Source organism: Primulina tabacum, chromosome 5 (genome assembly GCF_025594145.1).
Source record: "Primulina tabacum isolate GXHZ01 chromosome 5, ASM2559414v2, whole genome shotgun sequence".
NCBI lineage: Eukaryota > Viridiplantae > Streptophyta > Magnoliopsida > Lamiales > Gesneriaceae > Primulina > Primulina tabacum.
This window is the reverse complement of record NC_134554.1, coordinates 36,176,275-36,248,363: the sequence shown is the minus strand read 5'-3', so window position 1 is coordinate 36,248,363 and position 72,089 is coordinate 36,176,275. Positions and strand designations below refer to the sequence as shown.

The 72,089-nt window shown below is 37.3% G+C and overlaps 3 protein-coding genes and 1 non-coding gene across 9 annotated transcripts; 2 read left to right on the top strand and 2 right to left on the bottom strand.

The window, feature by feature from the left end:
* Positions 1 to 574: 574 nt before the first annotated feature.
* LOC142547499 (mitochondrial arginine transporter BAC2-like) lies at positions 575 to 7,645 on the bottom strand. 6 transcript variants are annotated; one of them, XM_075655830.1, is made up of 7 exons: positions 7,434 to 7,645; positions 6,464 to 6,577; positions 6,269 to 6,344; positions 5,504 to 5,599; positions 4,260 to 4,776; positions 2,897 to 3,046; positions 575 to 1,144 (listed from the first exon to the last, which is right to left on the bottom strand). In XM_075655830.1, the coding sequence occupies exons 2-7, from the start codon at positions 6,575 to 6,577 to the stop codon at positions 1,081 to 1,083; spliced, it is 1,017 nt and encodes a 338-aa protein (XP_075511945.1). In that variant the 5' UTR covers positions 7,434 to 7,645; the 3' UTR covers positions 575 to 1,080. The 6 variants fall into 6 exon arrangements, with proteins under 6 accessions (XP_075511945.1, XP_075511943.1, XP_075511942.1 ...); XM_075655828.1 differs by having other exon boundaries at positions 2,897 to 3,032; positions 7,409 to 7,641; XM_075655827.1 differs by having other exon boundaries at positions 2,897 to 3,032; positions 7,434 to 7,640.
* A 17,743-nt stretch (positions 7,646 to 25,388) lies between these two features.
* Positions 25,389 to 25,494, top strand: LOC142547873 (small nucleolar RNA R71). Its single transcript, XR_012820765.1, has one exon. It is a non-coding gene; the product is annotated as a small nucleolar RNA R71 (small nucleolar RNA).
* An 18,387-nt stretch (positions 25,495 to 43,881) lies between these two features.
* On the top strand, positions 43,882 to 69,210 carry LOC142547498 (uncharacterized). Its single transcript, XM_075655826.1, has 7 exons — positions 43,882 to 43,957; positions 67,082 to 67,256; positions 67,354 to 67,458; positions 67,568 to 67,702; positions 67,884 to 68,004; positions 68,529 to 68,598; positions 68,686 to 69,210. The coding sequence occupies exons 2-6, from the start codon at positions 67,086 to 67,088 to the stop codon at positions 68,540 to 68,542; spliced, it is 546 nt and encodes a 181-aa protein (XP_075511941.1). The 5' UTR covers positions 43,882 to 43,957; positions 67,082 to 67,085; the 3' UTR covers positions 68,543 to 68,598; positions 68,686 to 69,210.
* Positions 69,211 to 70,229: 1,019 nt separating this feature from the next.
* Positions 70,230 to 71,779, bottom strand: LOC142544383 (protein FAR1-RELATED SEQUENCE 5-like). The gene is made up of 3 exons (XM_075651437.1): positions 71,686 to 71,779; positions 71,296 to 71,594; positions 70,230 to 71,003 (listed from the first exon to the last, which is right to left on the bottom strand). Exons 1-3 carry the CDS (start codon positions 71,777 to 71,779, stop codon positions 70,230 to 70,232), a joined length of 1,167 nt encoding a protein of 388 aa, XP_075507552.1.
* Between the last annotated feature and the right edge of the window lie 310 nt (positions 71,780 to 72,089).

Genomic DNA, 72,089 nt, shown 5'->3' with positions numbered 1-72,089 from the left:
TAATACTATAAAACTGAATCAACATGTAATAAAATGATTTGGTTATCTTATTAGACATTTCAAAAACTGTAAACTGAAAAACTAAACATAATTAAGTAAAACTGAACCAAACCGGCATTGCCCATCCTTCAAATATGCAAGTGAGATTTGTGATATAGCTATGGAAAATAACAGCAAGAGCTCCCTTAAGATAAATCCAACTGTCCAATTTTGTTTAATAGTTTTTTGTTAAACGGTCTCACGAATATTTATCTGTGAGACGAGTCAACAATGCTCATATTTATAATAATAAATAATTTTTTTAATGAGTAACACAAATAAGATATTTGTCTCACAAAAAAAATTGACTCGTAAGACTGTCTCACAGAAAATTTTGTGATTTTTTTTACCATGTAGGGATCCAAGATCTATCTTAAGAACACTATCCTCAAATCCACCTATAGTTAAAGAGTCGTGCTTTGTATATAATGCCCGAACAGTCGTGTAAATGGAAGTACCTTATACAAGCCACCATGTAAGAAATAAAAGAAGATTGTGAACGAAAAATTCATAATCACTTATTTTAGAAGTTGCAAACACTCCATAAAATTCATGTTTTTTGTATAATTCTATCGAGGATCCTAGTTTCATTTGCATACCAATACACATTAAAACATGAATATTAAATACCAAATACGTAAGCATAAGTAAATGGTGTCAATAGATCCATTTCTGTACCAAACATTAAACAACTGGATCCTGATAATCAAATTCAGACTTTCACCAACTCATGATGATCAAGAAAGCACAAGTTCGAACCTTATTCTCGGAAATCAAATCTGCCCACGTAGCTCAACTCTTTACCTCAGTCAAGATAAATCGTATATTTGGTAGGTGGTCGGTCGCAAGAGATGCCATCCCCTTGATCCTGTCAAAGTACTGAGCCAAATTCATGCCTATGTGGGGATCTTCAATCAGAAGCCAGAAGATCAATTGCCAAAAAATAACTTCCAACAACTACAAAAGATGCAAGTCCACAATGAACCGTCCTCAATCGTATGCCATTCAGCAACAAGTTTCTATCTGCTGGGTGGATCCCAGTTAGCCTCTCGAGTCTTGTTCCTGGTTTGCGCCATTTAAGTAATTTCCTCTCCATGGATATATACTGCAGGAAACATCTCAAAGAATAAGATAAGTTACCTGAGGCGCAAAGACATAAACAAGAGTCATACTCAAATGATACAACGAAACAAATAGAGCCGCACACAAGCTGTTTTTTAATATTTAAAACTTGAGCCCGATTTTTTTTAGCCAGCTCAAAATCCGTAAATGAACAATGTTGGACTCGAGTTCAGATCGAATTCGAGTTCAATTTATTTGGTTTGAACTTAATTATCTAGCTCTATTAAAAAAGACTCGGATTTGGGCTAAAGGTCGTGAACTCCTTCCTACAATGATGCTAAATAATCAACAAATTATGATGGAGACCTCGATCAAAACCCCAAGAAGATGAGAATTAAGAAGATGAAACCAATCATTTTTTCACATCACCACATTGATTTTAATAAATCAATGTAGTAATACGAGCCTAAGAGTCTTCTATCATGGAAGGTTTCTGAAATGAAAACCATACATACACAACATATTTATTTAAGATGTGTACGGTCCTCGTGGAGAGTGTTAATGACTTGTGGGCTTGATTTATATTTTTTGCGTATGACTTTTTGTTAGACAGAACATCGTTTAGACTCCAGTTTATCATGTCTTGTCAGAACCTGTGCCTTGCAAAAGGCGCGTTAACGCTCTAGATTCGATGGTTGCCCCCATTGTACCAAGACGAGTATTTCCAGCGTGCTTATGTTCTCACTCACACGCACCCTAAGAAACTTCCCAAGGAGTCACCCGTCATAGAGTTGCCTAAAGTCAAGCATGCTTAACTTTGAAGTTCTTATGTGATGAGTTACCGAAAAGAAGATGCATCTTTTTGATATGAGTAGTACATATCAAAATTTTAAGCTCTTCTCAACTGCACAGTCTCATAATTGAACAGTTTTGGAATTCATTCATGGTCCCTTCGCCTAGAAGCCTGCCAGGAGCAATTTATTGTCCGTGCAACCTCATGGCACTGGCGATCAATTTCCGCCCCCTTCAACTCAGGGCATCACATGCCTACCAGCTTCCGCTTGATTCATCCCCGAACCACCACGTACTAAGAGAGGTCGGCTCTGGTATCAACTGTAACGCCCCAAATTCGACGACTGTCCTAACTATACAATGACGGGTCTTTCCAACGTGCTTATGTCCTCACTCACACGCACCCCAAGAAACTTCCCACTGTGTCACCCATCCCAGATTTGCCCCAAGTCAAGCACGCTTAACGTTGTGAGCTCCCGAAAAGAAGGCGCACCTTCTTGATATGATTAGTGCATTTCAAATCTTTTAAACTCTTCTCAACTACACAATCTCATGCCTGAACAGCTTTGGAATCCTTCTCGTTCCGGTGTGAGATTGGTTGATTCATGTTCTCTTCGCCTAGAAGCTTGCCATGAGCCGCTCATTGTCCGTGCAACCTCATGACACCGGCAATCACCCTCGCCCTTTTTGGTCCCAGGCATCACAGCGCGCCTTTTGCCTTTTATAACAATGACACACAACAACAATTTGCTCACCAAGAAAGTTCCATTCCAAACTCCATCATATTCCTTTGTCATGGTCATACAAAAGAGATGACTATGAAACTTGACATTTGTTTATAAAAGCAAATGTTCACTGGGTCATAGTGAATATGCATTTTGAAGATAGGCGTCTCCGCTCAACGGAGAACCCAATGAAGCTTCGAGAAACATTGAGTATTTGAACTAGGGATGATTACTAACAAAACTAAACAGCAACCAACTCCTTTCAGCAAGTATCATACCTTGGGAATAACAGTACATTGTGATCGACTTTTAGCGGTGTCGAAACAATGAGAAGCAGCACCAGCAATTGAACCAGAAACACCAGCCGCAATGCTAACAGCCCATGGAGACAATGGACCCACGTCTTCATCACCCCTGAACAACACAGTCTACACTATGAGGAAAAGATGGCAAACAGACAGATCATTAGCACAAATTTTTTCAGTTATCTATAGAAAATTTAGAAACACATGAACTCCAAATCACAAGCCACTCTGCTGAATACCCGCAACTTAATTCTGAAAAGCAAAGATTACAAATTTTACCAACTTATCAAACTTCACTGTCAAACTATCACATATTAAATTCTACATTTTTGCCATCCAAATGAAGGAGATGATTTTATCAGGCAAAGCAAAGAATCTACCCTGCATAACTTTGAACAGCAGAGCGTAGAATTCAGAAGATTAACTTGAACAATAAATGAAAAAAATATTATTTCAGATAATAAATTTAAAGTCAATCTTATTGCTTTGGGCTTTTGGTTTCATGTCTATTTTTTGTTGATTTGCAATGAGAGAGAATGTACAGTGAGAAACATCTTCTTGAAAATGAAACGTAAGACATCCACACAAACCTCCAAACAAGACAAAACTGAATAAGGTAAAGATTAATTAAGTATGACAGATGGAATTTCCAACTCTAGAAGAGCACTTTGACGGACATTTTCAATTTGTAAAGCTACATCCAGCCCATATACCACAAGGTGCTACAGGGTATGGCAGTTTATAATCATTCTAATCATGAGAAAATGGCAATGATAAGTTAAAAGAGACAGTGATTTTCTCAGTTCTTCTGCCTTTTGGTTACGCTGATAGCTACCATTCATATCAAACAAACTTATGCCATCACGTGACTGAAAAAAAAAATTTAAGACAAAATTTAAAAATACAAAAATGTATAATTTAGAGGTGGCTAGTCACCACCAAGGTTTGGGTTAGTTGAGGTTTGCTCTATAACTCTGACATGCTGGTGACCATAAGACAAGCTAGAAATGCAACTGTCATTCTGAAATGTTGGTAATGAAAAATCTTGCCTCAGAAAGGATAATCAACAGAAAAAGTAAAACCACTCGCACAAGAAAAATTCCACTTCTATCTCAGTCACAGCCTACACATTTCCCACCAATAATATCAATAAACAGGTATGAACAATATATTTAGGTATGGCATCTCAGGTCCGAAACTTTTAAGTGCACAAGAACAGGAATCAACATTTCATAGACTAAAATTAGCAAGGAATCACATTTTCAAACCCCAAAGAGAGAATTCAACCATTAAAACTTAGATGGACAACCATTTTTGGATGTATATTAATATTAACCTGGGTATAGGGTCCATTCCCACTGCTTTCCAATTTATCATCGCATTGTGCAGAAATTGCCAGCTCGAGAAAAATATGCCACCAAAAATTGAGTCCCGAAATACTCCAGATCTAAGACCTCTCCATAGACCACGCCATCCTTCCAATGCAATGATGTCTGATGGCTTTCTGACATTACTGACAGCTGGTGGCCTCCCAGATCCGGTCATCATCCATGGATATTCTCTCAATGCACTTACCAGATTTTCATGTTTAGTGGTCAAGGTGGACAAAATGCCTATAGAGTTACTCATTGACATCATATTCATTGAATATCTGGGTAGCAAGCTTGAAATTAAAGGGGAAACGGAACTCTTTACAGCAATCGATGAAGACTGCAGACTACGAGAGGCAGAAGCCACCTGGGCACGAAGTTTAATAATTTCAAAGGGAGAGCTTACAAGTGACTCAACCATGCCAGCAGCAAACCCAGCCATTAGTGCCTCAGAGACATCAACATAAGAATCTTCCCGGCCATCTGACATAAAACAATATGTGGGCAAGTATACACGATAGGATTTTCTAAGAGGCAAAACAAGAATAAAGGTGTGTCCTTCATTCTCACAACATAAAAATCTCTCATAAACATAATCTGTACAATGGTCAATGTCCAGAATGTTAACTCATTAACCACCCTACTCTTTACTGCCATATTACAGATACTAAGAGCGCAATCTCTATAAACTTTATGTTAACTGTTTCACCTGGTGGCAAATCATTGTTAACACACAAATTCGATCTTTAGTTAGTAGCTCTTGTGCTTGATCACATTGTTGAAACTTGTCTAATGTGACAACTTTGACAGAAAGCATAAATAGCGAAACAATGCACCCCACATAATATCCCTTCTGTCGAATGAACACAACCTAACTCGGTTAGAAATCCACGATGATGACTAAAATAGTCAAGCAAAAGCTTGAGTTAGGTATCATTAGTTATGTGACCCCTTTACAAATTTCTAATCCATGCCCATAGTGCATATCTTCATACAGGTTAGATATCTTCAGGGAGTTGGTCAAAATACAGGTCTGTATGACCTTCTTTGTAAAACTATGTGTACTTGCTTTCATATATTTGGTCCCCTGATAGAAAACATTTGCATAATACATCACAAAAGTTTTGAGCAAGTTCGCAATCAGAAAGTAAAGGTGCAGCAAGTAGAAAAAGAAGACTAGAGAGAAGGAAAGATGCAGAAAAGTAAATACCCTTATAGAAGGCCGTTAATATCTCATAAACACCAAAGCGAGCTCCAAGACCAAATGTTCTCCCCACAATCAACCATCCAAGTCCACCATACAAACCTAAAAAAGGAAATCGGACAAAATCAATGGAGGTAACTGTTTAGGGGAGTAAATTTAAATTGGATGATTGGGTACTCTGATATAGTTAGACTTGATTCATTTCCTGACATATGTAAGAATTTTAAATTGATTCATTTCATATACAAATTTAGGTATTTCATCTTTGAAAAATTTATCTTGAGCATTCACATATTAAGGCAATATCAGTAACATACATTTCCCCAAATTCTTCTATTTTCAGGTGGCCTATCAGACCCACAATAGTTAAAAGGGAAGTGTCACAGAGTACTTGGAACTCAGGATACTATTGCTTGCAGAGTTGATTTTTTTTAATTTTTGGTTAACAATTCCACAAGGACATGGACAAATTTGGAGCAATATTAACATGACATGAGGAATAAGGAGCAGAAAAATAATCTTTGAACTCCAAGACTCATTTAACACGGACTCATTAAGCAAGATTTTGTCATCTACAGAAACATATGCATGCAAATGTCATTGTGTATACAGTGGTAAGATGAGCGGCACATAATTTGAGCCACAATTCCTGATCAGTAAATTGATTTTGTCACGAATATTTATGTTCAACAATGAAAGATGATGTCTTTGCAATTTACAAAACTCCCTATGCCTAATAAATGTTGGAAAAGGTGAGTAACTAAAATTAACCTGAATATCCAGATATAGCTCGTACTCTAGCGAGAACCTGACCCACAGCCAACTGTTTCCTAGTAGTGGATCCAACCTGTTTTCTATGTTTGTTTTAGTGCTAATGGATATTGAAACAAAGAAAATTTAAGGGAATGACAAAATGCAAGTCCACCAAATAAAGAAAACTATAGCATTAGTTCTCATAGTCCGAACCTGTTTCAAGACTGTGAGGCTATCAAGAGGGTAAATGATGGTAGTGCCTAGAGCCACAGATGCAGAAGCAGCAACTACATGGACTGCGAATGTATTCTTCATTAATTCGTCCATCTGAATAAATTAAATGGCATACGCCTTTACTCAGATGGCAAGCAGAGGTGATTGTTATATTTTGTCAAAAAAAATAAAAAAATCAACTATTCATAAATGTAAAAACTTATCCCCTTTTATAAGTTGCAAATAAAAAATGCTTCCATACTGCAACAGTGTATCATGACCAAAAAATAAATTGGTGTGTTCTCTATCTTTATAATACTACTTATGGTAAGTTATAAGTGATTGCTAATCATGGAAGAATCAGCCAGGCCATTGAAGTGCAAAACGTGAACTTCAGAGAATTTTTTTTAATATAAGTTCCATCTTATAAAGAGCAGAGTTCATGCTTTTGGCACCTAAAGCAATGGCCAAATTTTAAATGCAAAACAAAATTGCTATTGTACGCGAACAAATTGCTGGTAAAGCTTTCAACTTCGTTTTCTTTTATAAACACAAAATTATAATTATAATCATAAAAAAATGGTTCACATCAATTCAAAATAATGCGCTATTGATTTGAAAAAAAAACACTGAAACCCACTAACAGATTTTCAGCCTTTGCAAACCCAATCACCTAGTGTCACTCGAATTCGCACTAAGATCATCAAACAAAAACTTACTCAAACCCACTTGCCTCCCTTGCACTATTAATGACTTATATCAAATAGCTACTAAGCACGTCCACGTATGCAAAAGCTCACAAACTTTGCCACACTGACGAAACAGTGAGGACCCATAAACGACAACACACAACCAAATTCACCTGCCGTCGGTTGACATCCATATAAAACCAATCAACCACGTAAAAAAACAGCGGAAAAAGCAGCCGAATGTCTAGCGCAATACCTTGAACAACTGTCTCGCGCAATACCTTGAACAACTGCAGAAACAACTTTAATAAAAAAAATGGCTCCAATATTCCCAAAGAGTGAATTGATATTAGCTACAAATGGAAATGGAAGGGGCCAAAGAGGTCTTCTGCGCAGCCTAGTAGCAATTTTCCAAGAATTGCCTTTTGATTGGAGTTTTTTTATTAAAAAAAAAGAAGAAATTGGAGATTTTGTACAAAGCGGAATTGATTTTGGAGGTTATATTTTGTGTATCTAACTTCGTTATATTTATGCGGGGGATTAGAAGGGTATTTTGATAAAATAATTTGGTGAGTTTTAAAGATTAAAATTGCCCGCAAGTGTACAAAATTCCACATGACTAGGTCTAGACAGTGTTATGGATATATTCAATCTGAACCATATTTAAATGAAAATTAATAATTTTATGTTAAAATGCAATTTTTTTTTCCATTAATCGAGTATGAATATAGATATGTCTCATAGAATTGATTGGTGAGGCGGTTTCATTAGGGATATAATCGAGTCGAGCCGAGCCGAACTCTTGAATGTTTGAGCTTGGTTCGTTTATAATCGAGCCGATCTCGAGCTTTATTTAACGAATATATGCATGGCTCACGAGCTTATTCAAGCCTTTATCGTGGCTAAACAAGCTTAATAAATATGAATTATACATTTAAATTTTCATTAAATTAATTAAAAAATAAATTATATATTTAAAGAAAAATATATTATTCTTATTAAAATTTGTAAATTTATTAATAATAAATAAATTTAATAGATTTTTCTATATATTTCATAAATAATATGCAAAATCAATAAATCAAATATCAAAACTATTATTTTTTCATCTAAAAAATTACTAATGAACTTACCAACGAACATGTTCACGAGCTAACGAGCCGAATACTGTAAAGCTTGAGTTTGGTTTGTTTATATTAACGAGCCTCATTAAACGAGCTCAAACGAGCTTTTATCGAATCGAGCTTCGAATAGCTCACAAACGGTTTGATCCGTTTGCATCCCTAGGTTTCACAGGGGTTTTTGTGACCTCACATTTAATTTAAAATTTATTATAACAATAGAACATAAAAACTGTTTCGAGATTATCTCACGAGTTAATTTCGTGATCCCATATTTACTTCTGAATTCTGTTGTATTTTCCAATAAGGGTACGCATTTGGCTATGAATGATGCTTATCATCCTCAGATTGATGACCAAACTGAACGTAAAATTCAAACTTTAGAATATATGTTACGTGTTATTGTGATGGATTTCAAAATCGGATGGCAAAATGTCTTACAATTGGTAGAATTTTCTTATAATAATAGCTACTAAACGAGTATTGGCATGACATCTTTTGAATTCTTGTATGGGAGACGATGTAGGTCATCGTTATTCTAGGATGAGATTGGTGAAAGACAATTGATTGGACCTGAAATGATACAAGAAATGAATGACATGGTTCGGTTGATTTGACAGCGAATGAAAGCTGGTCGAGATCGTCAAACGAGTTATGCTAACAAATGAAGACAAACTCTTAGAATTCCAGAAAGATGATAGAGTATTTTTTTAAAAAAAAATCTCTTTCAGAGGCACTGTTTGATTTTGCATGCGAGGAAAATCATCTCGTGGTATGTTGGTACATACAAGATCCTTGATCGAGTTGGGGATCTTGCTTATTGATTGACATTGGCACCATCATTATCTGCCACTCTCGATATATTTCATGTTTCTATGTTGAGAATGTATGAATCAGATCCATGACATGTGCTTATATCTCATGAGATTGAGCTTGATACTTTACTTTCATATGTCAAACCTATTTGCATTATGGATCTGACATTGATGAACATTGTTCGATCTATGATGGGATTCACTGAATTGCCGCCATCTCTTTGGGGTTTTGCACTTGAAACAACGGCAGAGTTGTTGAATCAAGTCCATACAAAGACAGTGGATAAGACTCCATATGAGATATGAATGAGAAAGTCACACAAGTATTCTTACTTAAGAATATAGGGATGTCTTACTTACCTAGGCAGGCAATATGAGACAAATTGGATAGTAGATCTAATTTGTGCTACTTTATGAGATATCCAAAGAACTCTACTGGATATTAATTTTATTATCCCAGTGAAACAAATGTGTTTGTTTCAAGGAATGACACATTTCTAGAGAATGAGTTTCTATTGGATAGAAAAGTCGGGATGATAGAACTCGATGAAATTCGAGAACCACCCACCACAAAAGTATTAAAACCCATATCCTAACAGCCAATGGAAGAAACACAAACTCCTAGTAGATTCGAAAGGATCTCAAGACAAAGAGGGCCAAGGCGAGCCCATTCCTGGATGTGATCCAAGAAACTTGAAGAAAGCATTGTCTGATGTCGATTCATCTAAATGGCTTGAAGTCAGGCAATCCGAGATGGACTCCATATATTCGAACCAAGTATGGTCCTTAGTACATCCACCTGAGGTAATTGTTCTGATAGGATGCAAATAGATTTACAAAAAGAATCTTGGAGCGGATGGGAAGGTGGTGACCTTCAAAGCTAGATTGGTAGCAAAATGATATACTCAAAGATAATGTGTTGATTATGAGGAAACCTTTTCTCCAGTCGCCACGTTTAAGTCCATTAGGATAGTGCTAGCCATAGCAGTATGATATGACTTTGAAATATGACAAATGGATGTGAAGACAACGTTTCTTAATGGGGATATTAAGGAAGAGATTTACATGTCTCAACCTGAAGAATTCACATCAATAGGAAGTAAGCATAAAGTATGCAAACTTCAGAGATCCATTTATGGACTCAAATAGGTATCAAGGAGCTGAAACCTCAGATTTGACAACACTATCAAAGAGTTTGAATTTGTCAAGAATCCTGATGAACATTATGTTTACAAGAAAGTTAGTGGGAGTGCAGTTAGAGGATATCTCCCAATGTCTCATGGTGTGACTCTATCCAAGTCTATGTGCCAGAAGACTGATGAAGAGATAGAAACCATGAGACGCATTCCATATGTGTCTGCTAGAGGTAGTATTATGTATGGTATGATATCTACTCGACCTGATATTGCATTTTCAATAAGTGTTACAAGCAGATATCAGTCGAATCTCGGCCTATTGCATTGGAAAGCAGTAAATGACATTCTTAAATACTTGAGAAGAACTAAGAAATTTTTCTTAATTTATGGGAGTGGAGAATTAAAATTGGAAGATTATACTGATTCTAGCTTCCAATCATATGTGGATGATTCGAAATCGGCCTCTAGATTTGTATTCAAGCTCAATGTGGTGTTGTCTCTTGGAAGAGTTCCAAGCAAGACACCATAGCGGATTCAACCACAGAGGTTTAATACATAGCTGCATTGGCTGCAGCAAAAGAGGGTGTTTGGATGAGAAATTTCGTTCAAGAGTTGGGTGTCATTCTTCAAACAGTTGATTCAGCCCCGGTCTACTATGACAATAATGGTGCCATTGCGCAAGCAAAGGAACCGAGGTCTCATCAGTTATCCAAACATATACTGAGGAAGTTACCCATAATCTGGGAGATTGTGGGAAGAGGAGATATATCGGTAGAGAGAGTCGCCTTCGCAGACAACGTTGTCGATCCACTGACGAAGCTTCTGCCAGGACCATTGTTTGAGAAGCATCGTGAAGCAATGAGTCTAAGATCTATGGGTAGTTGACTATAGGGCAAGTGGGAGATTGTTAAAGTAGGTGCCCAGCAAGCCAACTTGTAGCTTGGACTTTTATTAACTCTAATATAGAACTATATTTATTTTAACAATATTTTTCAAATTTGTTAAATTATGACATTATATTTTATCTGTATACACATGCGAGTTGCATAGATAAAGTCCTTAAATATATAATATGAAGGACCGTGTGCTGGGCACCTTGAGGTGCTTCAAACACAATATTCTCCAAGAGCTGCAATAGCTCGTGTTTTAAGAATGTAAACATCAATGAATTAGATCGAGTTTGGTTTTAAACCAAGTGGAAAATACCCGAAATAATCATTCGTTAAGAAATACTGATATATTTTATATCATGTGTAACTGAATAACTGAAAATAAAGGGAATCAGTTGTGACATATATCAATTCAGTTATGGTGAAAACTAAACTGATGGATGCTCTAACTGATCAAATCAGTTTGAAAATAATAGTTAAACAATTAAATAAGCAAAATATGTTTATGGATGTTCAGATACTTCAACTGCTCCTACGTCACCCCTTCTACCACCTTGGGTAGGATCCACTAGAAGACTTTGATCTATACAGTTTATTTGTACAAACCCACTCAGCTTAGGACTCACCCAACTGCCTAACTGAACTCCTAGACTAGACTGAAGGCAGCACATTCAAGCCAACACTTGTTTAACGTCTTTGTGTCAAAGACTACATACACAAGTTTATTGTCTTTGTGCAAGACTATATTTGAGTGGTGGTAGTGTGTGTGAGAACTGATCTATGAAAACTACCCGAAAGTGTTCTCATACACTGATGGAAATATGCTTCTAAAGCTAAGGTGATAGCACGTTGAAGTATTTCCTCTGGGCTGATTGCTTCTTGTAAGCTGATATGCAATATGTGTGCCCTCTTCGTTTTTCCACACTTATTATTATTTTTTTAATGGTCTTCATTGATCTTCTATATATAGGCGAGAAACTGATCGTACAGTTAGGCTCAATAATTGTATCAGTTGCAGCGTGAATGCGTTCTTTGAGATTCGTGTCTCGAATTTTCCGACATCTATGCTGGAACATTTTGTCTTTAAACTTTGCTGCAACGTCCATTATTGTACTTTGATAGTACAGTTAATTTTGTACCTTTGTGCACAGCTGGATTCCATTGAATAAGCTTGCCGAGATCTGCAACTGATTGAATCCTAACTGATGCACCTAACTGGTCATCTAAACTGATATTCAGTTGGGCTGGTGAAATCAGTTGACTCGTCACTTGAACTGATTTCACTCTTTTAGTTGAACTGGTCAGCTGGGCTCTTCATCAGTTTGAGAAGTTCATCAGCTAGCCAGCATTTTGAAGGTCTTCTGCTGAACTGCCTATCAGCTGGACAATCAGTTGAACTGTTCTTTGATATATCAGTTGAGATGATTTAGTTTGGACAATCAGCTGACACTTTCAGTTCGTATCTGTTAGCTTCAGTTTTGGCTCGTTTAACTGATCAGTTTGAAGCCTGATCAGTTCGAGCTTCCTGCGCACTTAGGTAAATCATTAGAAACAAAATAACAATTTTTTTTTTATCATCAAAATCAAGATTATGAACATGAAATGTTCCAACATAATAGGTACCATGAGGTCTGCTTATCAACATAATATCATGAAACTCATTAGAAAGTGTACCATATATTCTAAACAGGTTTCTCGTCGAATCAACCGTCTAAAATAAGGATAATGATTGCTTGAGCTCGAAACTAGCATATGTGATGTAAACGTCATTTTTCATTGGCATGGGCATGAAGATGATTATTCATATAGATGAGTGATCGTATGATGATACAATGAACAACCTTCCCTTGAACTGTACAAGTGGTTCTCATTGATCGAGTGGAATAGTCCGCGGTTATGCTTGTACATTATTAGTCATTTGACCCGGGACAATGTAGGGGCTATATGTACTAGCATGCACTTTGATCCGTTTACCGACACCATTAAGGGTCTTCAGGTGGCGAGATTCGTTGTAGTTTCGAAATACGTAGGAGCAAATGCATTGTAATCGAGGATTCACTGTTTGCCTATAGGTAAAGATATCATATGTGGTCGATGAATTAGTAGTGCAAGCAATCTCTGATCGGAGTAAGATATGTGTAGTTTGGAAAGGTGTTTCCTCATTTGCGCAAACCATGACACTATTACTTAAAGATAAATCACAGAGTTATCGAATTTACATGCAACTCTTGATAAACCAATGGTTGCATATTCGATCAGGATATGTGAGTTGAAGGGACCGTACTGTACGCTAACCATGACTTATGGTTCTTGTAGGCACTATCAGTGATATCTAGGGATCATGTAGCGATGCTACTAGATGCTCTTATCATGATCCGATGGGTGCAATCAGAAATAAATTCTTACATTCTTGATCAAGGAGTTGATGAAAAGAATGAGGGTAATTAGGGTAAGCCCGAATAAGAATAAATGTTATTTTGAATCACATAGAGATGTGAACCCACGACTAGCTATATCTCTGAACCATTGAAAGTCACACAAGTATCGGACTTTGTGTTCCCGTTGAGAAAGTCAAATTTCAAGGAGTTGAATTTGACGACTATAGTTTGATGGAGATCAAACAAGATGCTTAACAAAAAATTTATAAGTTCATTCCATATGATAAAAGAAATGGAAATTATCTTAATTGCTAATTAAGGAAAGAGAGTGGAACTGCCTCTTTTGGTGAAGGATTTCACTAAACTGGCAGGTGCCCAATATTTTAAACTGAAAATTTCGATTTCATTATATTAATAAGACTTGTATCCTTTATACATCGGTGATATCAGATCGTCAATCTAGGTTATAATGAGTTCGGAATAATTTATTTAGTGGATTTAGAATTTACTAATTAATGTTAGTACTAGTAGTGATGACTACTAATATGTGTGAATTCTCATAAAATGTTCTAGAAGAGTTTAGAATTAATTAACTAATGAGTTAATTAAATAATAGTTTTTTAATTTAAAATTAACATGTCTATGCATATATTAACTTGCATGTGTAAATATATTGATGTTAATATATACACTTTATATAGAGATATAAAATTATGTGTATATATATTATTATTATCATGCATTATCAAAAGTTGGTAAATACTTGATATAATAATAATAATGTGAGAATTAAATAATAATAAAATTATAGAGTCCTAGTGGGACAAGGATTAAGAATCCTTGTCAGAGAGGGACTCCTGATAGAGCGTTTCCTGATCGGATCAGGAATCGCAATTTATAAATATACCATAAGAGGACATGAATCATAGCGAAACTCTTGCACACAAAATACACAAAACAATACTCCTCTCCCTCCCCTTGAAGCTCTTGGCCAACTCTTGTTTTGAACAAGAAAATTTCGGCCATCACTATTTCTTCCACGCTGTCATCACTGCACCGTTTCTAGATTTTGGAAATTCTGATGCCATAGACTCCACGCAAAAATCGCTTACGATTTCTAGCGCAATCCAACCGAGGAAAATAATTTCCGATCGTGGACCCAATTAGACGATCAAATGAGAGTTCCGTTCGTAGAAATTTACAAGAAGGACTATTTACGTTTTAAACCAGGAATAGTTTGGAGTCCAAGCCTACTATACACACATGTATAAAATTCTAACACCATATGAATCGTTTTAAACATACGACGCCAAAGGACCGTTTCGAATGAAGAAAAAAAAATTTAAAATTTTGTTGCGTCTTGAGCGTGAGAAATCGATGCACCAACAAACAACAAGCTCATCCCAAAATAAAAGCATGTAATTTGGTCGCTTATGCTCCACTCCTACTTTCCAAAACATGGCATAAATTTAAAAGCAAAGAAAATCTAAGGGCAAAATTATAAAATGGTGACATTAAAGCCGATTTAAGAATACAAATGATGGCTAAAGGTCGCAAAATGTTCACCAAAGATCAAAACAAGCTAAGCTGTATGTAGAACCCAAATTCAGTACACGTAAAACACATACATTATTTAATTGTTAAATTATTTAATCAAATTTAAAATGATTTTATTTGAGATGCATGATTAATGAAATTGCATTATTTTAAATTATTTATGTTTATATGATGCACGTTAAAATGTTTTCTTGAGTTTCATGTTTCAGACGATTATTCGATGCGAGATCGAGGAAAAGAGACTGACGATTATTTTTGGCAATTTTAAATGTGGTATTTTATTTTAAGTTAGGATTGGGGCATTTTAAATGATTTATTTAGTTTTAAGCATTTTAAAAGCCTAATTTAATTATTAGGTGATTTTATGATTTTAAACTTTTAAAGATGTAGCACTTGTGCATTTTATTTTAATTAAGGGATTGGTTAAGTTTAGTGTGGACTAACTTATTAATTAGCATTTTTAATTAGTTAATTAAGCAATAAATTTACCCTAATTAACACACACACGTTACCACACCTACACACACATTCGGAGACACACACACACACACTTACACTCATCCTTTCATTTTTTTTTCAATGTTTCATTTCTTATTTTTGAGAGAAAACCTAGGGTTCTTAGTGCAAGAGCAGCCGCCCCTCCTCTGAATATTTTCCAGCATATTTTCGTCCACTTTTCTTCAATAAAATAGTGCCACATTCGTTCGGGATCATCTCTCGCATCATCCCGCTTCGGTATCATCGTCTCGGTATTTTTAAATATCAAAAGGCATGAATAATCTTTTATTTCTGCATCGATCTTGTTATATTATATGTTGTTATGTTTATTATGCATAAAAATCTATGTATGTTGTAAAAAGTTTGAGCAAAAATTTGTTGGATCGGTTTTGAAACGATTTTAGATCTGAAAACTCAAAATTTGCTGTCATTTTAAAACTGTGACTTTTCGTTCGATTTTCTGGAAAACTTTCAACATATAAATGTAGAACTTTTTGATACCTTCGATTGGACAGTAAATTCAAAATATTTGGATAAGAAACGAGTGAGTTATGGTTGTTTTCGTGTGACTGCTCAAACCTGTGATCTTATGAAAATGATGTTCATCATGTTTTGAAGTTTTTGAGTTGCATGCTTCGTTGGGCCCCGTCGGGCTTGTGCTACTGCATTTATATATGTTATGGGATGTATTTAGGTGTTATTTGGTTGTTCGTTTGGGTCGGGATTGGCTTGAGATGTAATAGAAGTCGTAAGAAGCGAAATAATGTCGAATTACGGGTTATTGTTGTATTGAAGTTGCTTGTCGATTCTTGGGGACGTTTGGGGTGTTTGTACGGGTTTTGATCGAGCAAAACTTGCACTGTGAAATCCTTAATAAAAATATGTTTTATATGCTCAAAATTAATCGCAAGTGCACGATGTCAAGTTATAGTATAGTGTACGTGAGTACGAGTATCGTTCCACTGAAGACTGTATTTAACAATTATTATTTTCAGTTATTGAACATTTAGCAACGAAAATTGATTTGATTGTTTTAACACTACTATTTTTGAACAAATATGCAAATAAATAGGTTCAATTATTAAATGATGAAAGATAATATCTAAAATGGTTGATTAAAATTCAATGAGAAATGGATTTGTTGGGAATATCGGTTCACCTACCCCTCGTTAGTTAATTAATTTATTCGATAATGATCATATGCTTCCGACATGATTTCCTATTCAATTGACCACACTCTCTCGAGTTATGCCAAACTAATTCTACTCAATGAAGTAATTAAATGTCTTTAATTATTTATCAAGAGTGAATCGCATTTCGATCTATGAAATCCCCTAGTTTTCGACTCTTAGGACTATGACTATCGGCGCGTATGCAATTTCATATATCTATGCAAATTGTAGATCCACTGATTATACTACTCGTTCATATCACAAATTATTCTCTCGAACTCACTCGCAATATAAAGACGTTGTTAAAGTTAGCTACGCTCTAACAACACGATAAAACAACAATATAATCAAGAATAAATCAGAAATCGGGGTGTAAATTAATTATATCAAAGTTTTGGGGTAGGATCCCCTTAAATCCCAACAAATTATAAAGTTTAGCTACTAAAATTCATAGCGAAAATAAACAAAACTAAGTTCAAATGATAAAAACTAAATAAGAAATACTAGAGTTGACGAAAAACACGAAGAGCGATGCCCGGAAAGCTTCAAATCTTCAATCCAAGCGCCGAATTCTCTCCAAAGCTTCCGTTGGCTCTTCAACCTCGTCTGAATGATCTCCTATTTCGTGCAATGATCCCTTCCATATCATTCCCATCCAGAATTAAGGGAAGAAATTGTCCAAAATCTTCCCAAAAATAACGAGTGCGCCCGGGCGGACATACGTTTCTGCCCGGGTGGTTGGTCTTCGCAGATTTTCTTTTTTCTCTCTTCTTTGGCGCGCCCGGGCGGACATAAGTTTCTGCCCGGGCGGATGCTCTTCGCAGAAATTGATTTTTTTCAAGCTCTCAAGCGCCCGGGCGGACATAAATGTGCGCCCGGGCGGACGTTTTTCGCAAAAAATCTCTTTTTCTTAAGTTTTGTACGAATCTTCTGCATTTTCACCAACGAGATACATAAGTAACAATAAAACATAATTTATTCTAAAATATGACAAAATGCATGCAATATAAACGATAAATGCAACACCATGCGACAAAACATGACATGAAAAAACAAGTAAAATCCACCTATATCAACCCCCCCAATACTAACCTTTTGCTCGCACTCGAGCAAAATAGGTGACGAGATAAAATGGAACATGACATAAATTAGCTCGACAGTGAATTCATAGTAATCAACCAGTCTCATCGAAACTCAACATATTCCCTTGTCAATCAACACAAAAGCACAATTCTTCGCACTTCCCTTGGTCTAGACATCGTTTCAAATAAAGCCTGAATGTGTGTGTGTTGTTAGTCCTAGCATCACAAATGATAGAGGGATCCATTCTCAACCATTGTCAGAGAGTTAAATCAGTCTGTTAGTGTAAATTTCACTCTCCTTTATTCCTTTGCACTCAGTATCCATCAGCAACTAATTTTTTTTTTCTGAATAAGAATACACTAATGAAAGGACTATATTAGAACTTTTCATTTCAGATTCAAATCCATGTGTTTTGCATTTTTAGCCAGGAATATGATTTCATTCCTTTATTCGGCTCCTCAACACCTTACATCTCCAACTTTAGCCAGGAATAGGATTTCATTCCTTTATTCGGCTCCCCCACACCTTACATCTCCATCTTTTTTTTCTTTTTTTTTTACGATGCTGATAGATACCTCGATTCAAGAGAATGTCGTCAAGTTCAATTTACACCTTCAAACATCTTCGTTTCCCACTTTAGTTTTTAAATTTTCACCATCTTATCACGTATGCTTCTAGTTCTAACATTTGTGCAAAGAGAGTTCAATGTTTTAAATAAAACTTTATGTCTTTACCATAGTATGTGCTAAAGGTGTGCGAATACACGACAGACAGGGCATGTCTCATCACTTCCTAATCATCCTTGGCTAACAATGTACTACTCCAAACACTCTCGGCTGACACACAAACATATGGAAAACAACTAAAACTACATGCCAACGAACAATACGACCAAAGCACCAACACGACAAAGATGACACAACACCCATCCACCCCCCAATACTAAAGTCGAGCATTGTCCCCAATGCAACAGACGATAGAACAGAGACAGATAGTGCATAACAAAACAGATGCAATATGACCTAAACATGCAACAGAAATAGAAATAAACGAAAATAAATAAACTGAACGAAACGAAATGCGATAAAGAAAAGAAGGGATAGAAGTGACTCCCCTCTCACTGATCCTCCTCCTCGTGCGCCTCCGGGGGAACGATGCCAGCGTCTGGCTCTGGCGCATCGGCGTAATGAAAATGGAACGGCGGCGGGAAAGCTGGCATGGGTGGTGGGAGAAGGGCTAGGTCGACACCGCTGTGGCTCAGGGATAGGCGAAGCATGGCGTCAGGGGCGGTCTGATAAGTATGACTCACAGCCTGCCACTGGAGCTGATGATCAGCAAATGCAGCAAATTCATCCATCCTCTCATTCAGAAGGCGACGTCTAGGTCGCGGGGCCGGTGGTGGAGGCTGCTCTGGCAGTGGATCAAAAGTCAAATTGTCCCAGATAGGGCCAAACTGAGGGAACGCCTTCCGTCGTACTGCGGTCTTCTGTAGCTAGCTGGCGTCATCGAGGGCCTTGGTCGGTGGCAGCCACTCATCGTCGTCCTGAAAAACCACCCCAGCGCTCGCACATAGTTCGGTGATAATATGAGGAAAGAATAATGCCACATTTGGATTATGGATGCTCAATTGGATCTGTGAATGAATGATTTTTCCCGCGCTGAGCGGCAAATGTGTGATCAGTGCATATGTCAACAATGCCCTTTCCCTCTGGACGTCACTCGTGTGCCCGACTGACATCAATCGTGTGGTCACAAAAGCATACCACATTGCAGCTGGGACTAGCAGATATTTTTCAGCGAAACAGGTGTGCGATCCAGGTGTCTTCCACGGAGACCCCGGATAGCAGATACGGCGCATCATCAACTCTAAATCGGGTTCTGCCGCCCATGCCGTATACAACGAATCGTCCACCACTGGTGTCTCAAACACCCTATTAATTTCGGTTGAACTAAAATCCACCAATTTTCCTCTCACAAACACTTTGCTGTCACTCCGCTCAGCCGCATTGGTGTAAAATTCTCGCACCACTGGTGCCACTGCGGCTTGTGGTTGCGAACAAAATTTACCCCATCCTCTACTCGCAGTTTGTCTGATAATAAGAATATTCTCCTCAAGCTGGAAACCTCGCTCCCGAATCGGAGCGCGATGTATTTTCGCATGCTCATATCGTTCCCTAGCCGCAGTATTCACAAATAATTGGGAAGTATGAGATGACGAAGAAGAAGCACCGTGACTTACCCGAGCCTTTTTAGGTGCCATCGTTGTTGACGATTTTTGAAGAACAATAAGCCCGGAGTAGGAGGGTGTGTCGCCGAGAGAATGCTCTCCGAAACTCGGAGGAGGTGGCCGGAATAACGCAGCGGTGGCCGGAGTTTGTAGAGGTGGCCGGAAAGTTCAATTTTTGACCGGAAAAATCACTTCTTGATGTTTGGTGCGGATGGAGACCCACGATTTGTACCTAAAATTGACACAGACAAGAGATTTGAGCGAGATTGAGAGAGTAGGGGCGAAAAATCGAGGGGGGGCGGCTAGGGTACGAATGGGGGAAGAAAAGAAAGTTGCAGATTTAAGAATCTGCGCGATCCTCCTGGGCGAGAATAAATGTCCGCCCGGGCGGATAACTCACGGCTTTTTTTTAAAAATTTTTGAAAAGGGACGCGCCCGGGCGAATGTAAATGTCCGCCTGGGTGGAAGCTTCACGGAATTTTTTTTAAATTAGGGTGAAAAAGAACGCGCCCGGGCGGATGTAAATGTCCGCCCTGGCGGAAGCTTCACGGCTTTCCCCCTCCTTTTTTTTAATAATAAGAGCACAAACTAAAAATCGAATGAAATGCAAGAAAAGATAACGAGAGGTAGCTCTCAATTTATAGTCGAGAGCTGGACTGTCGGTCAGTTTCAGTTCGGATTGTCTTGGAACCGGGTGATTCCAAGTAGCGGCTCAATTGTGCCACCCATGTAATGCTTCAGTCGCTGGGCATTGACCGTAAATGTCCCATCCTTTCCGTCGTGCAATTCTACAGCTCCCGATGGGTAAAATTTAGAAATCACGAATGGACCAGACCATCGCGACTTCAATTTTCCGGGAAAAAGTCGCAACCGGGAGTTGTAAAGCAGGACGTTTTCACCTTCCTTGAATTTTCTTTCGATGATCCGTCTATCATGAGCTTTCTTTGTCTTTTCTTTGTATGACAGTGCAAGATCATATGCCAGATTCCGGAACTCCTTCAACTGACCCAGTTGAAGGAGACGTCGTTCACCTGCATCAGTAAAGTTAAAATTTAATGCTTTTGTTGCCCAATATGCACGATGCTCTAACTCTACAGGTAGATGACATGCTTTACCAAACAGTAACCTATATGGTGTAGTGCCTATAGGTGTTTTAAATGCTGTCCTATATGCCCAAAGAGCATCGTCTAACCTTACTGACCAGTCTTTCCTACTAACACCTACCACTTTTTCTAGAATCCGCTTAATCTCCCGGTTCGACACTTCCACTTGACCACTCGTCTGGGGGTGATAGGGAGTAGATATCTTATGTGTCACACCATATTTGCTCAAAAGTTTTTCAAATAATTTGTTGCAAAAATGGGTGCCACCATCACTAATGATTGCTCTCGGTGTTCCAAATCTGTTAAAAATATTTTTTTTCAAAAATTTGAAGACCACCTAAGCATCATTAGTGGCATATGCTTCTGCCTCTACCCACTTAGACACATAGTCAACCGCAACCAAAATATATTTTTTCGTGGATGAATTGGGAAACGGTCCCATAAAGTCTATCCCCCACCACATCAAAAACCTCACACTCAATGATGTTATTCAATGGCATTACATGACGGTTAGAGATGTTACCTGTCCGCTGGCATTTATCACAGGCTAGCACATAAGAACGAGCATCTTTAAAGAGGGTTGGCCAATAAAAGCCGCATTCAAGTACCTTAGATGCCGTTCTTGTCGGTCCAAAGTGACCACCTACCTCACGGTCATGGCAATGATTGAGAATTTGCCCAAACTCCTCCTCTGCAACACACCTTCTTATCATAGAATCTGCACAAATCTTAAACAAAAACGGCTCCTCCCAAAAATAAGATTTCACGTCAGAGAAGAATTTCTTTCGTTGGTGAAATGATAGATTTGGTGGTGGTGTGCCTGTGACAAGAAAGTTAGCGAAATTTGCATACCACGGACAATGTTTCATCTCAAACAATTGCTCGTCAGTAAACCAATCATTAGTAGCCTGATCTACACAGTCATTACTAACAAGTTCCAGTCTAGACAAATGATCCGCCACCACATTCTCAACACCTTTCTTATCTTTTATTTCCAAATCAAATTCTTGCAACAATAAGATCCATCGAAGTAGGCGTGGCTTTGCATCTTTTTTAGCGAGTACATATTTCAGTGCCGAGTGATCTGTGTAAATAATGACTTTGGACAAAACAAGATATGCATGAAATTTGTCAAGCACAAATACTACTGCAAGTAATTCCTTTTCAGTTGTCGCATAATTCAATTGAGCCTCATCTAAGGTCTTACTTGCGTAGTAAATTGTATGAAATACCTTGTTTTGCCGCTGTCCAAGCACAGCTCCCACCGCAGTATCACTGGCATCGCACATGACCTCGAAGGGTAGATCCCAATCTGGTGCCACCAAGACAGGAGCCGTCACCAAGCGCTCCTTCAAATTCTCGTATGCCTGTAAACAATCAGTATTGAAATCAAAGGGCACATCTTTCATAAGTAAGGAAGATAGAGGTTTAGCAATTTTAGAAAAATCTTTGATAAAACGCCGATAAAAACCGGCATGGCCTAGAAAACTTCTAACTCCCTTAATGGATGCCGGAGGAGGTAAGTCCTTGATAACTTCAACTTTTGCCTTATCCAACTCCATTCCATGCCCTGATATCTTGTGCCCCAATACTATTCTTTCTTGTACCATAAAATGGAATTTTTCCCAATTCAGCACCAGATTCGTCTCCTCACATCTCATCAATACCACTTTCAAATTCTGCAAACAGTCATCAAAAGAAGAGCCAAAAATCGAGAAGTCATCCATAAAAATTTCAAGAAAGGTTTCTATCATGTCATGAAATATAACGGTCATGCATCGTTGAAAAGTGGCAGGGGCATTACACAAACCAAAGGGCATCCGTCTAAAAGCAAAAGTGCCATAAGGACAAGTGAAAGTGGTTTTCTCTTGGTCCTCAGGCGCAATCATAATTTGGTTATACCCTGAATACCCATCCAAAAAACAATAAAACTCATGACCCGCTAACCTCTCAAGTATTTGATCAATGAAGGGCAGTGGAAAGTGATCTTTACGGGTGGCATCATTTAATTTCCTATAATCAATGCACACACGCCATCCCGTAATTGTCCTAGTGGGTATTAATTCATTTTGTTCATTTTTTATCACAGTAATCCCATCTTTTTTCGGCACACATTGAACAGGACTTACCCATGCACTATCAGATATATGATAGATAATACCTGCATCAAGGAGTTTGATAGTTTCTGCTTTTACTACCTCTTGCATCTTTGGATTTAATCTTCTTTGAGGTTGCACAAGAGGTGAGTACTTATCTTCCATCAAGATCTTGTGCATGCAGACTGATGGATTGATTCCTTTGATATCCGCCACCTTCCACGCAAAAGCACTCTTGTGTGCTTTCAAAACTTCCAACAGTTTGTCCTCCATCACGTCTGTCAAAGCAGCAGAAATTATGATAGGTAAAGTGTTATGCTTACCTAGGCATATGTACTTTAGGTGTGGAAGCAATGATTTTAGCTCAAGCATCGGTGGCTCCTCCAGGCTTGACTTCTGTGGGATCAAGTCTCTTCGATCTCCCAAGCCCTCTAATCTCATCCTTATTTGCCTCTTCCATGGTTGGTTGGCATTGAGGTATGCCACTATTTCGGCTTTCTCTTCGTCCAAGTCATCTTCTCTCTGTTCAGTAGTGAGAGTGGCCTCCAAATGGTCCCTAAGAGCATCCTGCACATAGTTTGACACAAAAGCATCAAAAGCATCAATTCTATAACAACTATCAGATTGCAGTGTGTGCTTAAATGCATTAAAAACATCAAAAGTAATCTCTTCTTCGCCCACTCTCAATCTCAACTTCCCTTCTTGAACATCAATCAGGGCCTTGCCAGTCGCAAGGAACAGTCTCCCCAAAATCAAGGGCATCTCCATATCCTCCTCCATGTCGAGCACCACGAAGTCCGCGGGGAAAATAAATTTGTCCACTTTCACTAGCACATCTTCAATCACTCCGCGGGGGTACTAGACAGATCTGTCAGCTAGTTGTAAAGACATCCTCGTTGGCTTAGGTTCTCCCAATCCAAGTTTCCTAAACACAGAAAAAGGCATCAGGTTAATACTTGCACCAAGATCACATAACGCTTTATGAAAAACAACATCTCCAATCATGCAAGGAATAGAAAAACTCCCTGGATCCTTAAGTTTCGGTGGGATCTTGTTTTGCACCAAAGCAGAGCAATTTTCAGTAAGATTCACCGTTATGTGATCCTCCAACTTTCTCTTGTTTGCTAAGATGTCTTTTAAAAATTTAGCGTAACTTGAAATTTGCATCAAATCATCGGCAAAAGGAATATTAATATGCAATTTTTTAAATATCTCAAGAAACTTACCGAATTGCGCATCCAGTTTGGCCTTTTTTAATGCTGCAGGAAAAGGAGGAGGTATAACAATTTTAGGTTGTGTAGTGGGTGCTGGTGTAGAGTTAGAAGACTTACCTTTGGATGTTTCAGAATGCTCATCCAATTTCTGAGTTTTCTCTTTCTCTCTTGACTCTAAAACTTTCCCACTCTTCAACTCGATAGCCTTCACTTGCTCTTTTGGATTTGTCTCTGTATTGCTTGGCAAGGTGCCCGGCTCTCTACTTGCTATCATCTTGGCCAACTGTCCAATTTGATTCTCGAGCCCTTTTATCGATGCATCTTGGTTTTGAAGTCTAATTTCAGTGGATGAAATAAACTTAGACATCATTTGCTCCAGGTTGGACTTCTCTTCTCTAGGAGGATCAGATCTATACATCGGTTGTTTCCCATATGGTTGTCCTCCTTGCGGTCGATTCTGACTGTTTTGACCGCCCCATGAGAAGTTGGATGTTGCCTCCATCCAGGGTTATATGTGTTTGAATATGGATCATTCCTTGGACGGTTGTGGACTCCCACTTGATTCACCGGTGCCTCATTTTGGACATAAAATGGATTGTCATCTTGACAGTCCTTCACAAAATGTTCACCTCCACACTTTTCACAGAATATCTCTTGAAAACGCATAGCTGTGCCACCCATGTTCAAGCCATCTAGTTTCCTGTTCAAAACCTCAAGTTGTGCAGTAATAGCAGAAAGATCAGTTACCTGGTGAACTCCCGCACTTCTCCGCAGATTGTTTCTTTCAGATTGAGAATGATAGCTGCTAGTAGCCATCTCCTCCAACAACTCTTATCCCTCTTCAGCAGTCTTCCTCAATAGGTTTCCACATGCAACAGCATCTATCATAGTACGATTAGGAGTAAGTAAACCATAATAAAATGTTTGAAAAACTAACCCAAGTGGCAACTCGTGATGTGGGCATCTACGCAAGAGATCTTTGAAGCACTCCCATGCCTCATACAACGACTCCTGCTTGAATTGAGCAAAGGTGGTGATGTCTGCCCGAAGCTTCATGGTCTTAGATGGAGGAAAATATTTGATGAGAAACGCTTTCGCCATATCCTCCCATGTGGTGATTGAACCTACAGGCAAACAATTCAACCAAGCTTTAGCTTTATCACGCAAGGAGAGGAAACAAACGCAATCTAACAGCATCATCAGAAACTCCATTGAATTTAAACGTATCGCAAATTTCAAGAAAATCTGCGATGTGCGTGTTTGGGTCATCTACTGCAGATCCTTCAAACTGGACTGTGTTTTGAATCATCTGAATTATAGCTGGTTTGATTTCGAACTGGTTTGCCCGCACCATAGGCCTCACAATGCTGGGGCGTGCTCCATCCAAAGAAGGTTGGGCATACTCCAGCATCGGTATGTGGCGTGGCATCTCAACACGTCTAGCATCATGGTGTTCTTCCTCATGATCGTTCTCGTGCCTCTCCATCAGTTCTTTCAGTCTCTGCTGTTGTCTTTTCCTGCGGAAAGTTCTTTCAATTTAAGGGTCAAACTGCTCAAGCTCCACGTCAAGTGACTTTGGCATGCACTGGATGAGATATCTGTGAAGAAATCGAAGGTGTCAAACAAAGTAAAATAGAGAATACTAAAGAAAATAACTAAAAATAAAATTGTGACTTAACAATCCCGGCAACGGCGCCGAAAACTTGATCGAGCAAAACTTGCACTGTGAAATCCTTAATAAAAATATGTGTTATATGCTCAAAATTAATCACAAGTGCACGATGTCAAGTTATAGTATAGTGTACGTGAGTACGAGTATCGTTCCACTGAAGACTGTATTTAACAATTATTATTTTCAGTTATTGAAAATTTAGCAACGAAAATTGATTTGATTGTTTTAACACTACTATTTTAGAACAAATATGCAAATAAAAAGATTCAATAATTAAATGATGAAAGATAATATCTAAAATGGTTGATTAAAATTCAATGAGAAATGGATTTGTTGGGAATATCGGTTCACCTACCCCTCGTTAATTAATTAATTTATTCGATAATGATCATATGCTTCCGACAGAATTTCCTATTCAGTTGACCACACTCTCTCGAGCTATGCCAAACTAATTCTACTCAATGAAGTAATTAAATGTCTTTAATTATTTATCAAGAATGAATCACATTTCGATCTATGAAATCCCCTAGTTTTCCACCCTTAGGACTATGACTATCGGTGCGTATCCAATTTCATATATCTATGCAAATTGTAGATCCACGGATTATACTACTCGTTCCTATCACAAGTTATTCTCTCGTACTCACTCGCAATATAAAGACGTTGTTAAAGTTAGCTACGCTCTAACAACACGATAAAACAATAGTATAATCAAGAATAAATCAAAAATCGAGGTGTAAATTAATTATATCAAAGTTTTGGGGTAGGATCCCCTTAAATCCCAACAAATTATAAAGTTTAGCTACTAAAATTCATAGCGAAAATAAACAAAACTAAGTTCAAATGATAAAAACTAAATAAGAAATACTAGAGTTGACGAAAAACACGAAGTGCGATGCCCGGAAAGCTTCAAATCTTCAATCCAAGCGCCAAATTCTCTCCAAAGCTTCCGTTGGCTCTTCAACCTCGTCTGAATGATATCCTATTTCGTGCAATGATCCCTTTCATATCATTCCCATCCAAAATTAAGGGAATAAATCGTCCAAAATCTTCCCAAAAATAACGAGTGCGCCCGGGCGGACATACGTTTCCGCCCGGGCGGATGGTCTTCGCAGATTTTCTTTTTTCTCTCTTCTTTGGCACGCCCGGGCGGACATAAGTTTCCGCTCGGGCGGATGGTCTTTGCAGAAATTGATTTTTTTCAAGCTCTCAAGCGCCCGGGCGGACATAAATGTGCTCCTGGGCGGACGTCCTTCGCAAAAATTCTCTTTTTTCTTAAGTTTTGTACGAATCTTCTGCATTTTCACCAACGAGATACATGAGTAACAATAAAACATAATTTATTCTAAAATATGACAAAATGCATGCAATCTAAACGATAAATGCAACATCATGCGACAAAACTTGACATGAAAAAACAAGTAAAATCCACCTATATCAACCCCCCAATACTAACCTTTTGCTCGCACTCGAGCAAAATAGGTGACAAGATAGAATGGAACATGACATAAATTAGCTCGACAGTGAATTCATAGTAATCAACCAGTCTCAACGAAACTCAAGGTATTGGTTCATGGTCCCTAGGCTTGGATTGGAAGAATGAATCAATAAGTTAGTGAATTTTTGCGAGTTTGCAAGTTCAGATGCTACCCGGACCTCTTCCTAGACCCGGACACGGACACGGAGTCCGTGCACTTTTTCCTTCAAAATGCGAATTTCCAGCACCTACACGGACACCAACACAGACCCTTACACGGGGTCCGTGTCCTTTTTTTAAAAAAAAATTAATTTCTTTTAGGGATTGTTTTGGGGTTTTGATGTCATGATTTAGTACGATGATTAAACGAGGTCGAGTCCCGAGAGATTTAGAATGTCATAAGGAAATTTGTCATTTTTGGGTGTGAGCATGACTATACATCTAAGTTATGCAATGTAGGTAGCGAACTCATGTTAGTATGTGCAGCAGTGGCCCCAAGCGAGATCTAACGAATCTCTCAACGCCATGTAAGTATGTTCGACATGCAAAAAAAATATTTTATGTTTTTGAGGTATGTTAAATGTCTTGTGACCAAATTACGAACGAGTTTGGAAGTCGATGAACGTGGCCGAGGACCTCTCCACCCCGGTAAAGCATGACCGGGTTTAGATCAGGATTGGAAAGCGGTAAAGCATGACCAGGGATCAATCCACCAGATAAAGCATGACTGGGGATCTCATGTATGTGGCAGGGGGATTTCCCTGTCAGTCCAGTACCGTGGTTTAGTCTGATCAGGCGCATTTATGTATGGGTCACTTGCTTTGAAACATATCTCTACGCAAAATGATGAAGTTTATGTATGTTCAAGTATGTATGAAGCAAGTATGTTTATGAAAAGTTTTATGATGATGGCACGTCTATTTTTATGCAATTACGTTCAAGTTTCAAGTATGTTTATGCTATTACGTTCAAGTTTCAAGTATGTACACTCTACTTTAAAGATGCATGTGGTTTTATTACGTGTTACTTGTTATATCCAGTTTATACGTGTTCAGTCTTTAGACTCACTAGTCTTGATCGATGCAGGTGACGATGAATTTGAGGAGATGAGGGGTGGGGACCAATGAGCTGACTTGGACTGACCAGGAGGCTAAACCCGAGGACCGCCCATGTTTTTAAGAAATTATGCAATGTTTCAAATACTCTGATTTAACGTTATTGTTTACGGTATTTAAACAAGTGTTTTTAGCAAACTTTATTCGTTATTTTTTCGTTGCAAATATTTTGAATGATCAGTTTATTGTTATCGCAATTTGAAGGTTTCTATTTAATTAAGAAAATTTTTATTTTTCCGCAAATTTTAAAGTATTTAAAAGTACGGTACGTTACAATTGGTATCAGAGCGGTGTTTTTGTAAAGGGTTATGCTTACTGCCAGTTGCGAGAAGCTCACGAAGTCACACATCAAGTCTGTAAGTTTTAAAGTTTTAAATTATTTCATGTAGTAAGCATTAAGTCATTATTTCAGCAAGTACATGTTTTAAGTTTAAATTACGTGCATCTTATGATATTGATATGATGTTCAAGAACATTGGGTTTACGTGCTGGGGAAATTTTGGAACAGTATGCCTCCCAGACATTTGGTTAACCGTGGAGCAAGGGATGAGAATAGGGAAGCCCAGGATGGGGAGAGGGTCACTCCTCCTCGTCCACCCCCAGATATGCAGGCCCAGATGCTTGCAGGAATGACTCAGTTCTTCACACAGTTTTCGGGGAATCAGGCTGCAGTGGAAACAGGGGCGAGGCCCAGACCGGAGGCAGTCTATGAGAGGTTTAAGAGGATGGATCCGAAGGAGTTCTCGGGGACTACTGACCCGATGATAGCAGAAGGATGAATTAAGTCCATCGAGGTAATCTTTGTGTTTATGGAGCTGGAGGATGCAGACAGAGTTAGATGTGTCACCTTCTTGTTGACTGGTGACGCCAGGATTTGGTGGGAAAGTGTGTTAGTGTCAGTAAACTTACAAACACTGACGTGGAATGGGTCCAAGGAGGTTTTCTACTCTAAGTACTTCACTGAAGAAGTACTTTCCCGCCTTACCAGGGAGTTCATGTCGCTACAACAGGGAGACAGTGGCGTGGCAGACTTCGTCAGGAAGTTTGAGAGGGGGTGTCACTTTGTGCCCCTGATGAAGAGCCGACAGAAAACACGCAGAAGATGGAAATTTGAGGGTAAAATAGTTGGAAAATTTACGCTGCACGTCGGAAAAGTTGCAATAATCATGGGAAGAAGAGAGAATCACTTGAATGAATTGGAACAAAAGCGAATAATGAAGTTAGAAGGAGCTCTTTCTCGAATCAATCATCACAAAAAGTTACAACAAAAATGTTCGGAAAATTTCATTAATTTTTGTTCGCTTATTTCCAGTTTTATGATCTAAATTTATTTAGTTCCTATTACGGGAGAGAACCTTTTATCAAACGTGATGGTAAAAGATATCACCTTTTTCCTCAAATGTATTATTTTTAATAAAGTCTCACTTTTTGTTAGTTATTGCTTCTTTGAGATTGTTTTTGTTGGTTAATTTTGGTTTGATCTCGGTGATTAAATAAATAATCATATTTTTTGATATAGTTTAATTGATTTGTTTGATTTTGTCTTACTTATTGTTGTTTCAAAAAGTACTAATTTTTTTACTCAAAGGTATTATTTTTTACAGCTCAAGTATCACTTTTGGTTTTATAGTTCTGCTTTTATATTTTTGTTTAAAATGTTATTATTATTATTTGATTTGCTTTATAATATCTATACTGAATTTCTTTTCTTAATTTTTTATTTCTTAAAAGAAAAAAAGTTGCAAAGAACAGTGAGATCTCCCATTATGAGGAGGAACCTCCTATCAAATCAGATGCTAAAAGTATGACATTTATTCCTCATATGTATTAATTTTTACCTCAAAAGTCTCACTTCTACTTAGTTATCGCTTCTTCGACATTATTTTGTATTATATATGCTGATTTTGTTTTCTTAATTTTTTTGTGGTTTGCTTATTATTACTTTTTAAATTAAATGTATTAATTTTTTGTTTTCTTAATTTATTTTTTGTTTTCTTATTATTACTTTTTAAATTAAATGCATTAATTGTTTCAGCCAAAGTATCACTTTCGGTATGTCATTTCTGCTTTGATATCTTTCAAAATTGGGTAAATTAGGATTCAGTACATTTTATGAAAAAACTTGGGTTTTAGTACATGGAGAGAGAATATTTCTTCAAAAATGCAAAATTTACCCTTGCTCCCTATTTGATTTTAATTGATCCTTGCGCTCCCCAAAATGGTATCAGAGCATGGTTGATTTATTTCAAACACATGATTTATTTTTACAAGAGAAACTAAAATGTTTGAGGAGGAGAATTTCGAAAAATTATGAATCTGAACTTATTTTCGAAAGAAATAATTGACAAGATTTATTCCAATATTTTGGAATATACACAAGTTCATCTAACTATTGTTAGATATCAGAACTAGAAAGGAAAGTATCAGCACCCTCAGGTAAACTCTCAGGTAAACTTATGATTCAAGCAAATAAGTTTCTAAAGATAGTACCAGACTCCTCTAAACTCTCTTTAGATCTTAGAGAAATCCAGAAGACAGTACAAAATTATGGCAATATGCTATATTTTGTACCACAACGAGTTGAAGAAATCTTTAAAAACCAGGAAGAAATTCTTGGAATATTAAAGGATATTCAAACAAGAATTCAGAAACTAGAACAACAACCAAGTTCTAGTAAAAGAACTTCAGGAGGATGGTTACCACCCTCATTCTGTTAGAGTAGGTGCCCGTCGAGCCAAGTGTTGGCCGAAGGTTCATGTTTAAACTCTATGTATAAACAATCTTTATTTTAATAATATTTGAAATTATTGTTTTGGCACTTATTTATCTGTATACCCATGCTAGTTGCATAGATAAAACTCTTGAATATACAAATAGTAGAAAGAATATGAGATGCTCATATGATGAGTATCATGAAACTCATATTTGGAATACTGTATATTCTAAACAGTTTCTAGTCGATTCAGCCGCCGCTAAGAAGGATACAGGCCGCTCGAGTTCGAGACTAGTATTTGCACTGAACAACCCTCCATAAAGAACTTTCCAAGTGGTTCTCACTTATCGAGTGGAAACGTCCTAGTTTATGGTTGTACACCATTAGTCCTTATGACCCGGGACAACATTGAGACTCTATGTGATAGCATTACACTTTGACTTGTTTACCGACTCTCATGCGGTCATCAGGTGGCAAGGTTGAGTGTTTTGTCGAAACATATAGGAGTCGATGCATTGTAGTCGGGGATTCACCGCTTACCTTCGGGTATGGATATCCTATGTGATCTCATGTGTTTGTAGTATGAAATATCTGATCAGAGTATGGTGGTAATTATGAAATGGGTTTCATAGATTACACCATCGATGCAACTACGACATGACACAGTATCGATTCATTGACAACTCTCGATAAACCAATGGTTGTCGAATCGGTCGGAATATATAAGTTGAAGGGACCGTACTGTACGCTAACCATAATTGAATGATTCTTGCAGGCACTATCATTTGATACCTAGGGAATCATGTAAGCGATGCTACTAGGCGTTTAACATGATTGGTTGGGTACTATCAGACTTGAGTTCTGACGTTCTTGTTATCAAGGAGTTGATAATTAAGAATGGAGCAATTAGGGGTATGCTCGTATAAAGACATGTTTAGTCCGAATCACATGGAGATGTGAACCCACGGCTAGTTGTATCAATGAACCATTGAGGGCCACACAAGTACTAGCTTTCTAGATCCCGTTGAGAAGTAAAATAGTTCAATGTGTTGAACGGCTTATAAATGAGTTTATAAGCGTGAGGAAAAAATAGAAGTATGACTTCTATGAGGGAAATGTAACTTTTAATTTATGGAAGTGTTCCTAAATTAAAAGTTGGCCAAATAAATAATGTATTTGAAAATTGTGATTTTCATAAACATTATTATGAACTAAATTAAATTATTTCAAATGTTGAATTAATTAAACACTAGTGGGCCTAGTAGAGTCCAAATAGTTAAATTAATTCAAGTGTTGAATTAATTAAATCATATTGGGTCTTGTAGAGCCCAATAGTAAAATAATTATTCAACTAGTGACTTGATTAAATTCAAGTAATGTTTAATTAGTCTCAAATTTGTTTGAGATAATTAAATTAAGTTCATAAATTTTTAATTGTTAAAAATCAAATAACATTGCATGTATGGGAGGTGAAGGGTTGAAGATTACTTTTTCAATCTCCAAGGCTTGGCATGCAAAAAGTGTTTTAGCTTTTTACACAACCAAGACTAGTCATCCCTCTCCTCATTCCACTCCTCACTTGGCCGAAACCTTGGGAGTTTTTTCCTTCCAATTTTCTCTCAATTTTTTTCTTCTTCAATTGTTGAGGAAAGAAATCACTTCTCAAAGAAAAATCTTCTTATTTTTCTAGTGCAAAATAAGAAGGGTTCTAACTAACAAGTGGTGGGCCTAATTTTGAAAGAAAGGAGGAAGCTTGTAGATCAACTCATCCCTTCAAGAGCTTAGTTGTTTGACAACTAAGTTGGAGCCAACATCAATCTTTTAAGATTGATAGGTAATATCTTTAAAACACCCTATGTATGACAGATTTTGTGTTTTTGTATTTGTTACACCACTAATAGGTGCTCGGTTTTCTTCTCTATAAAATATGATTTTTGAAACTTCCGTTGCGCTACCGGCACCGTAACCGACCCCCTTTCACATTCGGTACTGAACCTTTGTTACATCAACAAGGGAAGGCCAGAATGGTGTCAAAACCATTGACTGAAGAAGAAAAGATGATCAATCTAATTAAATCTGTCTCAGAAAAGAAATTTATCTGATGACAACTTTAGAAAGGATTGGTCTGGAGGATCTACAAGAGCTTGCGGAATATTTCGCAAATCTCAAAGTTGTAGATTTAAAGATGAACACAGCAGGAGGTGAAATACCTGCAATAACTTGGTCATCTCTCAGAAACCACCAAGGGAAAGTGTGGGATCTCAGAATGTAAACATGAGAGAATCTCAACCTGATTTCCATATTGGTGGAGGATCACATCCAACGGGTACAAGGACAAGGAGATGTCAAATTCCCTTGCATCAAACACCCTACAGGAAGACTGTTTTAGATCCGATACATCCTTATGGGGTTTTGCTTAACCTTGATGTATTATATTTCAAAAACAGAGAAGATCTCATAGATGATTGGACATATGCTATGAGAATCGCAGCAGGAACACTTGATCTCAACAAAGAAGGATTCATTAAACTTTTAGAAATGAGTCTAATGGGATCAGTGAAAATTGCTTGGGACATGACCTCATTAGAAATGAAAGAGTCAGTCCTGACCGGAGAATCTCTAAGTGAGATAGCCGGAAAAATGGCTACCCTATTTAAAGCACAATTTATAGAGGTAGACTATTTTAACAGTCAAGATACAGAGAAGAGGAAAAAATATACTCAAGCTCTGTATAGTCTTGAATTACACGATATATGTTTTGTAGATGAATACATTATGTTATTCACTAAATATTGATGGAATTCAGGAGTTGAGGAAGATATAGCTATGCAGCTTTTCTTCGCAAAATTGCCAAGTCCCTGAAGAGAAATGCTCATAAGGGAATACGCACATGGAAATCCAAATACGTTGGCAAGAAGAGCCTCTTTCCTTAAAGGAAAATTGGCAGAATGGTGCCATATGACAACATTACAAAAGAATTACAAACGCTTAAGGGGTATCAACAAAAGAACTCCTTTGTGTTGTAAGGAAAATGATCTTCCAACAATTATTGGAAGTAAACCACAGAAGCATAAGAGGAAAAGTTTTAGGGCTCATCCTTATGCACGAAGTGGAAGAAGTTCTTGGAAACCAAAAACTGTATGGTCTAGACAGAAAGCCAGATCTTATAAATCTGGTCAAAGAAGTGGACCATTAAGGAGTGGGATATCATCCCAAGCATCGAGTACATCTCGAAGCACAGAAGGAACACCTATGAAGAAAACTTTCAGAAGAGCTCATACTCGAGCAAATGAAAGTTTCAAGGATTGTAATTGCTGGACATGTGGAGCAAGAGGTCATATCTCGACCAACTGTCCAGAAAATGAAAAAAGAGGCATTAAACGCTTCGATCCTATCCCGGATATTGAAGAAGCATTTTATTACCAAGAACTTATTCAAGTATATCGATTTGAGGACATTGCCTCAGATGAGAGTATATATGAAGAAGAAGAAGTTCTAAGTCAAGGAGAATTCGATGGAACTGAATCAGAATCTGACTGAGGACGAGGTGTTTCAACACGAAACACATGAAGATCTGCCAGAATTCTTTAGCCAGACAACAATATCTCATAAAATGGTCCAAAGGATCATGAGAGAAAATCCTAGTCTACAGAGATATCAGGGATTCTCTGCAGGACATGTAGAAAAGTTCTTATGAAGTTTTGGCCTAAGAAACAGAAAGCATCATCTAATCTATAAAGTTTCAAGAAGGAAAATGGCAATCCCAATGGAACTTACAGGAAATAGAATGAAGATGCAGTTAATTTCGTCCGAAGAAATTAAGGAGGAATTACAAAAACTCAAGATAAAAGTAGCAAGGACTATGTCCTGGATTCATATTGGAGCAATCCAGATTATGATAAAAGCTACTTTCAAATAAGGAATAGATTCGCCTATCGATATTGCTATATGCGATAAAAGAATGGAGAATCTACAAGATTCAATACTGGGAACAATCTAAGGAAATCTTTGTGCAGGAAAGATTGTAGGAGTAATCTATCCAAGGATAGCATACAACCTGGCAGATCGAGATTTCAGCCGAGCCTTGACATTACATCAGAATTTCAAGGAAAAAAGGTTGATGAAAGAAGGTAATAGATCATACTCTATTACATATCAGATTTCATATGCTCTATCTAATACACATCATTCTGAGTTGTTTATTAGAAACGAGTTCATTGAAATACCCGAGATATTCGGAAAAGTTGCTCAGGCAATTTATGCAGAACGAGTTGAGTTTCCTTTAATTCAAGAAATAGATATCCAAATACAAGACAAACCGATTCTACAAAGGAATCAAAGTCTTAGATTAGAATCAAAAAGACTATCTTTTCAGGGAGATAGGATTACAAGTTACAGGTGGGGAAAAACACCTGTTATAGAAACACAACAGGAGCCGAAAAGTTTTTCTACAATGGGAAAACTTAGATGCCCAGAAGGGTGGAAGGAAGTAGAAATAGTATTTGATATTACAAAGCAAAGGAATCAATTTTCTTGTAAATCAATATACTATTTAGAACAACCAATGATAGGAACCTACCAAGGACTGATTAATATCGGGGAATTGGAAGTTCATATTCAAGGAATTCCAGGGAAAGAATCAGATCGACTGATTCTTGGACTAGAGTTTTTCGAGGAACACAAACCTTGAAAACGTCTAGAGTATGGAATGGAATTTATGGCAAATGATAAGATGTGGAAAATCCAATGACCACAAGCCCATTCTCCATATACATTCCAAAAGAAATGTTGTATGAACAATATAAAGCAGAATATTTTGCTGCTTATATTGATTCAGGTGCTGGAATATGTACAGCAAAACGAGAAGTTTTTCCAAATAATTTGGAAGAAGAACTACCAAAGATTGCTGGAAGAGATTTCTCCAGAAGAATCTTAATCTTATGTAAAGAGATTAAGATGACTGAAATAATGATTGGCGGTGCTGAACAAACAACTTGGTATAAGGTAAAGACACCACCAATTTATTTTCATGATATAGGAGCTGATATATTGTTAGGAAAAATTTCCTACAAATGTTCAAATCCTATACTCAAGAAAATGAGACTAGAAGATTAGTGTTCACAACACCCTGTGATCACAGAATCATAGTCCAGAGAATACGAGAGGCATTTTACAGAAAATTGTCGATCCAGTTTCGCAGCAAGCGTGGTGATTCAGGAAAACTTTTGAACCCAAAAATGAAGAATTCTAGACGGTTTGGAGAAAAGATGCTCCAGTTAAGAGCAGACAAAGTACTCCAACCAGAAGATATAGAATGCCTTAAGATAACTCTACAAACGAATGAAGTAGAGTTCGAATCTAAGGTATCATTGGAAGATGTCAAGAAAAGAATCAAAGAAAATTACAATGAAGATCCCTTGGCATGGTGGGACAGAAATCAACTCAAAGCGTGCCTTAAAATTAAGGAAGGCAAAGAGTATGAATTTGTCCGTTGCAAGCCTATCCCAATGAATATCATTGATCAAAGGGATATGCAGATTATAATCAAGGAACATTTGGACCTTGGTTTAATAAAAGCAGGTATGTCACCATATAGCAGTCCAGGTTTCCTGGTAAGAAATCATGGTGAAATAAAACGAGGTAAACCCAGATTAGTTATTAATTATCAAGAAATTAATACGATTCTTGAATTTGATGGGTATTTTATACCTAGTAGAGAACACTTGATTAGTTGCATTCGCAACGCCAAGATATTCTCTAAGTTTGATTGTAAGTCTGGATTTTACCAAATCCGGATACAGGAAGAAAGCAAGAAATTCACAGCTTTCTCCACACCTCAAGGACTTTATATTTGGGAAGTATTACCAATGGGATTGGCTAATTCACCCCAAATATTTCAAAGGAAAATGGATAATCTTTTTAAAGATTATTTTAAATTTATGTTTGTTTATATTGATGATGTTTTAATAGCATCTAGAAATATGGATGAACATGTTAAACACTTGGAGATTTTCTCTAAGGTTTGTAAAAAAGAGAGACTGGTTTTATCTGAAAAGAAAGCAGTCATTGCAACAAGAAAGATTGAATTCCTCGGAATTGAAATCGATGAGTCAGGAATAATTTTGCAAGACCACATAGTCGAAAAGGTTCAGAATTTTCCAGAAGTCTCAAAGACAAGAAACAACTTCAAAGTTTTCTAGGAGTTGTTAATTTTGCTGTGATGTTTATAAAAAACCTAGCAAAACATAGGAAGGTGTTTAGTCCATTATTGAAAAAAGATGCAAGATTTATATGGACAAAAGAACATACAGAAGGACTTATCCATTTAAAGGAGGTTTGTAAAAATCTTCCGAAAATGGCTATCCGTCAAGATGAAGATGATCTGGTATTATATACTGATGCCAGTGATCATTGGTGGGCAGCAGTTCTTACTAAGTTCACACCAGATGGAGAACAACCCTGGAGATGCTGCAGTGGGTTATTCTCAGATGCAGAAGCCATTATATGGCATATCAATGAGAAGGAATTTTATGCAGTAAAAAGGGCTTTTGAAAAATGGTCATTATTTTTACTTGCAAAGAAATTTACTTTAAAAGTTGATAACACACAGGTAAAAGCTTTCTTAAGGAATAGAATTGAGTCTAAATCTGAGAAGGCCAGATTATTAAGATGGCAGGCACTATGTCAGAATTATATTTTGATATTATGATAATAAAATCTCATGAAAATATTCTTACAGATTTTTTAACAAGAGATGGACAGCATTGACATTGATGCTATTATCAAGATGCAGAGGCATTTGAGGGAACACCTTGAAATGCTTCAAAACGAGTTTAACAAGCTAGTCGTAAACGTAGAAGTTGTGAGAAGACTACAACAAGCCGATGAGAGAGTGGTCTCTGATTGAATTACAGGATGTTTACAGGCGTATACTCAGCTATGGTCTGTAATGTAAAGGCCTATCCTCCAAGGCATTGAGAAGCCATTGGTTTCCCAAATGGAGAGTTTTCGAGTACAGGACTCTATACCTGTAGCGGGGGATTCAAATGCCCCTTGCACAAGTGTTAAGTCGGGATCATAACCAGATGAGTCGGATGAAACAAAAATTGAGACTCCTGATCCTTATCTTGAGTCCTCAAGTCAACCCTCCACCTCAGGGATTAAAGAGGGAGAGATCAACCTTAGGCCTCGTACTGATAAAGGCAAATCTAAGGTTGACACTAATGAAATTTCAATTTCTCCATTTTAGGTTTACCAACAGAATTGGGAGAAATTAAAAACAAGAGTTGGCATTAACCCAGCCACCAATAGGGTTGATGTTTAAGGGAAATATCCTAGGGTATGGATGAAACCTAATTCATATCCCAAGGAAGTCAAAGCCTGGTATGAATTCGGGGCTCTTGCCTCAGTTTATACTACCTCACCCAGCTTTCCGGAAATTTCGGGACTACCTAAATGGATCCAGGAAACTGTTCATGAAACTTGGGCGAATAACGATTATTTGTCCAGAGGAGATGTTTTGGAGCTATACTTTTTCAGTGCAGCACCAGAACCAGCAGGGAAAGGTTCACACGAAGCCTTTCATTTCATCAAGTTAAGGAGGCCAGATACAAATATTCAGAAATTTATCAAGGACCCTCCGACAAAAGAAACACCCCTGGTTGCTTCAATTACTGAAGACGATATTTCAACCAGAAGAGCATGGGGTTTATGGGTCTGTCTCACTGAGATGGACAAAGTCAAGTTCCCATTCAAGTTTTATCAAAATTCTTTGAATGGATCGTTCCTGTTAAATACAATGACAGGAAAAACTACAAGTTTTGCAGCTGCCGGCAAGTAAAGAAACTCGTCGGAAATTCTGCAATATGGAACATGTAGGAAAATGGTCAGAAAACATCTGTCCTGAATGCCAGAATCAAAAGGAACTCGAGTTCGGTAAAGGTTTCTGAAACGTCTGCCCTTTTATTGCTTTAAAAGTACTAGAAAATTTTTTTTTATAAACACTCAATTTTTCGGCCATGTACCTTTCTCACGTGAAAATATAAAATATTTTGCCCTTTTTTTTAAAAATAAAACATCAGCCAACTAGCATTTTAAAATCAAGTGAAATAGTCACAACATAAAATCGTCTACTGTTTTACCAAACCTAAAGAAAGCAATAATTTGAAAAGAATAGCCCATACTAAACCTCTCAAAAATCTCTCAAAAGCATAAATAAATAGTCTTAAAAATCTTTATCTAATATCAGTAATCATAAAACATAATGCGGAAATAGTAGAAGCGCTGGTCCTCGAGTTGTGTGCACCGACAGTCCAGTAGAATCACCCGTCAAGACCTCCCTCATACCCACCTACATCCATCACACCTAGTGAGTCTACAGACTCAACACACCATAATCTTTATAACAAATAATACGTAATACAGTCAACATATAACAGTGAAAAATACTTTTACTTAAAATATCGTTTTCATGAAGATGCATAAACTTCAAACATGAACATTTACGTAAACCTTTTATGATGCATGAACTTTAAATAAAAGCATTTTCATAATGATGCATCAACTTTAAGCATAAAAATTTTCATGACATGCATAACATAAACCTTAACCTTTTTCCTTTTTCCTCAACATGACATGACATAAAACATTTTTTCATGATCATAAACATTTTTCCTTTTCCTTTTCTTTTTCCTTTGTTGAATTCAGATCGTTAATTGTGACTTTCCTCAAACCTCAAAAGTCGATGGATCCATCTACATGTAACCACAATACTGGGCAGCGGGGGACACCAGCAACACTTTCACCGGTCAACTGGGCCCTGGCCTATCATGATCGAATAGAAATACGATCGTCGGGGCTCTCTCTGGGGCCTTCTCCCATAAATAAGCTCCCTCTGGGGCCTTCTCCCCTCACGATATTCTCATTCTTACCTCAAACCTCATAACCTCATATTCGTAATAATGGAAACACGATCGTCGGGCTTCCACTGGGACCATCACCCTCACGACATCGCCATCATTAACGAATTAGTCACAATCACTTCACTTCCTTCAACATTTATCATTCCCATCACTTTAGAAAAATCATGAATAATATTAGCATTTTTCATTTTAAAACCAAGCATGCAACATGTATTTTAAATGTCTTCTCTCAATCATAAAAATCAAATAGACATTTAAAAATCATAATTTAATCATGAACATTTTATAAACAATTAAAAATGACATTTTAACCTCAAAACATGTATAATAACATTTTTACATATTAAATCATAACCATCTAAAATTCCTTAAACACTTAAAATATCATTTTAACATATAAAATCTCCACAAAAATCCATAACTATAAAAAAATAATCATATTAGCACATAAAATAGCATTCAGGGCACTGCCATGACGTTTACTAATTTTTAGGTGTAAAAAGACCATTTTACCCCTGGACTCGACATTTTTCGTTTTCGACTTTTTTCTTGATTTTATGACTCTAACATGTCCCAAATAATTATTTAAGCTTACATGAATTTTTTTCCATAATTTTATTTAGCTTAAATATTAGACTTTCTCATTGATATTTAATTAATTGTTTTAACGGTGTTTTAATCCCGAAAAATCCCAAACTTTAATATAAAATTCCTAAATTCTGAATTTAGTCTTTTTATATTGTTTTAGCCCTTATGGACCATGACTCGACCCCCGTGAGCCGTTTTCCCATTTTCATTAGTTTAAAACCCTATTTTGACACCTAAACTTCGACCCCGAGCCAACTTCCGATTTTCACGAGTTACCCCCGAGCCATGTTGATCCAAAACTTGACCAACCTCCTAACTTAACCTACTGGACCCTTAGACCACCAAGAACCCAGCCCCAACAGCAAAAACGAGGACCCCTACACAACACCATACTCTGGCCGAGAGTTGCAGATTGCATGGACTCTCGATTCATGCACCTAAGGACCTAGCCGACGCCCCAGCACCCGAACCAACCCCCAGTGCACTTGCTTAAGACCCTAAAGAAGTACCCTAGCCCGGCCTTTGAACCACGGACCGCGCCCCGAGCCCCTGGAAGCATACCACACCCTGCACATGTGCTGCGCGTTCTCGGGTGAGGAGTCCTTGCAAGCAAGGACTCCTCCCTGCACTTCCAGACCCTGGTCGAGCCCTAGCCCAAGCCAAGGCCGAACCAAACCCCTTAACGATGAACCGCTCGCCCCAAATCCTTGACAGCAGGTTCACGGGTTCTTGCATGTTCTTATTTCTTTTTCTTTCTTTGTTTTAGTCGACTTATGTGTGGTGTGTGGGACTCAAAAATGTTTTAAAAACCTTCCTTAACCTTACCCTAAACATGGCAGCCCCTAAACACGAACAGGACATGAAATTTGGGCATAGAAATCAAAAGTTCCAAGCATGCGCATGAGAAGTACGAAAATTCTGAATAATAATTCATGTTTTCATGCATACAACAATTCAAACAAATATTATGAAATGATGGATGAGAAAAGGGAGATTAAGGTGTGCCTTTGCGTATTATACGCTCGGATAATCGTTGACGACGAAGAACGGAGGGACGACTATGGCTTCTTCTTGCTTGCCTTTCGAAAATCTCCTTTCAAGTGGTGTGTGTGTGCTTCCGTGAGATTGTAGGGTTGGGGAGAGTAGATTTCAGAAATAAAACTAGGGTAGCCAATGGTTTGCTTTTAGAATAGGGTTTGTGAATTAATTAACACATTAAATATTAATTGATCATTATCTAGACCTTAGGCCTAATAAGCCATTAAATTAGGCCCATTAGTCTAATTAGGATTTAATAAAATATTAAAATAGTTTTCTTTAACTAAATATGTGAATTTATTAGCCGGGTTGCCAAAAAGTTCGTATTTTAGTTGAAAAATCAACACCGATAAAATTTACGTCCCAGCGTATAAAATCACCTCAAAACCCCTTATTTTTAAAAATACTAAAAAGCAACAACCATATTTTTCAGCCCTCGGTCTCTGTTCCTCGATTGCAACGCGAATAACCTTTTAAAAATACATTTTAATGCAATCATGTAGAAGAATATATTTTAAACATGCAAATATGCACAGCATAATTGATTCAAGCAATTAAAACATTTAATTAAAATACAAAAGAATTTAATAATTGCATGCATGCGGTTCGCGTGATGTTTTAAATTTTCGGGGCGTTACAGTTTCAAACCGAGATATGATCGGAAACATTTTACCGAAACAAGGACAAGCAGGGAAGGATCACCAGCACATTTTCCTCGAGGATACAAAAAGCCAAAGATTCCTCGACAGAGTTGAAAGTGGACATGTGATCATCCCACCAAGAAAAAAAGAACCACCATGTGAAAAACCATGCGAGTGGAATTCAAGGACAACCAATAATCGGTGGTAAACGACAAGGACCACCAATAATAGGTGGAAAAGGACAAAGGACATTGGATTCCTTATCTTTAAAGATAAGAGAAATCTAATAAACAGACAAGAAATTGGACCCAATTGAATCTATAAATAAGACCAAACGGGAACCAGTAAATCACACAAGACTTAAACCAAACTAGAAACAAAATGTATTTTTCATATCTCAGAGTTTCCAGAAAAAGGATTAAGGAAACAAGAAAAGAGCTGAAAATTTTTAAAGAATTTCAGAAAAGGCTCGAAGAAACAAGAAGAGAGATGCAAGCTGATCTGATCCAAGTGCATATAAACTATTTATGCCGAAAGATTCAAGAAATGACTGTTTCTAGATTAATGATCTAGAAGAAGACAAATCAAGGAAAGATGGAGGGGCCATCTTAAGAGGACCACTCAACCACTACAAGGTCCATATGCAAGCTGTAAAGGCTTATTAAGATTTGGAATCCGGGTTTCAAATCCGAAGAAGCCTTCTATAAATAAGGCAGGAAGGAAGAAGTGAAGATCATCGAATATTTTCCTCATTTCTTTCAAGAAAAAATTGTAATATTTTCTAGTTTATGAGTTTTTCAAGTTCGGCTACTATTAGTAGCTAAACAAGTTTCTCCTCCTCTACAGGAGGTTTCAATGTATTAATAAATGTTTGTGTTTGAATAAAGAGATCTTTGCTCTTAGCCCCTCTCATGTATTATTTTCAAAATTTTATCTTCTACTGTACACTCTAAGGTAGGAAATGAATTAGAGTTGTGTCAAGTACTGCTGAAGGAATCTGCATCAGTAACCATCGGTTGCGATCATGTGGTTGGACTATGAGGAGCAGTTCGTAAAATACGGTGGATATAACCCGGTGGTACCCCGGTCAAAAAGATATAAGATTTAATTTATTTTACGGAAGCATGATGGGCCATTATTTAAAAGAAAAATCAATTATTTGAAATAAAGGTTTAAAGGGTTGTTTTGGAATTTGGGTATCAAAACCAAATTTGATAAAAAATGGGAACTGAATCACAAGTTGCCCTTCAAAATTAATTAATAGCAACAAAATGTCCTATCTGGTTTTGATCGACAACAAAAAGAATTGGTTGATTATTGTCTCTTTGTTGATGAGACATCGAGTAAAGAGTAAGTTATTAATGAAGCTGTAATTCATGTAACGTACCGTATTTTTGAACTACTTGAAATTTACGAAAAATAAAAATTTCTTAAATAAACAATAACCTTTCAAATAACGATAAAATAAACTACTCGTCTAAAATATTTGGAATAAAAACAGTTACAACCAAAGTTTGCAAAAAGGGTATTTGTTTAAACATCGTAAAATAAACTCATTAAAATCAGAGTATTTGAATCAACATGCATAAATTCAAAAAACATAGGCGGTCCTCGGGTTTAGCCTTCGGGCAGTCCAAGCCAGCTCACTGGTCCCCACCTCTCGACTCCTCGTACTCGTCCTCACCTGCATCGATCAAGTCTAGTGAGTATAAAGACTCAACATGTATAACTGGGAATAACAAGTAACACATAATAAAATCACATGCATTTTAAAGTAGGACATAAATACTGAAACTTGAACGTTCTTACATAAGCATAGACGTGCCATCATATCGTAAAATTTTTCATAAACATTCTTGCATCATACATACTTGAACATGCATAACATTATTTTGTATAGAGATGTAATGCCCGAGATTTAATATCGTGTTAAATTACGATTATTGATTTTAATCGAGACGATTATGAGAGGGGCTAACCGAGACACAAAAGGAGATTTTATGTGGGAATTGTTGGTGCGAGGACCGAAGGTCTCGCGCATATGCGCGAAGAGTAGGCGCGCATATGCGCGAGCTGTGCGGAAGCCATATTGAGAGACCGAGCATTGGGCGCACATGCGCGACCTCAATACGCGCACATGCGCGAGAGGTCCAGAGAGTTGGGCGCACATGCGCGATCTCAATACGCGCACATGCGCGAGAGGTCCAGAGAGTTGGGCGCACATGCGCGACTTAGATTCGCGCATCTGCGCGAGGCGATGTGCATGATACGCGCAGAGACAGAGTGTCTTGCGCATATGCGCCGAGTGATGTCGCGCATATGCGCGAGACGTGTTTTGCAAAAGAATGGGCCACGTCGCTTAATGCATGCAAGGTATATATATATATGTATATCATTGCTTCAGAAACGGGAAAGAAGAGAGGAAATCGAGAAATTGAATCCAACTTCATATTTTGATTTTAAAGTGGGATTTTGCGAGAATCCGTCCGTCTGATTTTGAATCTGACTATGGTACTGTGTTCCTATCGACGCAGGCTACAATTGGACGTAAGTTTTACTACGTTTTGACATGTTTTGAAATTATGCTATTGTCAGAATTGAATAAGATTCAAATATGATGTTCTTGTCGTGTTAGACATCATAGAATCGAAGTCAGATTGAGAAACAGATCGATTATGGAATTGTTATGAATTTTCAGGGTATATTGATTTATACCAGACAGATTTGGATTATGAATGGGTTACAGACTATATCAGATATGAGTTATGATTTGTAATTGATGTCTGTTGATATGGTAGTGACGGGGATACTGAAATTGTGCCGTTATGCCGTGATTTGAATTAAATCCGGATTAATCAGATTCAGTGTTGAATTGAGAATGGAATATTGATATTATGATTCTCAATATGTCGTTTCAGATTTACAGAGACAGTCTTGAGTTCAGAATTGATATTGCTTCAGACCGAGACTACAAAAGGAAGGTATAAGTCAATGTGGTATTGGGAGATCGACTTGAGTCGGTTTAGACTTGAGTTTTCCTAAATCACATACTTTACTTTATTGCATTGATATTTGCATTGATTTGATTGATGTACTTTTTCTCTTGATTTATAGATAGCAGGTATTAGACGAGTAATCTTGTGACAGAAGTGCCTGATAGTGGCGGGATCGCCACGGGTACATTGCACGATGTCACAAGATAGTGTATGGGCGATAGTGCCAAAGTCTGTCACCGGATGATTGGCTATCGATGTGGATAGAAATGTGGCTTCTTCTATTACTGGTGATCGGTACTGTATCGATGTGGATAGAATCGTAACTCTTCTATTAATGATGATCGATATCATATCGATGTGGATAGAATCGGAGTTTCTTCTATTACTGGTGATCGATGCTATATCGATGTGGATAGAATCAGAGCTTCTTCTATTACTGGTGATCGATACCCTATCGACGTGGATAGAACTGGAGTCTTTTCTATTACTGTTGGTCGATATGGGAATGCCAACTTCTGGAAACCGGGATCCCTAGACTAGGATTGAGTCTAGTCTGAATTGTAGAGTTACGACTATTGTCGACAGCCTGATATTGATTATGTTTCAGATTTTGATACATATTGCTGTTATCTGTTACATGCTTTATATTTGTTTATATGATTGCATGTTTCGTTGATTTATACTGGGATTATATTCTCACCGAAATTATCCGGCTTGTTGTCTTGTTTGAATGTGTACATGACAACAGGTGGGACAGGATCAGGGTCCAGGAGATGAGGAGAGATCGTGATAGAGTGGAGACTTCGGACTTTGATGTATATAGGGTTTTGGCACTTGATAATTAGATGTTGAACCTTAGTTTTTACTAATTTGTAGACGGTACAGGACTTGTACTTTATTTTATATTAAGTTGTATATTAGTTTGATTTCACTACATTCCGTATTAAAAAGAAAAAAATTTTATGACCCTAATTACTTGATTAGTAAATTGATCCTGATGACGATTAAGAACTGATTAGCGTCCGGGTCCCCACAAAAGGTGGTATCAGAGCGATAGATCCTTGAGACTGAGATAGGAGCTAGTGAGCGGGGTAGATTGAGGTTTTCTTTCCTGATTTTGATTGCTAGCATGATTTACTGCTTTATAATGCATTTTATCTGTTTATCTGACTTGATTTGAAAACATGTGTTATCGAGAATGGATCAGCACCGATTCTGGATCAGCAGTAAGATGATCGGAGGAGGACTGAAACATATTTGTGTATTGGGATTACTAGTCCTTTTGATTATCAGATATGCCTCCGAGAAGAGTACCAGAACAGGGTAGTACTTCAAATCCTCCAATGGACGTTACAGCCACTCCAATGGAGACCTTGTTAAAGAGATTTCAGTCGTTCCATCCACCAACTCTGAAGGGTACGGAGAATTCAGTGGAATGCGAGAGTTGGTTGGATGATATTGAGATGATGTTCGAATCTTTAGAGTATATTGACGAGCGAAAGGTGAAACTGATAGGGCACCAGTTTCACGATGTGGCAAAGAACTGGTGGATTACCACAAAGCGGGCCTTGGAACAACGAGGTACGACTATCACCTGGAATGTCTTTAGAACTGAATTTTATCAAAGGTTCTTTCCAGTGTCGTATAGAAAGGACAAGGGAGCCGAGTTTGCAAACTTGAGGCAGGGCCAGCTAAACATTGTGGAATATGTGGCCAAATTCTCTACACTGCTCCGATTTGCTCCCCACGTAGCTGAACATGATGAGGCCGTTGCGGACCAGTTCATAAATGGCCTAAATCCTGAAATCTTTACCTTGGTGAATACCGGGAGGCCAAACAACTTTACTGATGCCTTGAACCGAGTCAAGGGACCCGAAGCCGGTCTGATGAGACAGAAAGAGGCTTCGTTTGTGCCTGCAACACCAAGATCACAGATGTCTCCACCATCTTCTCGATATGAAAGCGACAGTGGTAGTGGGAAGAAAGATTTCCTGAAAGCTAAGAGAAAGCAATTCAAGAAATCTGGAAGTAGCTCATCCAGTTCGAGTGGCTCGAGACAGACTGGTCAAGGCCAGAGTTATACAGGATCTTACTGTAGCACTTGTGGAGAGAAGAATTCCACAGAACAGTGCCGAGGAGTGTTCGGCAACTGCCGCATTTGTAAACAGCATGGACACTTTGCCCGAGTGTGTACACAGCGAAGTGCCCAGGGATCCCAGGCCGCTGAGTCATCTAGATCAGTGGCTCAGACAGGGAGACAATCTTCTGCCTTTCATTCCTTCCAGCCAGCACCGCCTACCCAGTCACAGCCGAGGCCAGGAGGGAGCCAGACAGCGAGCCAGCCTCCTAGACAGCAGGCCCGAGTGTTCGCTTTGACTGAGGAGCAGGCACAGGATGCACCTGATGATGTTGTTGCAGGTAACTGTTTTATTTCTAGTTATCCTGCTTATGTATTGATTGATATTGGTGCATCCCATACATTTATATCTGAGCGATTTGCTTTGATGCATTCTTTGCCTATTGAGTCATTATCTGCGGTAGTGTCTGTCTCTTCTCCTTTGGGGACGGGTTTGATATCAGTGAAATCTGTTAGATCGTGTATACTGCACTATGATGGGCATGAAATTGAGTTAGACTGTATTGTGCTTGGGATATCTGACTTTGATTGTATTATCGGTATCGATACGTTGACCAAGTACAGGGCTACAGTCGATTGTTTCCACAAGATTGTTCGATTCAGACCTGAAACGGCTGAGGAGTGGAAATTTTACGGTAAGGGTTCTCGAGCTAGAATTCCTTTGATATCTGCAATAAATATGACTCGATTATTGCAGAAAAGAGCGGATGGATTCCTGGTATATTCAGTTGATTTACTGAAGTCGAGCCCATCATTGACGGACTTGCCAGTGGTGTGTGAGTTTGCTGATGTCTTTCCAGATGAGATTCCTGGATTGCCTCCGATTCGAGAGATAGACTTTAGCATTGAGTTGATGCCAGGAACAGTTCCGATTTCGAGGGCTCCGTACAGGATGGCACCGATCGAGTTAAAAGAGTTGAAAGAACAGTTGGAGGATTTACTGGCCAAGGGATATATCAGACCGAGTGTATCTCCTTGGGGTGCTCCAGTACTGTTTGTGAGGAAGAAGGATGGGTCGATGAGACTTTGTATCGACTACCGGCAACTGAACAAGGCAACGGTAAAGAATAAATATCCATTGCCTCGTATTGATGATTTATTTGATCAGTTGCAAGGTTCTTCGGTGTATTCCAAGATCGATCTGAGATCTGGATACCATCAACTGAGAGTCAGGGTTTCTGATATCTCAAAGATAGCATTCAGAACCAGGTATGGACATTATGAATTTATTGTCATGCCATTTGGTTTGACGAATGCACCAGCGGTATTTATGGGATTAATGAACCGTGTCTTTCAGAAATATCTCGATGATTTTGTGATTATTTTCATCGATAATATTTTGATCTATTCAAATAATGTGATGGAGCATGCTGAGCATTTAAGAATTGTGTTGAGAATTTTAAGGGCAGAAAAACTGTATGCTAAACTGTCGAAATGCGAGTTTTGGTTGAAACATGTGGTATTTCTGGGGCATATTATATCCGGAGATGGGATATCCGTTGATCCCAGTAAGGTTGAGGCAGTGATTTCTTGGCCGAGACCGACATCTGTACCAGAGATACGCAGCTTTATGGGTTTGGAAGAATATTACCGTCGATTCATCAAAGATTTTTCCAGTATTGCCAAACCAATTACACAGTTGACACAGAAAAATGCTCCATTTGTTTGGTATGAGGAATGTGAGACCAGTTTTCTCGAATTGAAGAAAAGATTGACCAGTGCTCCAGTGTTGACTATCCCGTCAGGTACTGGTGATTTTGTTGTTTATTGTGATGCATCTCACCGCGGATTGGGTTGTGTTTTGATGCAGCGGGGGCATGTGATTGCTTATGCCTCGAGACAGCTGAAACCCCATGAATCTCGTTATCCAATTCATGATCTTGAATTGGCAGCCATCGTCTTTGCATTGAAGATATCGCGACATTATCTGTACGGTGAGAAGTTTGAGATCTATTCTGATCACAAAAGCTTGAAATATCTGTTTTCACAGTCCGAATTGAATATGAGGCAGCGAAGATGGCTTGATTTGCTTAAAGATTTCGATTGTGAAATCAAATACTATCCAGGAAAGTCTAATGCAGCAGCTGATGCACTGAGTCGAAAGGTATGTTCTCTATCCTTATCGACTATGGGTGTTTCGAATTTGATTGAAGACTGCTGTTTGTCTGGATTAGCCTTTGAAACAGACTGTCAGCCTCTAAGATTATATGCGATTCAAGCTGAACCAGAGCTGATTTTGAGAATTAAAGCAGCTCAGAAAGTTGATCAGAATATACAGAAGTCGATTGCTATGGTCAGAACTGGACATCGATCGGAATATCAGGTTCAAAATGGTATTTTGTATGTGAATAATCGTCTTGTTGTGCCGAATGTTTCGGATTTGAGACAACGAATACTAGCAGAAGCGCACAACAGTCGTTTTAGCATTCATCCTGGTGGCAGAAAAATGTATAATGATTTGAAGACACAATATTGGTGGAAGCAAATGAAATCAGATGTTACTGAATTTGTAGTCAAGTGTCTGAATTGCCAACAGGTGAAAGCGGAGAGGAAGAAACCAGGAGGATTGTTGCAGAATTTGTCTATTCCTGAATGAAAATGGGATCACATTTCCATGGATTTTGTGACACAGTTACCGAGATCCTCCAGAGGTTGTGATGCGATTTGGGTTGTGATTGATCGATTGACCAAATCTGCATGTTTTATTCCATACAAAATGACGTACAGATATGATCAGATGGCTGATATCTATGTCAAGGAAGTGATTATATTGCACGGAGTGCCGAAGTCGATTGTTTCAGACCGTGATCCTCGGTTTACTTCGCACTTCTGGCAGAGCCTGCAACAAGCTCTCGGTACAAAGTTACATCTGAGTACCGCATATTATCCTCAGACTGACGGACAATCAGAACGAACGATTCAGACATTGGACGATATGTTGAGAGCTGTAGTGCTTGACTTTATCACTAATTGGCAAGATGCATTGCCTCTTTGTGAGTTTTCGTACAACAATAGCTATCAAACAAGTATTGAGATGGCGCCTTTTGAAGCGTTGTACGGAAAGAAATGTCGATCCCATCTTTATTGGGATGATATCTCTGAAGTTCCTGAGACTGGACCTGACATAATCCGAGATATGACTGAAAAAGTGAAACTAATTCAGAAGAAAATGAAGGCAGCACAGGACCAACAAGCTAAATATGCCAACCTTCGACGTAGACCGTTGATATTTGAGGCAGGAGACAGAGTATTTTTGAAGATTTCTCCATTCAGATGTGTGGTTAGATTTGGTAAGAAAGGGAAATTGTCTCCACGATATGTTGGTCCTTATGAGATTCTCGAAAAGATAGGAGATCGTGCCTATCGACTCGCCTTGCCGCATTCATTATCGGGGATACATGATGTTTTTCATGTATCTATGCTACGGAAGTATCTCCCTGATGATTTTCACGTTATTCAACCAGACGAAACTGAGCTGGATGAGACATTGAGTTATGTCGAAAAACCGATTCGGATTATCGATCGTAAAGAAAAACAGCTCAGAACAAAGACAATTCCACTTGTGAAAGTTCAATGGACTCGTCATGGCATTGAAGAAGCTACCTGGGAAACTGAATCAGATATGAGACAAGAATTCCCAGCATGATTTCACTGATGTAAATGTTTATTCGGTTTTAATTACATGCCTTCTTAATGATATGATTTGACGATCTGTGATTTCGAGGACGAAATCGTATCTTAGAGGGGGAGAAATGTAATGCTCGAGATTTAATATCGTGTTAAATTACGATTATTGATTTTAATCAAGACGATTATGAGAGGGGCTAACCGAGACACAAAATGAGATTTTATGTGGGAATTGTTGGTGCGAGGACCGAAGGTCTCGCGCATATGCGCGAAGAGTAGGCGCGCATATGCGCGAGCTGTGCGGAAGCCATAATGAGAGACCGAGCATTGGGCGCACATGCGCGACCTCAATACGCGCACATGCGCGAGAGGTCCAGAGAGTTGGGCGCACATGCGCGATCTCAATAGGCGCACATGCGCAAGAGGTCCAGAGAGTTGGGCGCACATGCGCGATCTCAATACGCGCACATGCGCGAGAGGTCCAGAGAGTTGGGCACACATGCGCGACTTAGATTCGCGCATATGCGCGAGGCGATGTGCATGATACGCGCGGAGACAGTGTGTCTCGCGCATATGCGCCGAGTGATGTCGCGCATATGCACGAGACGTGTTTTGCAAAGGAAAGGGCCACGTCGCTTAATGCATGCAAGGTATATATATATGTATATCATTGCTTCAGAAACGGGAAAGAAGAGAGGAAATCGAGAAATTGAATCCAACTTCATATTTTGTTTTTAAAGTGGGATTTTGCGAGAATCCGTCCATCTGATTTTGAATCTGACTACGGTACTGTGTTCCTATCGACGCAGGCTACAACTGGATGTAAGTTTTACTACGTTTTGACATGTTTTGAAATTATGCTATTGTCAGAATTGAATAGGATTCAAATATGATGTTCTTGTCGTGTTAGACATCATAGAATCGAAGTCATATTGAGAAACAGATCGATTATGGAATTGTTATGAATTTTCAGGGTATATTGATTTATACCAGACAGATTTGGATTATGAATGGGTTACAGACTACATCAGATATGAGTTATGATTTGTAATTGATGTCTTTTGATATGGTAGTGACGGGGATACTGAAATTGTGCCGTTATGCCGTGATTTGAATTAAATCCGGATTAATCAGATTCAGTGTTGAATTGAGAATGGAATATTGATATTATGATTCTCAATATGTCGTTTCAGATTTACAGAGACAGTCTTGAGTTCAAAATTGATATTGATTCAGACCGAGACTACAAACGGAAGGTACAAGTCAATGTAGTATTGGGAGATCGACTTGAGTCGGTTTAGACTTGAGTTTCCCTAAATCACATACTTTACTTTATTGCATTGATATTTGCATTGATTTGATTGATGTACTTGTTATCTTGATTTATAGATAGCAGGTATTAGACGAGTAATCTTGTGACAGAAGTGCCTGATAGTGGCGAGATCGCCACGGGCACATTGTACGATGTCACAAGATAGTGTATGGGCGATAGTGCCAAAGTCTGTCACCGGATGATTGGCTATCGATGTGGATAGAAATGTGGCTTCTTCTATTACTTGTGATCGGTACTGTATCGATGTGGATAGAATCGTAACTCTTCTGTTACTGATGATCGATATCATATCGATGTGGATAGAATCGGAGTTTCTTCTATTACTGGTGATCGATACTATATCGATGTGGATAGAATCAGAGCTTCTTCTATTACTGGTGATCGATACCCTATCGACGTGGATAGAACTGGAGTCTTTTCTATTACTGTTGGTCGATATGAGAATGCCAACTTCTGGAAACCGGGATCCCTAGACTAGGATTGAGTCTAGTCTGAATTGTAGAGTTACGAGTATTGTCGACAGTCTGATATTGATTATGTTTCAGATTTTGATACATATTGCTGTTATCTGTTACATGCTTTATATTTTTTTATATGATTGCATGTTTCGTTGATTTATACTGGGATTATATTCTCACCGGAATTATCCGACTGTTGTCTTGTTTGTATGTGTACATGACAACAGGTGGGACAGGATCAGGGTCCAGGAGATGAGGAGAGATCGTGATAGAGTGGAGACTTCGGACTTTGATGTATATAGGGTTTTGGCACTTGATAATTAGATGTTGAACCTTAGTTTTTACTGATTTGTAGACGGTACATGACTTGTACTTTATTTTATACTGAGTTGTATATTAGTTTGATTTCACTACATTCCGTATTAAAAAGAAAAAAATTTTATGACTCTAATTACTTGATTAGTAAATTGATCCTGATGACGATTAAGAACTGATTAGCGTCTGGGTCCCCACAAGAGGTATGTTTAAAAGAAAGTGACCCGTAACATAATGCGTCTGATCAGACTAAACTACAGTACTGGGCTGACTGGGATGTCCACTACCACATACATGAGATAGCCGGTCATGCTTTACCGGGTGGATTGGTCCCTTGTCATGCTTTATCACTTTCCAATCCTGATCTAAACACAATCATGCTTTACCAGGGTGGAGAGGTCTTCGGCCACGTTCACCGACTTCCAAACCCGCAAATATTTGGTCACAAGATATTTAACATAACTAAAAAATAAAACATTTTCTTTTGCACGCCGAACATACTTAAAAACATCGAGGGCTTTGTTGGAACGCTCTAGACATGTTTCCTAACCACAGTAGCAAAGATTCAGGATATCCCAATGAAGCCGGCAACCAAAACTTGAGAAAACGTGAAGAACAATCACAAATTTTCACAGCTTGAGCGGTTTTATGATAAAAATCATATCTCTCTCATTTCTTATCAAAAAATTACGAATTTACTATCGAATTGAAGATAACACAGATTACGACAAAGCATATGTTGAAAAATTTTTTGGAAAACCAACCTATAAATCGCATAATTCAAAATAACAGAGGGTGACGGGTTTTGTGACACAAAAATTTCACAGCTTGAGCAGTCCCACGAAAATGATCATAACTCACTCGTTTCTTGTCCAAAAATTACGAATTTACTGTCAAATTGAAGGTATCAAATAGTACTACGGTTTATATGTTGAAAGTTTTTCCAGTAAACCCACTGAAAATACACAGTATTCAAAATGACAGCAGACTCGGTTTTGTGATCTAAAATTTTGATCAAAAATCGTTTTAAATATTTTTGCTCAAACTTTTACATAATATACACAGATTTTTCATACAATATACATCAAAATACTTAGTACTTAAGATCGATGTAAAATTAAAGGAATATACATGCCTTCGATGACTATACTCACAAAACGACGATTATCGAAGCGGAGATATGCGAGGGTTGATCCGGGACGCATTGTGGAGTGATTTTTTGCTACAAAAATGATCGAGAATTGCTGAAATTATGAAGGGGAAAAGGGTGGTGGCTGCCGCTCTCCAAGAACCCTACCTCTTCCAAAAAAAATGAAATGGAATGCAATGAAATGTGTTTGTGTGCATAGGCCAAGTGTGTGTATGTGTATATCTGCAAGTGTGTGTGAGTGAGTAACTTGTGTTAATGGGTTAGTGGGTTAGTGGGAATTAAGGGGTTTAATTAATAATTAACTTGCTAATTAAGAATACTAACACACTATTAACTTTACTAAAAATATCATAATTTAGAATAAAATACTCAAGTGATAAACTTTAAAACTTTAAAATCTTAAAAATCATCTAATAATTAAATTAGACTTTAAAATACTTAAAAACTTAATAAATCAATTAAAATGCCACTTTGTTAGACTTAATTTAATTGTGGTGATGAGAGTCAAAATCAGTAGGTCGAGATAGCTATAATCAGTAGACAGTATAAAAACAGAAGCTCTCATATCACATTAACAAAAGCAGTACTCTTCGAGTACTTAAACGGCTTAGAAAACCAAAGCAGAACATAGCTTTAAAAGCAGAATTTAGCTTAAGCAGAAGATAACTTAACGTCTTTCGTTTGAATCATTACAGTCTTAAATGTTACCAGTTCTTTACCTAGTATCAGTATTAATTGCTGTTGAAAACTAAATTTCAGTGATTTGACAAACTAAGCATCGAATTTATTAGACTAACTGATCAAGTTACCAAGCTTCGCAAATCGACTATCACTTGCCTAACTGATGATTAATGTGCTTAATATTAAAGGCAACTGATACCAACGCAACTGATTTACGCAACTGAATGAGCAGTCAACCAACTGATCAGTCGTAAACCTATATATTCAGCCGAGAACACTCAAGCTAGTATCTTTCAGCAAATCTCTCAGTTGTACACGTCACCAGTTGAGAACGACAACCGACAAATAGTACAACATACTGCAACTAGTAGTGGAACGCCGCATTTCAGAGATTGCAGTGTACGAATGTCAGAGAATAATGATGTGGCAATCAACGGATATATGGATTCAAACGTTATTTAATATTACCGTTGAGAGGGAAGCCTATAAATAGGTGAAGAGGGCAGCTAAGAAGAAAATACGAACTATCATTCTATTCAAGCTTGCTATTATTCTGCTAAAATCACAACTTGTATTCGTATATCAAAAGCTCACTCTTATCAGATTGATCAGTAGCAATCAAGGCTACATTTACGAGCTTTCTAGCACTTTGAAATCGTTGTTAGATTCGTTCAGTTGTGTTTAAATCTTAGTCACTCACTGTAAAAGTTTTTGTGTACTAAGAGTTTCAGTTTTGGCAGTGTTAAGTCTAAACTGAAGTGGGTCAATACAACTCTTGTATTCGATCAAAGTCTTTTAGTGGAAATCCTATCTTCGTGATAGAAGGGGTGACGTAGGAGTTATTCTATTCTCCGAACATCCAGAAACAAACCGTGTGCATTTTTATTTCAGTCATTACTTTCAGTTAGCTATTCTATCTCTCAGTCAGTTTATTTCTACAACTGTTTTTCTCAGTTAAACTGATTGTTATCGACTGAAGAGATACCGAGAATCAGTTCGTCACTAAATTGAACTCAACATTCGAAAACAATACAAAAATACATGAGTGTTTATTCAACCCCCTCCTTCTAAAAACTTATCACCTTATAACCGATCCTTTCAAGTGGTATCAGAGCGGTTGTATCTCGTCTCAGAATATTTCTACTCAAACTGATTATCATGGCATCCTTCAACAAGATCCCAATGTTTTTCAGAGAAGACTTCGATGATTGGAAAATCAGGATGCATGCTCACTTAGCTGCACAAGACGATGATATGTGGTACGTCATCACTGACAGACCAATGAAGATTCTGAAAGCCAACACAGCAGTTGCAATCACCGATGGGGCACCTCACAGAATTGAAAAGCCCAGAGATGAATGGACTGCCGAGGACAAAAGAAAAGCAAATTTGGATAATGTGGCAAAGGATATACTGTACAAAACGCTGGATAAAATAACTTTCAGCAAGATCAAAATGTGTAAGAAAGCTAAAGAGATTTGGGAAAAGCTGATCCAGCTTTGTGAAGGAAATGAACAAACCAAAGATAATAAAATTTCTGTTGCTGTTCAGAAGTTTGACAACATAAAGATGAGAGCTGGAGAATCGATGCATGAGTATGATGAAAGAGTCAGCTGTATCATCAATGAACTTAATGCACTTGGAAAAGTGTATACCAACAAAGAAGTTGCCTTAAAAGTGATCAGAGGTCTTCTCAAGGAGTGGGACGTTAAAACCATGGAAATGAGGGAATCCAAGGATCTAAACAAGGTTGAGTTTCATGACCTATTTGCTGATCTGAAGGCCTATGAGTTTGAGCTGCAAACTCGAGAAGGAGAACCCTCTACTCCAGCAGCCACAACTGCCTTAGCAGCTATAAGAATAGAACCAACTGGTTCAGTCGAGAAAGTTGCTGATCGACAGAGCAATGATTCTATGTCATTGTTCATCAAGAAATTTGGAAGGTTCATGAGGAAATATCAAGGGAACTACCAGAAGCATTATCAGAGAAAAAATTCTAAAGAGGAATCAAATGCTTGCTACAACTGTGGCAAACCTGGTCACTTCATTGCTGACTGTACTAAACCCAAGAAGGACAGTCAAGGCTCGACTGAAAGAAAGAAGAAGTCATATGAGCACAAAAGGAGACCCGAGGATGATAAGAAGTCTCTCAGGAAGAAGCATGAGGTACTCTTAGCTGAAGAGAGTAAATCTAAATGGGCAGAAACTAACAGTGAAGAGTCAGAGCCAGAAACCTCATGCAGTTCCAGTGATGGTGAAGAGGAAGTGAAGTGTTTAATGGCTGGTGATAAAAAAGTGGAATCAAACTGTCAACAGGTATTTGACTTCACCTCAACTGATTTCACTAGAGAAGAACTTATTTCAACTCTTCATGACATGGTTAATGAGTACCAAAAGCTTGCCTTATCTTTTGAAAAGGCCAGAGCAAAGCAAACTGATCTCATAGACAATAAAACTAAAACTGATGATTCAGTTGACGAGTTGAGTCTAAAAAGGGAGATTGCTGAGCTCAATGCTGAAAGAAGCATGAATCAATCAATGATTCAGAAGTTGATGCTTGAAAATTCAAAGCAAACTGAGCTTATTCAGGCTTAGAACAAATCATCTGCTGCATTAACTCATATACAGAACTCTCAGAAATCAGTTACTGATAAAATTGGTTTAGGGTTCAATAACCAAGATGAAATGTCTTCCAATGATACTCAACCAAAACTGAATATGGTCAAAGGGAAATACATTCACTTTGTCAAATCAGTTATGGTACAAGAACAACCCGAGCCAAGTAAACTGGTTGAACAGCCTACTGAAAGTACGAACAAGGCTAGAAGATATGGTATTGGTTATAGCCCAAAGGTTTTAACTGACTCACGCAGTCAGTCATCAAAAAGATTCTGCAGGAATTATTCAAATGACTACTCCAATTACTATAACAACAAGCTAGTTCAGAAAAGATATCGGATGAACAATCAGTTGAACAAAGCTATATCAGATGTTGTCTCATCTGCACACTACACACCTACCACACACAAATCGAGAAAGACCATCTGGAATACAGCAACTGGACAGTCAGTTAGATTGATCCAAGTCTGGATTCCTAAAGGACTAATCAATGTAGGACCCAAATAACTAAGGGTACCAAAATTATATCTTGTGTGTGATTGCAGGTAACAGGTACAAGCAAGGAGTCAATCTGGTATTTGGATAGTGGATGCTCACGACACATGACGGGAGATGCAAACTTGTTATCTCAACTGATCAAGTACACTGGACCAAACATCAGTTTCGGAGATAATTCCAAAGGTAAAACTGTGGGTAAGGGTAAGCTTATCCATGGTAACTTTTTCATTAATGATGTTTTATTAGTTGAGAATCTCAAGTATAATCTGATTAGCATTAATCAGTTATGCGATAATGGATTCTCAGTTCAGTTTGACAAACATTCGTGTTTAGTCAAAGACTCAACTGATGAGGTCATCCTAATTGGAAAACGGTGTGGAAACACTTACAAAGTTAGTTGGAATGATCAACCTTATGCACCAATATGTTTTATTGCTTCAAAATCTTCTAAAAACTGGTTGTGGCATAAGAGATTAAACCACCTGAACTTTAAATCCATTGCATAACTGAGTAATCACGATCTTGTCACTGGTTTGCCCAAAATGGATTTTACCAAAGATAAAATTTGTTCAGCATGTCAGTTTGGTAAACAAGTTAAATCTTCTTTTAAAAACAAGGGCAGTAAATCTTCTTCTCGATGCTTAGAGCTGTTGCATATGGATCTATTTGGTCCAATACCAGTCATGAGCTTAGGGGGAATTAAATACACCTTGGTGGTTGTGGATGATTTTTCAAGATTTACTTGGGTCATTTTTCTAAAATCCAAAGACCAAACTGCTGCATAACTGATTAAGCTTTTCAAAAGTCTATTAAATGAGAAATCAGTTGGAATTGATAGAATCAGATCCGATCGAAGAACTGAATTCATCAATCAAATTCTTTCAATTTTTTTAGAAAATGCTGGAATTAAGCATGAGCTCTCAGCAGCTAGAACTCCTCAACAAAATGGTGTAGCTGAGAGGAGAAACCGGACTCTCAAAGAAGTTGCTAGAACAATGCTTGCTGATTCTGGCATTTCTCAAAGGTTTTGGGCAGAGGCAGTAAACACTGCGTGTTACACTCAGAACAGATCGATGATTAATAAAAATCATTTGAAAACACCTTATGAGATCTGGCATGGACGAAAAAGTGTGGTTTCTTACTTCAAAATATTCAGATGTAGATGTTTTATTCTTGACAATGGCAAAAATCATTTAAAAGCCTTTGATCATAAATCTGCAGAGGGAATATTTTTGGGATATTCATCAGTCAGCAAAGCATATAGAGTGTTTAACAAGAGCACACTAAATGTTGAAGAGTCTATACATATTGTTTTTTATGAAACTGTAATAACTGACAAGCCAACTGATCCAGTTGAGCTAGTGGATAGATTTACAGATATTAGTTTGGAGGATGATAATGAAGAAGAAAATCACATCAATCGAAACATCCTTCAAACACCAGAACCTGAAATTGTGGATCAATCAGTTGAATAGGAAGCTGTTCTTGATAATCAGTTGCTGGAGCCTATTGAGGATATTCAACTACCAACTGATGCAGCAGCAACTGAAACTGAAGAAAACACCCAGTTGCAAACTGAAGCAGTTGCTGACTTGGATACAACAAATGCTGAATACAGATGGAAGAAATCACATCCTCCAGAATTGGTAATAGGTAACCCATCTGATCCGGTGAGAATTATAAATCAGATGCTCAACTTGTTTATTCATTCAGCTTTCGTATTGCAATTGGAACCGAAGAAAACTGATGAAGCTCTTGCTGATCCAAACTGGACAAACACAATGCAAGAAAAGCTGAATCAGTTTACCCATAACAATGTCTGGAACCTAGTTCCAAGACCAATTTAAAAAACTGTTATAGGTACAAAATGGGTGTACAGGAATAAACTGAACGAAGATGGTTCAGTTGTGCGCAACAAGGCGAGACTGGTAGCACAAGGATATAGGCAAAAAGAAGTAATTGACTACGATGAAATATATGCACCAGTTGCAAGACTGGAAACTATAAGAATATTTCTTGCCTATGCTTCATTCAAGGATTTCAAAGTCTACCTGATGGATGTAAATAGTGCTTTCCTAAATGGTCAGTTGCAAGAGGAAGTATACGTTGAACAACCTCCAGGTTTCATCAATCACCTTTTTCCTGGTCATGTCTACCATTTAAACAAAGCCTTATATGGTCTTAAACAAGCTCCAAGAGCTTGGTATGAAACTCTTTCAAAATTTCTAACTGATCACGATTTTTCTATTGGATCAGTTGATAAGACATTGTTCAAATTCTCTAAGAATGATCATGTTTTACTCGTTCAAATTTATTTTGATGACATTATATTTGGGTCAACTAACCCCAAATTATACGAGAAGTTTGTTAAGTTGATGCAGGATAAATTTGAAATGAGCATGATGGGTGAACTGACATTTTTCCTTGGACTGCAAGTGAAGCAACTGGAGACAGGCATGTTTATCAGTCAAACTAAATACACAAAGGAGTTGCTGAACAAATTTGGCATGGAATCGTGTTCAGCTGCAAGTACTCCCATGAGCTCATCAGTTAAACTAGACACTGATCAAGGGGAAATATCAGTCGAGGCGACACTTTACAGAGGTTTAATAGGTTCATTATTGTACCTAACTGCTAGTCGCCCTGATATTGTATTTGATGTCTGTATGTGTGCCAGATTTCAAATAAACCCTAAGCAATCTCATTTTTCAGCTGCCAAACGTATTTTAAAATATTTGAAAGGCACTCAAAATGTTGGGTTATGGTATTCTAAAGACTCCTCTGTCAATCTAGTTGGCTATTCAGATGCAGATTATGCAGGAAGTAAGCTTGATCGAAAAAGTACAAGTGAATCATGTCAGTTTCTAGGAGACAGACTGATCTCTTGGTTCAGCAAGAAGCAAACATCCATTGCTACTTCCACAATTGAAGCAGAATATCTTGCTGCTGGAAGTTGTTGTGCTCAACTGCTCTGGATTCAGCAACAACAGAGAGACTATGGAGTCATCGCCAAAGAATCGCCCATATTTTGTGACAACACGAGTACGATTGCTATCACATACAATCTAGTTCTTCACTCTAGGACCAAGCACATAGATGTCAGGCATCACTTTATCCGAGATCATACCTTGAAGAAGGACATAAGACTGGAATATGTCTCAACCGAACAACAAGCAGCTGACATTTTCACCAAACCGTTGCCCGAAACTAAGTTTTCTCACTTTCGCAATATACTTGGATTAATTGATTTATCTTAATCAGTTTTACTGTTTATGTCAGTTGTCAATTAACTTGTGTTATATATCAGTTCTTAGTTTCTAACTGATGTCAGTTTGTTACTTGTCATTTATTATGTTCAGTTCGTAATTTATTTATCAACTGTTGAGACTAACTCGTGCAGGAAGATAAAAGACAAAGATAAACTGATAAATATTTTATTCATCGAAAGAAATTAGCACGGATTACATCGAAATATTCTTCTTCAACAAAAGACCTCCACTTGGTCAACCAACGGGTTAACTCTCCGGTGGAAGTCTTCAGGAAGCTATCTGAGTCAGCTATACGCTCTAGGATCCTCCGTTCCTTCTAGAGCATTAGCTGATAGACATATTCATCTTCGAAGAGGTCCACCGTATCAACAACGTGCAAGCGTTCTCGATATTTCCTTATTTTTGCCAACAGTTCGGGGGTGGTAGCCTCTCCACACTCGTAGAGGAACTGGAAGCCTTGAAGCTCCTCTCCATAGCATCCTTTCGTTTCTCCAAAGCTGCGTCCATAAACTCCTTGGCCATATCAGGCGTATTCGAGCTACCTGTACCTGCCATTTTAGCTTTTGATTGTTATTTGCTGATATGAGTGAAACTAACCAAGTTATTCTTATTTATAGCCCAGGGTCAAGGAAACTGAAAGGACAAAGTCATTACGACAGACGATTAATCTTCTAAGCATAAGATTTTATTTGATTCGTCTTGCTTAAAATCTCGTAATCTTTATATGCATTTATTTAGGGGGAATATTGGTTTAAAAGGTTAACTGAGAAGACAGCAGTTAGTAAATCTTCAACTGAAAAGACGCAGTTTTACAACTGATCGTTCAGCTGATTATTTCACTAATCTTCTCACATAAGTTCACAAATTAACCATTTTTTTATTCTAAATTTAGTGACGTGACTGATTATCAAAGCATTAAATGCTATATTTCAACAAATGACAGGTTAAGACGTGGATCCTTTTAATCCATGTATTTTCAACACACGATTTTACCACACGTACACACGTCTTTTAAATCAAAATTTTTTGGACTAACACGTGTCCAAGAATTTAAACAGTCACGTACATAAGTACTTTGCCCGCTCCATTTCAGTTCTTCTTCCTTACGCTTACCTAAAATTTTCATAGCAAAAGCAAATTCAAGCTTTCTTTTTCGCAGGAAATTATTCAGTTCTAATGGCAAATCAAATTCCCGCTCACATGCTGAATGCTATGGCTATCAATTTTGAATAAGTTCTATCAGTCGGAGAAGCCGATGTCAAGAACGTCTTTCTGAAGCTAGAATCAGCTGGGCTGAGGACATTTTTGGGGCAATCTTCACAGGAGATCTACCCGGAGGAACTTCTGGATTTCTACTCTAATGGAAATATCAATTCTGATGGAAGCATCATCATTACTGTCAATGGTCAGTTGTTGATCATTTCTGAAGAATCGTTTGGAGAAATGTTCTTATTGCCTTCAGATGGGCTGGCAAACCTTGCTGACGTTAAAGCATCTGATGTCGAAGAGATGCAAACTCTTCTTTCTGCTGATGGACGGAAAATGAAAGTTTCCGATCCAAAGAAGGAACTGAAGCACGAAGTTCAGTTGCTGGCTGATATTGTAGCCAAGAGGCTATTAGCAAAGTAAGGATCATTTGCTGCCCTAACCTTGGAGAAATTTCAAGCCATCACTGTCATTATGGCTTGTCGAAGACTGAACTGGAAGCACCTTATTTTCAATATCTTGAAAAATATGTTTCAATCCACCAAGCAATCCAAAGGATTCGCAGTACAGCTAAGCTATTTGATGAAAGTCAAAGGACTGATGGCTGATGATTCAGAGAGATCATCAAAATTCAAAGTCTTCCACGCCAAGAACGTTCAGCCGCCAAAAACTAAACTAGACATCTCTCCTGATCAGTTTGTGAAGATCAAAAAGGAGATTGGGATTCAGCAGGATGCTCCCAAATCAGTAAAGAAGGAAAAAACTTTGGCTCAACTGAAACCAATCAAGAGAAAACTGATTGTCAGTGGATCAGATTCTGAGGAAACACCTGTTCAGTTGATTACAAAGAAACAATGGACTCAAAAAACCAAGCCAGTAGCAATATTGGCATCTTTCCCAGCTGATAGACTGAAACAATCAGACGCTCAACAGCCTATTCAGGCTATTCCTTTAAAAGCCGTTCCAGCTGATGTTTCAGCTAAAGATCAGTTACCTCCACCAATTGATCCATCCAAAAAGGTCATCAGTACAGCTGGTAAAAAGAAGAAATCAGCAAAAGTTTCAGCTCATTCGATCAAAATCAATCGACCTACAATCCTTGCTCCTGCTCGACCCAAAGGAATCAAAATTCAGGAGCTAGTGGATACTACTCACTCTGGACTGAGCATTCCACACATTCTTTCTGATGAGAAAGGCAAGGGCAAATTGATCGAAGAGCCCAGGCCATCAAATGCCATTGAGACTCACATTGACCTTATATAGGAACAAGTCAACGCCTTTGCTGAATCCAAACTGAAAGTTTATAATGCTTGGACGAGCTTCAAAACACATACTTTTGCAAAACAGTTGAAAAAGAAGTCTAAACTGGATAAATTCATCAAATTGGAAGCAACTTTTCTCAAAATGGTCAAAGCTGCTACAATTGTTCAGGCATTGGGGAGAAAGAACTATTTCTTTGATCAAATAAGAGCCAAAAAGTTGGGCCAACTGATTGAAAAGCTCAAAAGCAACTACATTCCCACAAGTCCAACTGCTTATAATGATCGAGCTGTGCTCACTCAATTGGACACTCTTCGAAAGAAATTATGATAGAGGAGTGAAGCCCTGAAATTAACTTGTACAACACTCTTCTCTCCGGACAAATTTCTCCAGATGTATCTGCAATTTACAAAAAAGGAAAAGAAATTTCAGTCCATGTACAATAGAGAATTTCTATTTATTACTCAAGTAATGTTTCTAGAATCGGATTGCAGCCCCAAAAATCAAGTTTCTAGCCAAGATAAAATAACAAAGAAAGAAAGAATTACACACACATGCCGGAACTTCTTGATCTGTCCAAATACATGGCATTCTCAAAATAAACTTACCCACTCTAGAACAAATTTGAAAACAATAAGCAACACAAAATACTAGCATTACTAGATATCAAAAACTACCTAGAACAGTGTGATACAAGCAAAGTTGGTCAGCGGCATATAGTCACGTCTCACAAACTGATCAAGTTACCAGGCTTCGCAAATCGACTATCACTTGCCTAAATGATGATTAATGAGCTTAATATTAAAGGCAACTGATACCAACGCAACTGATTTATGCAACTGATTAACGCAACTGATTTACGCAACTGAATGAGCAGTCAACCAACTGATCAGTCGTAAACCTATATATTCAGTTGAGAACACTCAAGCTAATATCTTTAAGCAAATCTCTCAGTTGTACACGTCACCAGTTGAGAACGACAACCGACAAATAGTACAACAGACTGCAACTAGTAGTGGAACGCCGCATTTCAGAGATTGCAGTGTACGAATTTCAGAGAATAATGACGTGGCAATCAACGGATATATGGATTCAAACGTTATTTAATATTACCGTTGAGAGGGAAGCCTATAAAAAGGTGAAGAAAGCAGCAGAGAAGAAAATACGAACTATCATTCTATTCAAGCTTGTTGTTACTCTGCTAAAACCACAACTCGTATTCGTATATCAAAAGCTCACTCTTATCAGATTGATCAGTAGCAATCAAGGCTACATTTATGAGCTTGCTAGCACTTTGAAATCGTTGTTAGATTCGTTCAATTGTGTTTAAATCTCAGTCACGCACTGTAAAAGTTTTTGTGTACTAAGAGTTTCAGTTTTGGCAGTGTTAAGTTCAAACTGAAGTGAGTCAATACAACTCTTGTATTCGATCAAAGTCTTTTAGTGGAAATTCTATCTTCATGATAGAAGGGGTGACGTAGGAGTTATTCTATTCTCCGAACATCCAGAAACAAACCGTGTGCATTTTCATTTCAGTCATTACTTTCAGTTAGCTATTCTATCTCTTAGTCAGTTTACTTCCGCAATTGTTTTTCTCATTTAAATTGATTGTTATCGACTGAAGAGATACCGAGAATCAGTTTGTCAATAAATTGAACTCAACATTCGAAAAGAATACAAAAATACGTGAGTGTTTATTCAAACTCCCCTTCTAAACACTTATCACCTTATAACCGATCATTTCAATTGCACCATTAATGATATAAAAATACATTTATCGCTCCTTACTAGTTTTGGTAAGTAACAAGAATGATTTATCCGAAGCTTTCTGCAGGACCTTTTTTAGGTATTAAAGCTGATTTTACTCAGGAGCCTCAGAAGATGTTTTTGATTATAGACGTTGGACTCAAAGTTTTCTATATATATAGAGGTCAATCCTTTATAGAAAAGAAGACGTTATTATCATTATCCACGCTACGATTATTCCAACGTAAGTTTTGAGCTATCATCAACTACTTATTTTCAAGCTCAACATACAGAAAATCAGCAGACACTTTATTATCTATATCTGATCTTTTGATATCATTTTATGCTGTTGCTGTTTCGAAATCTCTTCAAACTAAACACTTTACTATATCTTATTGAGAAGAGTTTGTAATCTGGGAAAGAGTCTTTCCCAGAACTTTGTTGTATTCGTTTTACTGAGTTGTGTAACTAAGAGTTTCAGTAGGCTAAGGGTAAGCCCTACTGAAGTGGATGTGTACAAGTGTTGTACTGTAATATTCAAATCTTTTAGTGATACCTTTTGGAAACAAAAAAAGGGGAGACATAGAATATTTTGTCTTCGAACTTCCAGAAACAACCACTGTTCAACTGCCTACTGTTTTATTGTTTCTCACCGTACTCCGTCGGATCGTTTCCGCACTTATTATTGTGATCTGCTGGATTTACATTCGAACAAGATTAACTATAATCTCTAACAGGATTCTAGCACCATTTACAAAATCGTCCAACAAAGGAAATAGTTTTTTCAACCCCCCTCTAAACTCGTTATCGATCCCTAACACACTTTTTTGACTAAAATAAAATACCACATTTTAAAATCGTCTAAATCGTCACCGGTCTCTTTCCTTGATCCCGCATCGAATATTTGTCTGAAATGTAAAACTCAAGGAAAATTTTTTAATGTGCATCAAATAAACACAAATAATTTAAAATAATGCAAATTCATCAATCATGCATCGCTAAAATCATTTTAAACTTAAATAAATAATTTAACAATTAAATAAATGCATAGATTTTACGTGTACTGATTTTGGGCTCTACAATTCGAGTATTTTATGCAAAGTAATAACTTTTTGTGGAAAAAGTATTATTTTCCATGCAAAAATTATTCTAATTTTCTTATATATTTTCAATTTTCAGGGAGATGATGTTTCGTTGTGGAAGTATTTGTACTGTTTCAAAAGAGAATATCCTATCATTGAGTCCATTGAAAGATATATTTATTTCTATCATTGATGAATGGTCTCTGTCAATCAATGATAAAGAAGAAATTGAAAAGAAACACAGGCGTTTTTGCTTCAACCTCACCCAAAGTGTAAGATTTAAAATTTTATCATGTGATTCTTTTTTTTTTTTTTGAGATTTATTATTAGTGTTGTTGAAATCTGAATTGTTTTTATTCTTTGGAAAAGTTTGTTTATGTGGATAATGATATCGACATTGCTAAAATTGGTATGAGGAGTTGTTGGAATGGTTGGTTGAGCCAAAATAGCTATGATTTGAGCTTGGTGGAGATGGTAAGAAACTTTGGAAATATTTATTATTCTTGTTTTAAATTTTATTTGAAATTTATTGCTATTAAATAATAATATTTTACTAACAATTATCTTTATTTTGAAAATTTAGATTTTTCTGTCATTTCGTTTCAATAACCATGTCGCTGCAGTTGTTATAAACTTTCGTGAACAAAAAATTCAGTATCTAGACAACTGGAAGTATGATGAATCTGAAAATTCCTTCTTTCAGGCTGCACACATAGTGGTGAACTGCCTAACATTCTTGAATTTTCATTATTTTGACATGTGTTTGAAAGGTACAACGCTATAGCAATTGTTTCTTAATTTGGTGGATGGATATAGTCTTTTGGGTGTGATGCAATATTTTTATTATTATTATTTGTTTTTAAATGATGCAGTCTTATTTCCTGTTTTTCAATTTGTAGTATAATGAAATGGTTATGTTCTTGAAAGCAAACAATCATGTTAAAGGAGCTGATGGAATTTTGAAATATGAGATTGAAAATGCGGCATTCAATTGGCAAACAAAAAAGAGGGATGTTGATTGTGGTGTTTAGGGATGTAAACGAACCAAACCGTTTGTGAGCTATTCGAAGCTCGATTCGATAAAAGCTCGTTTGAGCTCGTTTAATGAGGCTCGTTAATATAAACAAACCAAACTCAAGCTTTACAGTATTCGGCTCGTTAGCTCGTGAACATGTTTGTTGGTAAGTTCATGAGTAATCTTTTAGATGAAAATAATAGTTTTGATATTTGATTTATTGATTTTGCATATTATTTATGAAATATATAAAAAAATCTATTAAATTTATTTATTATAATAAATTTATAAATTTTAATAAGAATAATATATTTTTATTTAAATATATAATTTATTTTTTAATTAATTTAATGAAAATTTAAATGTATAATTCATATTTATTAAGCTTGTTTAGGCTCGATAAAGGCTTGAATAAGCTCGTGAGCCATGCATATATTCGTTAAATAAAGCTCGAGCTCGATTCGATTATAAACGAACCAAGCTCAAACATTCAAGAGTTCGGCTCGACTCGACTCGATTACATCCCTAGTGGTTTTTACCTGATGCATCACATGAAGTATTTTGAAGGTGTAGTATACTCATCTCCAAATTTGTTCAAGGTATGATAATTTGACTTATAGTGTATTAACTAAATTTCCTCTTTTAATCTTAAAGTTATAATCGATTTTTTGTTTGATTTACTGTAGGTTAATATAAGGCGCGACATTAGAGCTGAAATATCTGCAACCATTGTGCTTAGTGAGGTAAATGAATTGAGATTCGATGTTTTGAGTAAAGTGTTTGATTTCTACAGGAAGAAAGCTGAAAAGATGGCCTTAAAAGAGAGATGAAGCAGAGATCAAGAAGAAGAAGAAACAAAATAAATGAAACATCTTGGATTGTGATGTTTTTTGAATTTTTTTAGCAATTTAAGAGGTGACATTTTGAATTTTGAGTTGTTTGGTGTACAAAATCAAACTTCTAAGGAAAACTGATATGTGAATGTGCTGCAAATATATTTTATTCTGAAGCAGTTTGTGTTTTATGTAGATCATATTCTCCTCAGTTTGCATCTTCTTCCTAGTGTTCAAACATAAAAATAGATGTTTTGATGAGTTGCTTACCCTCATTACTTCTACATTTCTCGTCTTCTATGTAAAACACCATGTCAGATGTATATATAAATTAACATATCTTTAGAATTGAAATTTCAGAAGGATCATTTTTCAAACGTGATCTAGAATTTGTAGTTTTGTCATTTGATGGTAGTTTGAGAGTGGGAAATCGTTAATTTACTTGTGTTTCTGAATTGGGATTTGATCTTTTTGCAAGAATAGTCAGGTGTACAATATTTATGCAGCTTTGTTGTACTTGTCTACGTTCTCGTGCTTTTTGAAACATGAAAATGTTAAACGTGTAAACAAAATTATTCATCGAAATTGCTCAAGCTCATCACGATGATCGAAAATGGTTGTAGTTCTTATATCCATGTTCACTAGAAATATTGAAATACTTAAAAGAGGCAAACTTCTTGGAGATGAGCAGTTGTAGGCAAACTTTAACACATACATGCCCTGAGAAAAAACTGTCCCAATCGTGGGAACCAAACCACAACCACATATGAATAATCATACAATGAATTACAAAACATCAAATAAGGTAATATGTGACCACTTATTATCACCTCCAAGAAATGTCTCTAACCTATCTCTGAACGGTAATAACTTGAGCCTTACGAGACGAAAATTCTATTTGTTAATAAAATATCAAGAATTACAATATAAAAATGAAGTAATTTGAATATCCAAATTAAACAATATCCAAATTTCAGAATTCAAATGGATAATAAAAATACACTAAAATAAATGAACATTTGGAGGTTTGGAACCAAACTCCTTTGCTGGAATTAAATTTGATTCATCAGTTCTCTTCTTCTTCTTTTTTATGGAAATGTCCTTTTACCCTTTCATTTCTTCCTTTTGTAATAGAATGAGCAGGATCTCGATCAACATTAGATGAATTTGAATGAACAGAAGGCTCTGATTGCTCGGTGGAAGACAATGAAGTCATCAAAGCATCGACATATAATGTATCTCTATTGTATCCTTCCTCAACCATTCTTCTTGCCTCCTCATTTCCTTGGGATTTCAACACCAAATCATAATACTTGTGTACCATTTCATGACGCCAAAGAATGCAATCCTCAGCCTTCTCTGATCTCTCGATTCTACTGTTTAACATATCCCATATTTCAGATTTGGCAAACTTGGTCCATATTTTTTGAATATAAAATTCGGGTAATCACAAAATTTATGCGCAGGACCCTTAAACAATGATAGCATAGGAAACCACACTCCTCAAATTTCTTACAAGAGCACGTGATCATATTTCTAAGACAATCAAACACAACACGATGGGTACAAGCATTAGCATCATGAGACGAAACGTCATAAACCATCATATTATCTTCAACCAAAACAATATTAGAACAAGTAGATATTGATTTCAGAAATTCAGACTCAAATTCTCTGAAAAGTGTTAGTGTATGTACCTCAGAAGCATGCTTCAACATCCCAGTCATTGGTAGGACGGATTTGGGAACCGATTTTGAGCATTGGAATTCATTATTTTGTTCTTTGCTCCTCCAATGCTTTATTGTTGCCTTGAAAATACCATAAAATTCAGTTAAACTGGTGCTTTTCTTTGCATTGAATCCAATGGCATGATTTGTGCTTTTACTTCTTTGTGAAGAAAGAATACCAGCAGAGAAAAAGTCCTTGCCTAGAGCAGTACACCATTTTTCCCTCAATCCATACAAACGACAAAACCAAGAATGATCTTCTAAATTATATTTTGAAATCATGGATTTCCAGCAGCTTTCAAATTCATTTTCATTAGGACAACCTGACAAGCATTTCTTAAAGACGACTTTAAAGGAATTATCACTTTTCAATTGTGCAAATCTGCTTACAGCATTTTGTTGAAGTTGCCATAAGCACAGACTATGCCTTGTTTGTTGGAAAAACTGTATCAAACATTGATAATGTACATAATTTCAGTACTTACTAAATATTGGACTATTTATAACAACAAAGGGCTGATGAATGCATCAATGAGCCCAATAATCTGCAACAACATAGAAGCAACAAATAAACTCTTTCAAGATTTTTCAATTCTCTCTTAAAAGTTTCACATGCAAAATAAGGAAGAAACTAAGACAATTATCTAAAAAAACAGTAAACTGGCATAACTTCAAACACAATATACAACAAGGATTTTAAGATAAAATTTAAAAGTACATTTCAATATTTATATACCTTCTCTATTGCAGTTGCAATTGCTTGATCTTGGTCGGTGAACAAAGTGATTGGACATTTTCCTCCCATTGATTTCTTAAAAACTTCAAACAACCACTGAAACGATTCAACTTTCTCATTAGATAAGAATGCACAACCAAAAATCGCATTATTCCAATGATTTTTGATACCAATGAATGGAGCACAGATCAGTTTATACTTATTAGTGCGATATGTAGTGTCAAAGACCATGACATCACCATATATCCTATAATCTTCTTTCATCATCGAATCCCTCCAATACACATTACACAATCTTCCTACATCATCTAATTTGAATTTGAAATAAAAGCCATCTTCTTCAGTATCTTGAATCTTGCAACATTTCAATTACCATCTGTGCATCACCACCTTCTATCGAATTCATCTTCATACGGTTCACTAAATTCATGTGGTCTTTCATGGTATGACCAACATTTTCTTCTCCCCTTGCATCTTGTACCATATAACGGAAAGAATCACTTGATCTCATACCAAAAGTGATCATATCCTCAATAGTTTTACCCTTCTCCTTTGTAATTGTTCTTTCTGAACGTGAAGGTGACCCCACTCTGTCCTAGTGAATGGATGATTGTGTACCATCACGTGACTTAGGACTTCATAAACACCTTCGTCATTCAGTTTCACCCTCAAAGAAGCCTTACATCCTGTTCGGGTGAGACAATAATTTGATCTTTTTCTAGCTAATGATGCATCATTGAAGTTATCTGCATTTTCTGATATCTTTACTCCAGCACAAGAACATACAAAATATT

Coding starts and splice junctions, on each gene's coding strand:
- LOC142547499 (XM_075655828.1), bottom strand. CDS start 6,577: ATGGACGAATTAATGAAGAATACATTCGCAGTCCATGTAGTTGCTGCT. Junction 5,600..6,268: donor AGCTATATCTGGATATTCAG/GTTAATTTTAGT, acceptor TTCCTTTTTTAG/GTTTGTATGGTGGACTTGGA. Junction 1,145..2,896: donor AATGTACTGTTATTCCCAAG/GTATGATACTTG, acceptor TGTTTCCTGCAG/TATATATCCATGGAGAGGAA.
- LOC142544383 (XM_075651437.1), bottom strand. CDS start 71,779: ATGGTACAAGATGCAAGGGGAGAAGAAAATGTTGGTCATACCATGAAA. Junction 71,595..71,685: donor GAAGATGAATTCGATAGAAG/GTGGTGATGCAC, acceptor TAGATGATGTAG/GAAGATTGTGTAATGTGTAT. Junction 71,004..71,295: donor TTGCAACTGCAATAGAGAAG/GTATATAAATAT, acceptor TGTTTGATACAG/TTTTTCCAACAAACAAGGCA.
- LOC142547498 (XM_075655826.1), top strand. CDS start 67,086: ATGATGTTTCGTTGTGGAAGTATTTGTACTGTTTCAAAAGAGAATATC. Junction 67,257..67,353: donor GCTTCAACCTCACCCAAAGT/GTAAGATTTAAA, acceptor TCTTTGGAAAAG/TTTGTTTATGTGGATAATGA. Junction 67,459..67,567: donor ATTTGAGCTTGGTGGAGATG/GTAAGAAACTTT, acceptor TTGAAAATTTAG/ATTTTTCTGTCATTTCGTTT.